Genomic DNA, 72,089 nt, shown 5'->3' on the forward strand with positions numbered 1-72,089 from the left:
TATTCCTTTATACCATCTCCGGTCAAAATAACACTTCTTCTGGATTCACACCAACGATCATTCAAATTCCAAACAAACCAAGTCTGACAAAATCAGTTTATCCCAATCTACACAATGAAGTTTACTACCAACAATAGATCAAGGATAGCTAATCCCTCGATTTGTCGATAGATAGTCAACAATCGTGACAACGGTATAAATCATTCTTATCAAACTACTTAAAATTTCAACTTAACATCTTTCGGTACTCACAGCACCGCCCCAAAAACAAATTCTACTCCGTCTAATGCACTCCGAAAAGACACCTCTGTTGCATACTCCGCAACTCCTTAAGTTCCATAGGTTCTCAACATTTTCTTAAATCGTTTCACTGTGCCGAATCTCACTCCAACCATTCATTCGGTAGCATAACTTATACACTCATCTGCTGTCTAACCTCTCAAATTTCTTTTCCTTCGCAATTCCCAAATCGTTGCGTCGAACCCCATCATAACTGTTTTATTTTCCAAACAATCTCTTATCCAAATTTCTAGGTTCCTTAACACGACATTCCCGATATCATTTCCCGTCGAAATATACTTATCCAAAATATTTCATTTCCTTACCACATAGTATTACTATACTACTCTAACATATACGATGTTCCCAACATCACTTAGTCTCCACCGACTTTTTCCATTCCATAAATAATTTTCCAATTGCTACAAAACATCTCTGATACTTACTTCAAGCATCACTTCCAAATTCTCAACACACATTTTCCAAACACAACAATCACTTATGTGTGAGATAGTCCTTTCCGCAAATTCTTACTTGACATAAGTCACTTTCTTACGTCTCTCTAATACTCGCTCGACACGTTTCCAAAGGCTAACTTTCTTATCCCCAAACATCCAAAGGTAACACTTCGCACTTAGCTTCTCATCAACCTCTAAGGTTTCATCTAATCTTAGACACTAGTCGTCCGATCACCATCTAAATGAAAATATTTCCTTCTCGACAAACTCTTATAAAATCCATCAAATTGTTATCCCATTTCCATCTCGGAATAACTCTACTACTCGTACAATCCACTACCACTCGATAACTTAACAAGTATACCAATTTCTAACACGGTATTTCTTAATTCCATTCTCATCTACTTCTGAGAATTCACTTCTTTTTCCTTGGTTAAATAACACTAACGGTTCTCCAACCTTCACATCTATTTTCTAAGCTTCTCAAATCTTTCCAAGAAATGACTACTCGGTTCTAACACACTCAGCCGCTATAAATCCTTCCTAGGCTTTTCTTGATCACTTAGTAATTCTGTATTTAAATCTCAGCTACTATCAAAAGTTGATTTCCAAACAACCATGATCTCCGTCTTGTTGATTCCAACACAACTCTCAGTAGATTCCTCTGAAAACTTTTCATCAACAAAGCTTCCATCTTTATCACTCTTCCTCCTCTTTGAGGATGAACCATCAAGTGAAAGACAACCAAACAATGGAACATTCTTGCTACGAGTTCCGCTAGAAACACCACCAGTCCCACTTATTGTAATCGGGTTTTCAGTTCCCTAACCACACCTTCATCCTTGACATCAATCTCCTACTTAACTTAACCCTCAAGGTATCCACCATTCGCATACTCGTCGTATGATCATCACTAGGTTTTCTTACCCTCGACGCACACGTCTTCCACGTTTCCCAGCAACAGTTTTCACTTAACCTTCAATCTGCTCCATCGTTCCCCAATGGCCACATTCTCCCTACGGCTAAACAACTTCATTCCGACTCACTCCGAAATGATCATCTGATACTTCCTCCAAAATATTCTCCAAATAAGGACTCCACTTCGAACAATGCTACTCAATCTTAAACAATCCACTTCAAGAACATCTCTATTCGTCCTTACTTCTCGCGTTCGAAACATCTTGGAGAGACAAAATCTTCTCCCCCACTTATCTCAAACCCACCTTTACACTTCCACTAGAACATCCGGTGTAAGCACCTAACCATCCTATCGATTCCAAATTTATTCCTCCCAAGAGAAATCTAATACCGACAGCATTCACATGCATGTCGTATGCAAAGGGTAAACATAAGGTAAGATATCTAAGCATCTACTCAAAACCCCGGTGCAGTCCTCTTGACATACACACCACTACAAAATACATAAACATACTATTCCCATCTATGCTAATGTAACAACCTTCGTAACCACTAGCATACATAATTACTACCACATGTCTATACATATATTTATAACTAAACTATATGTAAGACAATGAAACATCCATGTACACAAGACATCAAGTCAAGTACATGCATTACATTTCATATCACTCACAGATATGAATTCCACAAAATCAATTCAAACATGTATATATATATATATATATACATATAAAATATAGCATGCTTTCAACAACTTCTCAACACGAGAATACATTCACACTTAAGTAAACACTCAAGCTATAAACATAATAATACACAACAAAACAGACAGACACAACTGGCACACATGCTCACTCGATCTGAATGCACAGACCGGCTCTGATTGACACCTAACCTCACAGTCCGAAGACAACTGCTCTGATACCACTTTGTAACACCCAAACCCGTTAATTAATTAACTCTGCCTTTATAAAATCTTTTTCGAAAATACGCAGCGGAAAATTGAAAATCTGATTTATAAAGCGCTGGTTTGAATACTACAAGCTTCATTCAAAGATAATACTAATACAATTAATTAGTAAAATGTTTGAATAAACAACACAAATCTTCGCATCGACACGATGCGTCATTAGTTATACAAAACGGATACTTTTCAAATGAAAGCTTAAGACCAACAGAGTATACTAAGAGGACTACATGCATATACATATAAAAACCCCTTTTTCCCGTGTCTCAATCAGAGCAGAGCTTCACCATTGCACTCGGACGAGGCTAACACATAACCTGTCAACCTGGACCCCCAAAGGTCCAGCAATTAACACAAAGCAGAGAGTTAGAAAATGTTGGATATTTGTGTGTTGGCCTCATTTTGCTAAAACAAATATACAAGCAAGATGTTGGACCAAATGTTTCAACATGTTGGGTACAAAAGATGTTGGACCAAATGTTGTAACATGTTTGGGTACGACAGTCAGATTGCCCAAATCTCGCGCATTTATTACACGTATCTGCTATATATGGAAATCCACTCTACAAACGTGTATATCAAGATTTGATCTGATCAAGACGTTATCAGTGAAGATATGTTCTTATCAAGACTTAATGGAATGATTCAACACATTGTTTATTTCCTAAAGAGGATCAACTATTTTAGGAAAGTTTTTATTAAGGTCTGATTTGCTTAGCTGGACGTGACTCAAAGACCAGCTGTGTTCTGAAGGTTATCTTGGAAGATCAGGAGCGTGCTAGCTCTGTCTATATAAAGAAGACTCAAGGCCAAGATTTTAATCAACCGAAACCATTGTTTCATCAAAGATGTAGTCTTTAGAGTTTCGTGTCTTTAAGCCACTCTCTAGGAGAGTTGGTGTAAGTGAACCACTCGGGTTGTGAGATGGTCACTATGTCCTCACTCAGAAACCTTTAGGTAATGAGTTGAGTATTGTAATATCTCTGAAGCTTTTAAGCAAGGAGATAATGTTTGTATTTTTAATTGTGATTCTTACTTGTGGATTCTATAACACGAGTTAAGAACTGAGTTTGTTATTGTAAGGTTACTCCTAAGCTTTGAAGTACGGAGTTTACCGTGTGTGATTCACTTGAAGCTTTTAAGCAAAAGTGAAGTGTTGTCTTGGCAAGTTGTCGCCACATCTTTCCCAACATTTTATAAACAACACAGGTTGTGTTGAGTGAGTGGAAGTGAGATGGGATCTCATGTCTAGGAGTTCCTAGGCAGAAGTTGCATGAGTAGTGTCGAGGTCATAAGGCGTAAACCTAGGATTTGCTGGAGGTCTTAGTGTAAGACGTAAACCGAGGGTTTGCTGGAGGTCTTAGTGTAAGACGTAAATTCAAAGGGTTTGCTGGAGGTCTTAGTGACTAGATCTATTAGTGGATTTCCTTCCTGGATTGGTATCCCCCAGAGTAGGCAGGTTGGCTGAACTGGGTTAACAATTTCCTGTGCAGTTTATTTACTTGTTGATTTTATTATGTTTCGTAAGATGTTACAACATTAAGTATGACATTCTCTTTAAATTGAATGTTGGAACATCTGATAAAACATTATTTCTCAGTATCCGTTTTAATGTTATATGCCTTGCCGTGTTATTCATGTCAGACCAGATGTCTCGACATTCTATACAACATCTGGTTCTGCTATACCAGAATTTCAGAAAACATAAACATAAATATAAGTGTGAGTAGTATACTACACACTTCACACGCTATCATACATTTCTAACTCACGCACATACATCGTCAAATACGACTACCAATTAATCATTCATTTACAAACACACCAATCATATAGTTTCACGTCTTCTCGGACACTACCAAAGTGTTCATTTTATAGTCATGACGGACTCTACACTTGTTCATTTTATAGTCATGACGGACTCTACTCACATACCAAGTCATGGCAACAATCACAGTATTAAACAATTAGTAAATACCAAAGCTTAACACATACGGAAAACACATTACAATCCAATCAGATAATGTCACATAACAATTATCAAATACATGTGCATTTACCCTAATGCATCTAATGCCAATTATCCAATGTCATGTCATCCCTAGACACGACTAATGCATGTGGTACCAATTTTACATTGTTCAGATTTCAGTCATGACGGACTGTTCAGTTTTCAGTCATGTACGGACTGTTCAGATTATAGTCATGTACGGACTGTTCAGATTATAGTCATGTACAGACTGTTCAGATTATAGTCATGTACGGACTCTACATCAGCAGTTTTACATCATGCAGGATAAGCGTCTCGCCAATGGTGGACCAAACCAGTTTTACATCATGTTGGATGCTGCTATTCACCCCATTTAAGATGAACCCAGTTTTACATCTTGTTGGATGCGTCGGAACTTACCGAACCACCTTATCTCCCTTGGATAAGCTCAATAACAGTTTTATATCATGTAGGATATGGGCTCTAGATTTCGGATAACATAATCCCATCTTCGGCCACTTTTGGAAAACATAGTCCATTTACTCTATTGGAATACACATGATTCCAATATCACAATTTATTCATGAATGCATGATTACTTTTAAACACATCAAATACATGACGCTATCTAGCTCGAAGCTATTCATTCCCTGATGCGGAAACACAATTCCAACATCTAACACATTAGGATAACACAATATCCTATCACTCAATTCATAATTATTCACATGATAATTATCTGCATACTCATTTTTATACACACAAGGTTTCATTTACACTTATGTCATAAAACATACATCATTCTCTTATCATTGCAAATTAATGCTAAAACATATACATTGCTCACTTTAAGCTACAACTTATTGCACACACGTTTATCGATCATATAACGATTAACAATAAGTATTAACAGTATCAACATGTATCAACAATCATGTAAGGATACCCTTAAACCATGTTACAAGTGCCTAATTACACTTACAAACATTAACAAAATTTGCTGTCACAGAGGCCTTCGCTAAGCGAAGCCTTAGCGAGACTTGGCGAACCTCACCAGGAAGTCACCTGCTCATGGCGAGCTTCAGCGAACATGTTCGCTACAGCGAACTCCTGGTCGCTTAGCGAACTATACCAGAAAAATATCTGTTCTTGAGTTTCAATAAGGCGGTTTAACATCAAATCAACTCAAAAATTCATCCAAACATGTTAAAAATTCATATAAACAGCCATTTCAAACATATATGGTATCAAGGAACATTAATCATCCCTTCCAAACATCCAAATACCTCAAACAATCAAAATCATGTCAATTTCTTGCATATTAAGCAAGTTTGACAAAACATGCAAATCATTGATCAAACATCTACATATACCCACTTTCAACTCCCCAAAGTTGTTTACCTCATCTACCATGAGTTCACTACACATGTTAGGATCAAAAGAATCCATTTTCCATTAAGAAAATCACCCACAAAACCCACAAGAAAATAGAGTGGAAAGAGTTTGGGAATGGAGGAATCGACATCCTCCCCTCTTTCGAATCACTCACGATTATGTAATCTAACTCTCGTACCTTAGCTCGACGAATCCACAAGCTTGCTCTTCTCTTTCTCTCCCACGAGCTCTTCCTCTCCCTCATGAGCTCCTTGCCCTAGCTAAGCTCTTGAACTTCTCATGGAATTGTAACTTATGAGACTATTCACCCAAACTTATGCTACTTATAGCTCTCTCTATTCTCATGGATCCAAGCCCACTTGGCTTAGGCCCAATGCCTATTCCACGCCCAAAGGCCCAAACAACATAACTTCTCGCTCATTAACTTACGTTCTCGATAAATGATTATTCGCCGCTTAATCATTTAATTATAAATCACGCCCTCGCGTAATAAAATAATTAAATAACGAATACTAAATTTTGGGTCGTTACACTAGACATCGTGTATGACATCTGTCCTGCCGAGAACAGGATTTCAAATTTTTTCAAATTTCTTCTTAGATGTCAGAGATTTTATACCAATTTTTTAAGCAATAAATTGATGGAAAGAATGTAAGCATTTTATTCAATGATCCGTCTTTAATTTTTTTTAAATAATTAAGTCTAATTCAAAAAATTCAAATTTATTAGGAATGCTTTAGAATATTTTCACATAAACAAAATCGATCAATATAATGGGTTATCAGGTCTACAATTATATATCTAATTTTATTTTTAAAATACTTGTATCACTTAGTCCCCTATACAAATTATGGCTGACTTTCTTCGTAATCATATTAAACGACAACCCATAATGGAAAAACATTTATTCAAATTAAAATAATCTAAATATAAAAATTATATAATTTTTTTAAAATTAGCCACTATAAATTTTATGGTGGATTTCATTCTTTACGATGATTGTAATTGTTTTTACACCTATAATATAGGAACAAGTGAAAAAAGAGTTTTCACTAAAAATATATATTTAAAATTAATTATAATACTCATTATTACGACATAATTAAAAATTACAAAAAACTAATCATGTTTGCACTAAAACGTCAGAAACAATTACACATACGTTCAATCGTATCTTTTGTCAATTTTTTAACAAAATATCACAATGTGAGAGAATAATAATGAGATAAAATTATTTTATTATTTGTGTAATCAAATTTCATTACAACGTCAGTACCTTACCAATTCTACATAGAATTTCTCATATCAACTTTTTTCCTAAAACCATTGATTTACAGATGTAACATTTTTATTTGTTTTTGCAAGATTTCAAGCATGAATTCACGATATCATTAACACCACCGGCATCTGCGAAAAAGACATTTATTGTAAGAAGCACAATTAAATAAGGCAATCATTATTTATAAGATTATTCTTATAAAAATATAAGAGACAAAAGTATAAGTATATGTACCAGTGTTGATGTTAAAGGTCTTGGACATCGAACAATTAGTTGCACAATCATAAGTAACTTTTGACAATACTTTATGACATTTCAATAATGTACATGCAGCAACACAACCTGCATATAATGGAATTCTTGTTTTGAAGCGTTTACATTTAAAAGCACATTTGGCAAGACAAGCGATTCGACCAGTTGGTGAACTAGGTTGTGATGGAGGTGGAGGAGAATTATCAGCGTGTGCCATAACTAACATTATCATCACACATATTGAAACAATCTTTTTCTTCTCACACATTTTCATAATTCTTCGATGTTAATTTTGATATTATATGCTAAATTTGATAATAAAAATTGAATAAAACAACCTCAATTTATAAGCATGGACATAAATGTACATTTATATATAATAAATATAATGGACTTAACAAAATTGATTTTGTAACAAATTTGTGAAACAAATGAAGAAGAGTATAATCTAAACAAGGTTAATAAATAATACATCCATAAACCGATGTTTTTATAGTTTCTTAGTAAAGAAAAAATAGTTTCTTTCTAAAAGGTTGATAGAAATCATGCCCAACCCTTTAACATGTAATTCAAAACCTATATATTCGGTGATATTTTTTTTTTTAATGGTGGCTCAGTTATATCTTTTAATATGTCTTTCATTAGAATAAGGATATTTTATTTATGTTCGATACAAATATGACTTTTTTTTTTTTATGTTATTGATTTTATTTACTATTTAGATAAGGATAATTCTTTTTGAAACTTTTTACATTTTTTTATTAAGATTTCGTTTTTAACATTTGTGGTTGGGCTTCCAAATTTTCGGGGCCAATCCTGATACTTATAAAAAGATGGAAAGCGCCCTGTTAGAGATTTCTCTTGAAGAAACACGAAATCAAGAAGCACTAAAAAGTTTAACGGAGGTCGACATGAGTTTCCTAGTGTCTCTAATTATATGTTTAACGGAGGTCGACATGAGTTTCCTACTAGGATGATCTACTAATTGATAATGTAGAACAAATTGAGAAAGAGAAGATTGTCTCGTAAAAGGATATGGTTCTACAACGCTAATGAATGGACCATGAATAATTTATGATCATTATCCTAATTGAAATGATACAATGTGTGTAACACCCAAACCCATTATTGTAGTGATTCTACCTTTATTAACTCTTTTTCAGAAATACGCAACGGAAAAATTGAAAGTTATTTATAAACATTGGTTCTAGGTATTACACTCTTCTTTACAAAAATAATACTATTGTATTTAATTTAGTAAAACCATGTTTATAGAAATTATTGAATCAAATATTGTACTCTTTAAATATACAAAACAACCTAAATAAGTAGACTTTATATACACGTAAAACCCCTTTTTCCCATGTCGCAATCAGAGAGGAGCTTCACCAACACTTGAACAGCTAAAAACGCATAACCTGTGGGTCTGGTCCCAAACCAGTCAAATTCACAAAACGGAGAGTTAGATAACATAAACATCAACATACTAGTGTGAGAAATATACTCACACTTCATCCTTATTATCATGCATATTCTAACTCACAAAAATATACATTAATATCTTCATTCAATAATAGATTACAAGATAATTGTAATCAAAACATCATTTATAAAGTATCATTTAGAGTTAACAAAACATCTAACACTTCAATCAATTATAGATTACAATATAATTGTAATCAACACATCATTTAGCAAGTATAGACAATTCATCACATGTTCCAGATATGTGTCACACACCAATTATCACGTACTGTACACATAATCCTAATGCAATCTAATGTCACAACTCATGTTATGTCACCCTAGACATATCTAATGCATGTGGTACCATCTTCTTTATTAGAGTATCTCACCTCTAATATCCTTTTTTATCGGATAAATATAATATGATATCCTTCTTTATTGGAATATCCAATATCCCTAATATAATTCATACAACATGCAGTATAGAGATGTGTCCCTTTGGTTAATTTTTTGTTTCACAAATGAACTTTATATAGAGTAAATGTTTTTCTATGATACATACATTCATCTATGTACTTTAATCAATTCATCATATTTGCAGGAAGAATATGATGTTTGTATATATGATACAAAGTGAAAAGAATTTAATGAAAAATGTTTATATGTCTCTCTTGTCGGTAGACGCTCTGTTTAGAGTGTCTTGATTATCATGGATATATACTGACTAATGTCAGCCCCTTCATGTAATAGAATAGCAGCAAAAAAATTTTTTTAAAAAAGAAAGTAATAGATTCCACGTCGGTTTTAATAAACAACAAACGTGAAATCCCCACTTTTCACTTCGGGACATAAGAAAAACCGACGTGGAATCCCCATTATTTTTAATAAAAATTAAATGAAAAACCAAGATACCACTACGGTTATTCACCGAACCGACGTGGAATCCCCAAACATACAACGACGATGGTGTTTACGACGGGTCACCAACCGACGTGAAAAGTTATTTTTTCCAGTAGTTAAAACCCCTTTCTGTACTAGTGTTTGACAAACCAAATAAAACAATCTTTGTTAAGGAAATTGACCAATCCACTAAAGAGAAAGTGAATAAAGCACAAAAAGTTAATCATAATTAATCCAAAGAAGATATTTCCTAAAAAGAAATCTTATGTTCCTAGATATAGAAGTAATTTTGTTCCTACTTGTTTTTATTGTGGTATAAGTGGCCATACACCTAATTGTTGGAACAAAATTGATTTAAAAATGTTTGCCCCTAAATCTATTAAGGTTTTGATGATAACAAAGTATTAATAAACAATTGGAAGGACTAAAAATTTAATTTAAGTGTGCAGGACTTAGATTCAATTAAGCTCTGATTAAAGATCAGAAGATAAGGACTTCAGAAGTTTGTAAGCGTTCAGAAGATTGTGAGACTCAGAACTTGTAATCTTCAGACGATTAAGTCTTCAGAACTTCTTAAGGTCTTAGCTTCATCAACTCTGATGATCTTCTTGAAGTTTGTAAAGATTCTCTTTTGCAAGTCAACTCTTCTACCAATGAAGAAAAGGACCTTTCAAGCCTGATCAGAACAGCTAATCTCTTTCTGTCTGTCCTCTTTTGAGAACGTGGGTCATCAGTGGTGTTAGCTGAATAAGGAAAGTCTTCTCTGCAGTAGTCAAAGTACCTGAAACTCTTACTCAGTTTTGGATACAACCAAACTGCATCAAGACAGGCTGCTTGAAGACAAAAGGTTATCTACTTCAACGGTCATCTTTGCAACGACTCTTTTCTAGTCGTATATATACTAAAGGAATCAGTTGTAATTAGATATCAAGGATTATTAACACGCACGGAACAAACTCTGAATTCCTCATACAAAGCTCTGAACCTCTGAACTGTGTTGTTGCACTTTTAGTTCAAATATTTAGTATTTGTTCTTCTAGGTTCTTATTAAGAGCTGTTGTATACATTCTATTATTCATTTCATTTGTACTTGAGAAGTCTCTTGCTTGTGTGCTTGAGCATTGTGGTGAAGTCTCTTGCTTGTGTGCTTGAGCAGTTGTAATCTTGTGTGATTATAGTGAAATCCCTTGGAAGTGCAAGGGGACTGGACTACTCTCGTTTTGTGAGAGGAACCAGTATAAATTGCTTGTGTGATCTCTCTCTCTCTGAACTTGTTTTATTGTGTTATTTATCCGCTGCTGTTGAAGTTAAGTTAAGAACTTAAAAAGTTTTAAACTTGACTAAAACACAATTCAACCCCCCCCCCCTTCTTGTGTTTTCACACCTTCAATTGGTATCAGAGCACTGGTCTGTTACTTTCACTTAACAGTGAGACAGTAAAGATCTTGTGAGAACACTATGTCTGGAGGAGACGATAGTAGCACTAGAACAACCGGTGAAGCCGGTGAGGCCAGTGGTGCTGGTGGTGGTCCTAGAAATGCTTTTGGTTTTGACTACTTAAGTAATGAATCACATGAACATAGTGGCAATAGGAAAGCCCCTATATTCAATGGTGATGCATCATTATTTGAGTGGTGGAAGGAAAGACTGTATAGCAATATTACTGCTATTGATCATGAGTTGTGGGATTTGGTTGAGCTGGGAGTAACTTTTGAAAACTTAAATGAACATGGAAGGTTGTCCATTGAGCATAGAAAGTTACTCACACCAGCTAACTTAAAAACCTACACTAAGCATCATAGAGTAAAGGACATTGTTGTTGGTGCTATTAGACATGAAGATTATGTCAGAATAGAAGACAAGTCTACTGCTAAATCTATCTTTGACTCTATGTGTGCTACCTATGATGGTAATGAAAAGGTCCAAGAGGCTAAAGCTAGTCTCTTGATAAGGCAATATGAACTATTCACTATGCAACAAGATGAAAACATTGAAACTATGTTTACAAGGTTTCAAATCCTTGTATCTGGTCTTAAAGCTCTTAAGAGAAGTTATTCCACCTATGACCATGTTCAGAAGATTCTGAGGAGTCTTCCTATTGCTTGGAGACCTAAGGTCACTGCAATAGAAGAAGCTCAAAATCTCAAGACTCTGAGTCTTGAGGCTCTGATAAGCAATCTCAGAAGCCATGAGATGGTTCTGAATGCTGATTCAGAAGCTAAGAAGAAGTCCAAGTCTGTGGCTTTACAGTCAACTAGGACTCCTTCTAAAGCTCTTAAGACTCAGCTTCTTGACTTTGAAGAGGAATCTTCTGCAGATGGTCAAGAGGAGGAAATGGGTGAAGATGAGTTTGCTTTATTCACCAAGTTTCAGCAATGGAATAGATTTAACAAAAGAAACTTCAGAGGTAACAGCTCCAGAAATTTTGTCAGCAAAAAGGATGATCAGAAGAACTGCTTCAACTGTAAGAAGCCAGGACACTTTATTGCTGACTGTCCAGAAATGTCTGCCAAAGACAAAAGCAAAAGATACAGCTCAAAGAAGCAACAATTTAAGAGCAAATTGAAAAAAAGTCTGATGGCTACTTTTGAAGAGCTATCATCTGAGGAAGAAGTTGAGGAAGAAGAAGAGGCAAATCTAGCCCTGATGGCTTCAACTGACTCAGATGCAGACTCAGAGGATGAATCAGAATCAGATTCAGAAGCAACAGATGAGGTATTTTCTGACTGTTCTAAATCTCAACTTATAACTGCACTTAACAAGGTCATTGAGAAACATCTCAGAGTGTTAGGTAAACAAAAAGTTTTACAAGAAAAGCTTAACACTCTGACTGAACAAGCAGAACATTTTCAAGGTCTATATCAAGAAACTCTGAATAGAGTGAATGACTTTGAAAAGGGTTGTGCTGTTTGTCACAAACCTATTGATGAGCAGGAAATAGCTCCTCAACAGTTTGTGCATCTCAACCTTGGGAAGAGCAAAGCTGCTAATAGAATTTATAATGTTTTGAGACATAGAGGAGTAGGACTTGGCTATGAGTATGGTAGAACATATTCAAAGCTGAAGACCTTTGCCAAAAAGGTTGGAAAATCTTGGGTTTATTATGTTGTTCCACCAAGTGAAGAGGGAAAGAATCCTGGTATTGTTGAAAATGACAATGATGATCTGAGTGATTTAGAAGCTGACAGCTCAGAGGAACCAAGTTCCTCAGGATCTGGAAAGAAAAGTTCAGAAGATAGAAGTTGTTCAGAACCTGAGAACATTAGTTCAGAAGTTCTGAAAGCTTCAAAATCTGAGACTTCAAATTCTGGATCCAAAGGAACTTCAGTACCTGAAGCCAGTCAATCTAAAAGATCAGAAGTTTTTAAAAGAAAAAATTCAAACTCCAAATCTCAGATGAAGTACAGGACTCAGATTATTTATGATTCTAGAGTCAGTAGATATAATCAATCAGAACATGGGATTGGTGATAAATACAAACCCTGGAATCATAAACAATCCAAATCCTGGAATAATAACAGGTTTCAAACAAAGAAAAGGTTTCAAAAAGGTCATTATTCCAAACCAAGATCTTTCTCTAACACCAGACAACATAGTAAGCAATTGTGGACTAACAAGCGTGGACCCAGAAGATGGGTACCAAAAGCTGAAATAATGTATCATTCAGATTTACCAACTAGGAAAGGATATGTCCTACCTAGAGTATGGAAACAAGTCCTATGCAAAGGAAAAAGGGCTTATGTCCTAGACAAATGGCTGACAAGTTCTCAAGTTAACAATCAGAACTTGAAAAATGAAGAGGAAGAATACTGGGATGACTTTATCATTAACTGTGATGAAGAGTTCTACCGCAATGATTAAAGTTGTTTCTCATACAGCCTGCCACTCAAAGAAGTATCATGAATCACTCATGGTATCTGGATAGTGGATGTTCAAGGCATATGACTGGTGACAAACAACTATTCTCTAAGCTGACAATGAAAGAAGGAGGATCTGTTAGCTTTGGAGGTAATCAAAAAGGAAAGATAATAGGTACAGGTACAATAGGTAATTCTTCCCTATCTATTAATGATGTTTGGTTAGTAGATGGACTCAAACATAACTTATTGAGCATAAGTCAATTTTGCGACAATGGTTATGTAGTTGTCTTTAATAAGGAATCATGTACTGTGTCTAAACAATCTGATAACTCCATTATATTCAAAGGTCTGAGAAAGAACAATGTTTATAAAATTAATCTTTCTGATTTGAATGAACAAAAAGTGACGTGTCTTTTGACCTTGAGTGAAGAAAAATGGATCTGGCATAAGAGGTTAGGCCAAGCTAACTGGAGGTTAATCTCTAAGCTTAGCAAGCTTGACCTTGTCAGAGGTTTACCAAAAATCAAATATCACTCAAACACACTTTGTGGTTCTTGTCAAAAAGGAAAAATTACAAAATCATCTTTTAAACCTAAGAACATTGTTTCTACCTCAAGACCATTGGAACTTCTTCACATTGATCTGTTTGGGCCAGTTAACACTGCCTCTATCAATGGAAAGAAGTATGGATTAGTGATTGTTGATGACTACAGTAGATGGACTTGGGTAAAATTCCTAAGAACAAAAGATGAAGCATATGATGAGTTGTGTTTTCTGCAAACAAATTCAAAATGAAAAAGGCTACACGATTTTAAAAGTTAGAAGTGATCATGGTGGAGAATTTGAAAATGAACCTTTTGAAAACTTTTGTGAAAAATATGGCATCTTGCATGAATTCTCTTCTCCTAGAACTCCTCAACAAAATGGGGTTGTAGAAAGGAAGAATAGAACTCTGCAAGAAATGGCCATAACCATGATGCATGAAACTAATGTAGCAAAATTTTTATGGGCAGAAGCTGTAAACACAGCATGTTATGTTCAAAATAGAATCTATATCAGATCTAAATTGAACAAAACTGCTTATGAACTGTTCAAAGGAAGAAAGCCTGACATTTCTTATTTTCATCAGTTTGGATGTACTTGTTACATCTTAAACAACAAAGTCCATCTAAAGAAATTTGATGCTAGAGGTTATAAGGGTATCTTTATAGGATATTCTGAACGCTCAAAAGCATACAGACTGTATATTTCTGAAACACACACTGTGGAAGAAACTATGCATGTCAAATTTGATGACAAAGAGCCTGACCAAGTGTCAGAGCTTGTGGAAGGTTTGTCTAGATTTCAGGTATCAGAGGATCAGTATTCAGATATTCCAAACTACTCAGAACATCCATTCTGTGAAGAACCTCTGAACATAACAGTTCCTACAGACTCTGAACAACAAAGAACTGAAGCAACTGCTGAACCTGCTGTTGATGAGTCTGAAGATGATGAACCCCCAAGAAACACTTTCAAATACAAATCATCACATCCAGAGGAACTAATTCTAGGAAACAAGGATAGTCCAAGGAAAACAAGATCTCAACTGAGAAATGAGGAATCTTTAGTTGGTCTTATCTCAATGATGGAACCTTCAAAGATTGATGAAGCTCTGAAAGATGATGCTTGGATTGTAGCAATGCAAGAAGAGCTGAATCAATTTCAAAGGAATGATGTATGGACTCTAGTGCCCAAACCTTCACACAAGAACATTATTGGAACAAAATGGGTATTCAGAAACAAGCTGAATGAACAAGGTGAAGTGGTAAGAAACAAGGCTAGATTGGTCGCACAAGGTTATAGTCAGCAAGAGGGGATTGACTATACTGAAACCTTTGCACCAGTTGCTAGACTTGAAGCAATCAGGTTACTTCTATCTTATGCTGTTAATCATGGAATAACCTTGTATCAGATGGATGTTAAAAGTGCCTTCTTAAATGGTTTTATTTCTGAAGAAGTGTATGTTAAGCAACCTCCTGGTTTTGAAGATATCTTAAATCCAGAACATGTTTTCAAATTGAAGAAATCACTGTATGGTCTGAAACAAGCTCCAAGAGCTTGGTGTGATAGACTCAGTAATTTCCTTCTTGAAAAGGGTTTTGAGAAAGGGAAGGTTGACTGTACACTCTTTAGAAAAACAACCAAAGAAGACATTTTAATCATTCAAATTTATGTTGATGATATTATCTTTGGTTCAACTAATGCTTCCTTGTGCAAGAATTTTTCTAAGATAATGCAGGATGAATTCGAAATGAGCATGATGGGAGAATTGAAATTCTTTCTTGGAATCCAAATCAATCAGAAGAAGGAAGGAACTTATGTTCATCAATCAAAATATACCAAAGAACTTCTGAAGAAATTCAACCTAGATGATTGCAAGATAATGAACACTCCTATGCATTCAACTACCAACATGAGCAAGTCAGAAGATGAAGGAAAAGTAGATCAAAAGGTCTACAGAGGTATGATTGGTTCCTTACTCTATCTGACAGCCTCTAGGCCAGATATTTTATTCAGTGTTTGCTTATGTGCAAGATTCCAGTCAGATCTTAGAGAATCTCATCTTACTGCTGTAAAGAGAATCTTTAGGTATCTGAAAGGAACAACTTATCTTGGACTTCTCTATAAGAAATCCAATGATTATGTGCTAAATGGATTCTGTGATGCTGACTATGCTGGAGATAAAATTGAAAGAAAATCCACAAGTGGCAATTGTCAATTTGTTGGTGAAAACCTTATCTCCTGGGCTAGTAAGAGACAAACTACTATAGCTTTGTCTACAGCAGAAGCAGAATACATTTCAGCAGCTAAGTATTGCACACAACTACTCTGGCTAAAATATCAGTTAGAAGATTATCAGGTAAGCAGTCACAATATTCCTTTATATTGTGATAATACTGCAGCCATTCATTTATCAAAAAATCCTATCCTACACTCTAGAGCCAAACATATTGAAATAAAACACCATTTTATCAGAGATTATGTTCAGAGAGGCATTATAGATATTAAGTTTGTTGATACTGAAAATCAATGGGCTGACATATTTACTAAAGCCTTACCTGTTGAAAGATTTGATTTTATAAAGAAACATCTGAACATGTTTTCAATCTCTGAATGAAAAATTTTATTTGGCAATTAAAGTGTAAGAGGTTATGTATATCAGAACTTATGATTCAGAACATCTGAAACACAAGCTCTGAAGTACTTAACTCTGATAGAGAATTTTAAAAATCTCAGAGGCTCTGAACTATTTAAGTGGAAAACGTTTAGCATTCGCTGCTGAACAGTTGTCCATTAAAATAGCAGTTACCGAGTAAATTTCTGCACGTGGTCTACGTGTGTCAGGTAGTGGGTGGTTAATGATGATTTTTAGTATTCAACTTTCTGTCAATTAGCGTAACTTCCCAAATTTGCTATTTTCGTGTTAACTGTATGTTTTTAAATAAAACTTACACAATACACTTGCACACTTCTCACTCTCACAACCTACACTTTCTTTTCTCTCTAAACCTCCAACAAAAAATCTTCTTTCTCTCTCTTTAGTTCCTACCCTTACCTAAACTCCATCATGGCTGGTGTAACATCCCGGATTTTTATCCAAGATATTAGTTAGAATTTTACTTAGTTTGAAAACGTGCGGCTACTTTTTTTTTTTTTAAATAAAATAATTCTAAAGATAATTGAAATAGAATTCATAGAAATATAAACTTAATTAAAATGAATTAATATTTGAAAATTTCCAGCGGAAGAAAATACAACAACAAATTATTTATTACATAAAAATTGTCAAATTTACAAAACCCAATTTTCCCCCGTTCGTACGCGCTTCAAGCATCACATCACATTCAATCAAAGCTTTCTCCTTGAGTACCTAAAATGTTGGTTGTAAGGGTCAATTTCCTGGTCCACATTGAATCATACTCACCACAGAAAATGTTATAAAATAATAACAAAACACATCACCTTATCGAAAATATAATTATTAGTTATTATAAAAACTTTTGGGTGATAAGAGTCACATATACAAACATAGGTAGCATCTTATTGTTAAACAGCAGTAATAAACAAGGCAACATAATTACACATATTACAAATTGCACGGCAAAATCAAACGAACGAGGAGAAGCAACGATCACAGTTTTACTACGGACAACTATACCCTTTCTTTTTTTTTCTTTCTTTTTACGTTGGTTCTTTTATGACTAGGATAATTATCTACTATTGCGAATTTTCTTCCTCTCTATATGCAATGCAACTAAGACAATCCTATATGAGACAATGATCCGGATAAGAAAATCTGCCACACAGGCTTCTGCCACACAGGCTTCTGCCACACAGGCTAAAAATAAGTTCTGCCACACAGGCTAAAAGTAAGTTCTGCCACACAGGCTAAAAATAAGTTCTGCCACACAGGCTAAAAAGAATAAGTTCTGCCACACAGGCTAAAAGTAAGTTCTGCCACACAGGCCCTAAAAATAAACCAAGCCACAAAGGCTACCTAAAGGAACCCTGCTATACACATCCTATATGATGCATGAAACTCCACTGTCTTATCAAGATCAACCTGACGAACTAGTTCCCCTTTATTACTTTAAGTATATCCTTTAATTTGTATCAAACAAGACTAGTGTAATCCTCGTAACTGGAAGCAAAATTATATATGTATCTAAAGTGAACAGTACGAAAGGGTAGTATAAATTATCCAACCATGATCCTCTCATGAATATAATGAAAGTAGAATTAAACACACGTAGCATCATGTATAGAAATAAGAAAAATAAAGAACAATCTATTCCACATGATAAGTACTCATGGTAACTAATGACAACATATATATATAAGTTCTGGTAAACTAAGTACGTGAACAAATAAAACACAGTTAGCATTAACAGAAACAAATTATTGTTATTATCATTTTTATATAGAGTTGATTCATTTGGTTTATTTTAAATGGCAAAAGTTCTACTATTATCTCACAACAAATCCCTATGTAGCATGAATGTGTGGAGAAAGAGCCCTTACCTCAAGCGCTTTTCTATTCTGACACGAAAGTCCTTGACGTTTAGAGTTATCACACATTCGAACGGTTCAAAGCTCTTCCTTTTGACGTTACACAAAATTGGAGTATAATTGGGGAGGTTGATGATAATACCTATGAGACAAAGGGACAATCTCGAAACATCGCATAGAGATGAAGTAGGTCGATGGAGAATAAAATATATGGAGTTGAGTCATATGAGGTGAGTGATGGAATATACATTGGCGTGAGCTTTCTAATAGAGAGACTTGATATCTTCCTCAATATATGTGGCAGAGCAATGAACTAATAGAATGGTCTAGATTAAATAGAATAATGGTAGTTTAAGAGAATTAAATGACTTGGTAATTTTAGGCTATGGAAAATCATTGAACAAGGGTGTCTTAAGACAAAAACGTGTGCAATTAAAACAGGAATTAAAACTTGGTCACACATTTATTTGTTAAAGCAAATAAAAGGAATGGTTGTCTTTTTAATGATGATAATGAATGAAATTTAAGCAAGAAAGGAAAACGGGATCAACATATAGTATTTGCAAGCAGGCAAAGGATAAAAGCACTTAATTATCATTAGATGATTTGTCTAGTAATCACGAGCTGAAAACGGGTTGCAAGATAATTTGTACTTGGTCATTGAATTATCAAAGTAGTGAATAAGCTTATGAGACTAAACCACCAGACCAAGGCTCCACGTTGTTTTTATTGGAAAGGATATGGTATAATTAGAGATAATTGGATCATGGTCAATTTTGAGTAATTTGCCAAGTCAATCTCACGTGATAATAAAATGGTTTGGCCACTCATAATTCTAAAATAATGAAACAAATTGATTTCTAACACTTTAGATAATTTTACTAAAATGGATCATAAAATAATTAACCAAAACAAGAAATAAGGGAACAAATTATATTTGATTAAATAATAAATTAATAAAATGTGTGTATAAAATATCAGGGCGTTACAATTAAACTCAAGAACATTGTGTTTTTGAGTGTTTTGAGTAAAAGTGTTAAATCTCTACTTTTTCATAGTAAAAATGGTAGATCGGTGAAATGAACTGTCCTTTTATGTTTATATACATGTTATATGCGTGAAAACAAACTTATTTGGGATTTGGAACATCAAAAATGGGATTTTTGAGTGGATTTATGCTCAAACCCGAAAACAGAGCTCCTGTGGCTGGCATGCTGGCTGGGCCAGCCTTGCAGCGAGGCCTGGCTTTCTCTGGCTGAAGCCAGTAAGCCTCTGGTTCCTGCTAGTTTTTCTGGCTGAAGCCAGTAAGCCTCTGGTTCCTGCTAGTTTTTCTGGCTTTCTCTGGCTGAAGCCAGTAAGCCTCTGGTTCCTGCTAGTTTTTCTGACTTTCTCTGGCTGAAGCCACCATGACAGACTAGAACTTGTTGATGTTTCTAAGTACAATTAAAGGTTTATAACATTGATTAATTGTATTATTGATGATCGTTGATGATTTCTTGATGATAGTTGTTGATTATATTTGTGGAATATGATTGTGTTGATGATGTTTGTTTAAATGTCAAAAGAAGTATATTAAGGTGTTAATCAACTTAATAAAGAAGGATATCGAATTATGTTATTCGATAAAGACGTATATTAAGGTATAGTGTTATCTTAATAAAGACGGAATGTTGGATAGTGTTTCACATTTATAAATGACGAGCTTAATGCTAATTAAAATGATTGTGAGTGAATTCATGAAAAACATATACATGCATTCATGAATTGTTGTTGTATATTGGCTTGTCCAATAAAGACGGATATCGAACTATATTTGTTCGATAAAGACGAATATTAGAGGTGAGATACTCTAATAAAGACGATGGTACCACATGAATTAGAGGTGTCTAGAGGACATAGCATGAATGTGAAGCATTAGATTGCATTAGGGATTATGTGTGCATTTTATGATAAATGATGTTTGACACATACTTGGTAATTGTTGATTGTTAATCCGTATGTGAGGAGCAGAGTCCGTCATGACTATAAAATGAACAACGCAGGGTCCGTCATGACCATAATCTGAACAATGTATTTGTGGTGATAGATTACATTAGGAACTTTATGGATATTCCTATTTGTAACTGAGTTATGTGATATTTGTGGATGTTTTGGTATTGTCCGAGACGACGTGAAACTATATGTTTGGTGTATTTTGTGGATGATTGATTATGTGATAAATGAAGTATATGCATGATATATGAATATGCATGAATGATGGTGATGTATATGTATAATGTATGATTATGCATGTTGTTATGAAGAAGTGTTTAAGTACCATTTACTTACACTTGTATATTTTGAGTATGTTGTCTAACTCTCTTTTATGTGTTATGTGCTGGACCGTTGGGGGTCCAGATTGACAGGTTTTTGTGGTATTCGATGTCGAGTCGTCGGTGAAGCTCCGCTCTGATTGTGACACGGGAAATTGGGGTTTTATATGTATATAGAGTCTCCTTATCTAGGTTGTTTTGTATAACTAATAAATACATTAGTTGATTTAAGATTTGTATAAATAAGTATTTTTACTAATTAACTACATTAGTACTATTTTGATTGAAGAATGTAATACTCGAACCACAACTTTTATAATATCAAACATTACTTTCCGTTGCGTATTTTGAAAAAGATTTTACTAAAGATAGAAATATATAAATAATGGGTTTGGGTGTTACAGAAACAATCTTTTTCTTCTCACACTTTTCCATAATTCTTCGATGTTAATTTTGATATTATATGCTAAATTTGATTTGATAATAAAAATTGAATAAAACAACCTCAATTGATAAGCATGGACATAAATGTACATTTATATATAATAAATATAATGGACTTAACAAAATTGATTTTGTAACAAATTTGTGAAACAAATGAAGAAGAGTATAATCTAAACAAGGTTAATCAATAATACATCCATAAACCGATGTTTTTATAGTTTCTTAGTAAAGAAAAAATAGTTTCTTTCTAAAAGGTTGATAGTAATCATGCCCAACCCTTCAATATGTAATTCAAAACCTATATATTCGGTGATTTTTTTTTTTAATGGTGGGTCAGTGATATCTTTTAATATGTCTTTCATTAGAATAAGGATATTTTATTTATGTTCGATACAAATATGACTTTTTTTTTATGTTATTGATGTTATTTACTATTTAGATAAGGATAATTCTTTTTGAAAGTTTTTACATTTTTTTATTAAGAGTTCGTTTTTAACATTTGTGGTTGGGCTTCCAGATTTTCGGGGCCGATCCTGATACTTATTAAAAGATGGAAAGCGCCCTGCTAGAGATTTCTCTTGAGAAACAGGAAATCAAGAAGCTCTAAAAAGTTTAACGGAGGTCGACATGAGTTTCATAGTGTCTCTAATTATATGTTTATTGCCTACTAGGATGATCTACTAATTGATAATGTAGAACAAATTGAGAAAGAGAAGATTGTCTCGTAAAAGGATATGGTTCTACAATGCTAATGGATGGACCATGATAAATTTATGATCATTATCTTAATTGAAATGATAGCAATGTGTGTAACACCCAAACCCATTATTGTAGTAATTCTACCTTTATTAACTCTTTTTCAGAAATACGCAACGGAAAAATTGAAAGTTATTTTTAAACATTGGTTCTAGGTATTACACTCTTCTTTACAAAAATAATACTATTGTATTTAATTTAGTAAAACCATGTTTATACAAATTATTGAATCAAATATTATACTCTTTAAATATACAAAACAACCTAAATAAGTAGACTTCATATACACATAAAACCGCTTTTTCCCATGTCGCAATCAAAGAGGAGCTTCACCAACACTTGAACAGCTAAAAACGCATCACCTGTGGGTCTGGTCCCAAACCAGTCAAATGCACAAAATGGAGAGTTAGATAACATAAACATCAACATACTAGTGTGATAAATATACTCACACTTCATCCTTATTATCATGCATATTCTAACTCACAAAAATATACATTAATATCTTCATTCAATAATAGATTACAAGATAATTGTAATCAAAACATCATTTATAAAAAAACAAAGCATCACAAGCATACATTCTCAATCTTAGTTCAAATTATAAGATTATTAGGCATCAACACATAGAAGTATCATTTAGAGTTAACAAAACATCTAACACTTCAATCAATTATAGATTACAATATAATTGTAATCAACACATCATTTAGCAAGTATAGACAAATCATCACAAGTTCCAGATATGTGTCGCACACCAATTATCACGTAATGTACACATAATCCTAATGCAATCTAATGTCACAACTCATGTTATGTCACCCTAGACATATCTAATGCATGTGGTACCATCTTCTTTATTAGAGTATCTCACTTCTAATATCCTTCTTTATCGGATAAATATAATATGATATCCTTCTTTATTGGAATATCCAATTCCCTAATATAATTCATACAACATGCAGTATAGAGATGTGTCCCTTTGGTTAATTTTTTGTTTCACAAATGAACTTTATATAGAGTAAATGTTTTTCTATGATACATACATTCATCTATGTACTTTAATCAATTCATCATATTTGCATGAAGAATATGATGTTTGTATATATGATACAAAGTGAAAAGAATTTAATGAAAGATGTTTATATGTCTCTCTTGTCGGTAGACGCTCTGTTTAGAGTGTCTTGATTTTCATGGATATATACTGACTAATGTCAGCCCCTTCATGTAATAGAATAGCAGCAAAAAAAAAAATTTAAAAGTAATAGATTCCACGTCGGTTTTAATAAACAACAGACGTGAAATCCCCACTTTTCACTTCGGGGCATAAGAAAAACCGACATGGAATCCCCATTATTTTTAATAAAAATTAATTGAAAAACCAGGATACCACTACGGTTATTCACCGAACCGACATGGAATTCCCAGACATACAACAACGATGGTGTTTACGACGAGTCACCGACCGACGTGAAAAGTCATTTTTACCAGTAGTTAAAATCCCTTTTTGTACTAGTGTTTGACAAACCAAATAAAACAATCTTTGTTAAGGATATTTACCAATCCACCAAAGAGAAAGTGAATAAACCTAATGCTTGCTATGTAAGAAACTTTAGTGTACCAAGTCGGCATTATGTGTGGATAAAGAAAGGAACTATTTATGAAGGACCCAAAGCAATTTGGGTACCTAGCAAAACTTAATTTGTTTTGTAGGTTTGATTGAAGACCACTACAAATCTATGGTATCTTGAATTTTTATAGTGGTTGGTCCAAGCATATGACGGGAGATATACACAAATTTTCAAATCTTTTTTGAATAAACAATTTTCAAATATAGTGTTAAAAGCCAAGGGTTATGTCACTTATGGAGATAACCACAAAGGAAAAATTCTTGGCATATGCAAAGTTGGAGCACCACCTTTCACATCCATTGAAGATGTTCTTTATGTTGAAGGTCTAAAGTACAATCTTCTAAGAATAAGCCAACTTTGTGACAAAAGCTTCAAAATCAAGTTCACTAAGGATGAATGCTTGCTTGATTAAAGATGAAGCCAATCATGAGGTAAACCTCATAGGTAAAAGAATTAATAATATTTTCATGTTTTCCTTAGTTGATCCATCTTTGAAAGTAAAATGTTTCATGGTAAACAACAATGACTCATGGCTTTGACACAGAAGGGCATAACACATAAACCAAGACTGATAATCTGATTATGTTTTAAACTCGTTTATAATGTTGTCAATATGGTAGTTTGTCAGTTTCAATTTATGTTTTTCATATGCTGGATGTTTTGCACTTCTAACCTGTACTAGTCTAACCTTATGATAGTTGTCGTCTCTATCTTGCATGATTAGAAGTTTTATGCTTAAATTTCATATGTTTGATTTATGTTCTCTAGATTATTATGTTTGTATACTTTTATTATTTTATTATTAGATTTTCTTCTATTTCTACCCATCTTTCCCTTCTTTTTGATAATGTCAAAAGGGGGAGAAGGATGTATATGTATGTGTGTTTTCCTTGTCTCCATGTTATCTAGGTTCATCAAGAATTTTCAAACTTAAGAACAAGTCATGGATTAAGGGGGAGACATTCTTCCTAGGGGGGGTATTTCGGAAAACTCACAAACATCAAGTATGCATTTGTCATCATCAAAAAGGGGGAGAATGTGAAGACAAGCTTCTAGATTAAAGTTATTTTGATGAATACAAATATGTGAAAAGAAGAAAAATATTGATTACGTTCAAATGCTCAAGGTTGAAGAAAATCAAATTATCAAATGAAGATGTTGATCAAGTTATGGGGAATAATCTTAGGTACAATATGCAAATCATTGTTATAAGCTTTAGGTGCTCACAAACTTTCATCTAAACCTTTCTAAAGTTACTATAATAATCTTGCATGATTCCCATCCAAAAAGGTTTTTAACTTAGAAATTTTTCAAGTTTTCAAGCAGGTATATCGATTTACCTTGACAGGGAAATTGATTTACCAACACCCTATTGCTGAATTTTTAACAGGCAAATCGATTTAGCTGTCAGGGAAATCGATTTACCCTGTTCAATTTTGCAAAATTTTTTAACGTTAAAAAGGGAAGGAACATCGATTTACCTATCAAGGGAAATCGATTTACCTATGTTTCCATTTGAAAATTCTGAATAGTATGACACCTTTTTATTATTATACCTCTTCCAAATCATTGCAATTTTATTTTCAAAGAGGTATCATTTTCTATATAAATATACAGCTGGGCATTTTCTATATCCAAATCATTGCAATCCTAATGTTTCCTCCTCCTTCCCGGGCTACATGGGCAGCGATCCTCCAGCTGATGGTGGTTCCCAAGCTGACATTTGAGCTTGGTTATCTCTTCTACTCCCTTTTTTATCCGCTACCTCTTTATGCTTGAGCTGTTGAACTTTGTTATTTCAATTCTTAGTTTGTAATAATTTGTTTTAAGTATGCTTGTATGACTGTGTAACGACCCAATTTTCAAATTATTAGTTTTCGTGTGTTAAAATATTTTATTTAACGTGGCATTTTAATTAAGTTAATAACTTGAGTTATTTATCGAGTACTTTAGTTATTAAGCGAGTAGAGTGAGTTAACGTGTTATTGGGCCAAGCCAATTGGGCTTGAGGCCCAATGGGCCTTGAGTGTGTGTGAGGGGCGCCCATTAGGGGCAAGGAATAGAAAGAGAAGTTCATTTCTCTTTGTTCTTGTAAGTTCTTAAGGGAAGGAAGAGAGCTTGAGGAGCTAGGGCAAGAGGAAAAGGGAGAGATTCATGATCTTTCATCGATTTTTCTTCGAATCCAGGTATGAAGGTAGGTTCCATAATCGTGGGTGACCCGAGGAAGGGGAGAATGTCGATTTCTCCTCACCCGAACATCCTCCACCCCATTTTCGTTTTAGCTTAGAACGGATTTTCTTGATGGAAATCGTTCCTAAGGTTCTTAATATGCTTAACATGCTTTTAACATGATTAATGAACGAAAATAATGGTTAAAAACGAGTTTTATGAAAGATTAAACTCAAGAACTTTGTGTTCTTGAGAGTTTTGATGAAAAAGTGTTCAATCCTTACTTTTTCGATGTTTATGATGTAGATCGGTGATGTGAACTGCCCTTTTATGTTTATATACATGTTATATGCGTGAAAACAAACTTATTTGGGATTTGGAACATCAAAAATGGGATTTTTGGGTGGATTTATGCTCAAACCCGAAAACAGAGCTCCTGTGGCTGGCATACTGGCTGGGCCAGCCTTGCAGCGAGGCCTAGCTTTCTCTGGCTTTCACTGGCTGAAGCCAGGAAGCCCCGGGTTGCTGCTAGCTTTCTCTGGCTTTCACTGGCTGAAGCCAGGAAGCCCCGGGTTCCTGCTAGCTTTCTCTGGCTTTCTTTCACTCAGCCACCATGACAGACTAGAACTTATTTTGTTGATGTTTCTAAGTGCAATTAAAGGTTTATAACATTGATTAATTGTATTGTTGATGATTGTTGATGCATGTTGATGCTTATAATGCTCATTGTTAATCATTAAATGATTGTTAAATCGTGTATGAAGTATAAATGAAGGATATTAAGCTTTTGTTAAATCTTAATGATGAAGTATGTTGGATAGTGTTCCACATAGTAAATGAAGAGCTTTATGCTATATATTTGTGAGTGAATTCATGAAAAACATATACATGAATTCATGAATTAAATAGGATATTGGATATTCCAATAAAGAAGTATATCGGATTATATTTATCCGATAAAGAAGGATATTAGAGGTGAGATACTCTAATAAAGAAGATGGTACCACATGCATTAGAAATGTCTAGGGTGACATTCATGAAGTTGAAGCATTAGAGACGCATTAGGCTATGTGTGCATTTTATGATAAATGATATGTGACACATGTTTGGCTAATTGTGGTATTTGATAATTGATAAGTGATTGTGTGAGTATTCGATTATATGTGTTTATGTACTTATAATGGAATGATAGATGTTGATGAATATATATATAGATGTATGATATATGCATGAATATTGAGAAGTGTTTAAGTACCGTTTTACTTACACTTATATTTTGATTATGTGATCTAACTCTCATGCTTTGTGTTATGTGCTGGACCGTTGGGGGTTCAGATTCTCAGGTTGAGGATCCCAATCAGAGTTAGAGGGTTGCTCGTGCTCGTGGTAGTGCGCTTTTTTGGTGAGGAGTTTAGCTTTGACTACTCCTTAGATATATTTTGTATATCTTTTTGATTGGGTTGTATAGAATTTCTCTGATTAGGTTTTACCGTGTCGGGTTATTCGAATTAAATTGTATTAAGCCCGTGATGGCATATTTGACCTTGCTAATCCTTACTCTTTTGTTGTAAACATAATATCCTTTGTTGATATGGCCTAGAGCCTAGGGATATTGTGTGAACAATTATGACTATTGTATGATATACATTATGATAAATATCGTTTTAATCTCCGCTGTGCTAGCATGATTTTAATTATGCCGTGATTTTGTATTATAACATGTGACGCCTAAATTTTCTTAAGTGTTTTATTTATTTATATTCAATAAATTTACGTTAAGGGGTTTGGGCGTTACAGACTGTACCCCTGAATTTTATTGTGTGATTGTTCATTTCGAATATTATTTAGTTTATGCCATGTTGCGGATAGTTCCTATCTTCTTTCTTTACATGAGTATCAATTATCTGATTCTATCCTCGTATGTGATTTGTGAAGTTTGCAGTGCAATGTCTTGTTGCACTCTTGTGATCAAAGGACATGGAAAAATGGTTCACACTTTGGCTAGCTCGACGATTCGACCTAAAACCATGAGGTATTGAGCCAAACACTTTTACTCTTTGTGTTGTGTGATTCCACCTCTATGCATTTGTCTCTAGGATTTGATTTAGTTCTTGTTATTTGGTTGATAATCTTGATGCACACACGAGACAAAATTTCTTTGGTACCTCGAGCCAAATAGAGCCACCCTTTATACATTATAACCGTTGCTTAACCAAATTTGAGCCGAAAGAAAAATGTTGTTTTGAAACCCTTTGAAAAGTAAATATTTAAAAAAAAAAAAAGGAATGACTTTCTAAGAGGTTGGACACCTACTTGGTGGTTAGAGCACAATGCTCACCACTAAGTTTGGGGTTGCTCTTTGGAATTAGCAAGTAAAAAGTTTGGGGTGAAGAGACTAGAGAACTTTTCATAAGTCATGCTTTGAAAAAATATTTGTGTTGAAAAAACAAGAGAATCAACAAAGTTTCAAGGGATCACTAGAAAAAGAGTATAGTTATGGAAATAGAAATGATGCTATATGAAAAGAAAAGAAGAAAACAAAAAGGTAGTGATCCCCTTGAAAACATGTTTTGAAAAGCAATTAGTCAATTAAGTTCTCTAGCATGAATTACAAGAAAAGGGGTGTGGGTTTAAAAATGTTTTTCTTTGACTTAATGTGAATCTAACTCCAAGTTTTTCTACTCACCTATCCAAAATGTCACCATCCACCCCCTAACCTAGCCACATTACAACCCTTGAAGTCCTCTAATGTGTGTGCACAAGGTAATTGATCGAATTTTGAGAATTCTTGCAAATCCATTGTTGACGTGCTAGTTGGTGTTGATTTGAGTGAAGTAACCCATAAACAAGAGTGAAAGTGAGAAGTGTGATGAAATTGTTGAGCTTGGCCAAAAGTGTGAATCGTTTTGAAATCGTCTTGAGGGAATTGAGGCAATGAGCATTGCTTCTGAATGGATCATTGAAGCAGCCAGGTAAGTCTCGGGTATGTATGATTCGAGTGTTTAAGGAGGATAGCAACAAAGATCCACTTTAGGGCGTTTATTAAACAAAGTTCCTTGAGGACAAGCAACAACTCAAGTTTGGGGTTGTGATGAAGCCTCATCATTACATGTTATCTGAGCATATTTAAGGCAATTCATAGGTAATAATGAAAGGAAGTTGGTCACAATGAGTGAAATATGAGCCGAATCGATGGTAGAGTGCTGCGTAAGAAAAATAGAGGAAATTTGAATTTTGAGCTGCGCCATGGCGCAGGAGTATTGCGCATGGCGCAATTGGAAAGGAATTTTGATGAGTCTTCTCTGTATCCTGCGCCATGGCGCCACTAGAGCTGCACATGGCGCAATTAAGTTTGAAATGGAAGAATTGCTCTCTGGGTTCTGCGCCATGGCGCAATCAAAGCTTGAAAAGGAAGACTTGGGCTCTGTGAGCTGCGCCATGGCGCAGAGAAGCTGCGCATGGTGCAAGATGGATGTCTGGGAAAAGGTTCTTGATCTGGAAGCTGCGCCATGGAGCTAGAGGCCTGTGCCACTGCGCGGGTGTAACTGCCTCTTTGTGCCAGGGCGCGAGGGCCTGCGCATAACGCAGGTTGATGAAATTATAAAAGGAAACAGAGCTTCCAGTGCAGAGGTTCGATTTTTTTGGATCCAGATTGACATTTTTGGCGCGATCTCGTAATTCTCTCCACATTTTCCAGCTGAAGAACGAAGAGATGATGCAAGGATCAAGCATGAAGATGATGATGTGCAAGAGAAGAATGGCACATTAAGCATCAAGGTTGGAAGTTCATAGGTGAGGATTATGTAGCTGTACTCATGTAACCTTGTAACAGTTGTAATCATTTAGATTCACTCTATCAAACTTCCTTAAGTGTAATGCTTCATGTTTTCTAGCTAATTACGTGTTGATTTTGTATAATTGATTTACTATGAGAATGGAAATTGATTGTTGATCTAGGAATGTTTTTGTAATTGATTGTGTTTAAGAGATTAGGCATTAATTGATTATGATTATTGAATCTTGTGTTGAAACCCTCAATTAATCACCAATCACCAAAGAGGTTAGGGATTAGTGATTGATTGAGAGAATTGGATTGCAAGAGATTGAATCCAATTAGTGGTGATTCTATCTTGAGTAAATTTAATCGATTCAATTGTGTACGAAGTCACGTGTTGCATGCGAAATAATTGATCCGACGAACTTCCAATCGTTTGAAAAACTCTGAAACAAAGACTCGAAAGAATCCTCTTAATTTCCCCAAATTAAATGTTCAAAAATACAATTTTAAATACATTTTCCGTGATACGAATTTAACGCAATCCCCGAGTGGAACGATATCTTTTAACTACTACTTGACAACAATTGTATACTTGCAATTTGTCTATCAACAGCATACTATTCTTATATCAAATGGTGAATTTATATGTAAATAATACAATGAAGAAACCCACACAAAACTTAAGTCCAAAACATGTAGAACAACACAAAGAGCATTTGATCATAATTGATGTAACACCCAAAACCCTTAACGCGAATTTATTGAATATAAATAAATAAAACACTTAAGAAATTTAGGCGTCACGATTATAATACAAAACCACAGCAGAACATGTCATGCTAGCACAGCGGAAATTAAAAGCAAATATAGTTCATTGTGCATATCATACAATAACCATAATTGTTCACACAATATCCCTAGGCTCTAGGCCATATCAACAACAAGGATATTATGTTTACAACAAAAGAAAGGATTAGCAAGGTCAAATATGCCATCACGGGCTTAATACAATTCAAGCGAATAACCCGACACGATAAACACCTAATCAGAGCAATTCTATACAACCCATCAAAAAGATATACAAATATATCTAAAGGAGTAGTCTAAACTAAACTCCTCACCAAAAGTGTGCTACACTAAGCACAAGCAACACCTAACTCTGAGCCAGATCCTCAACCTGAGAATCTGAACCCCCAACGGTCCAGCACATAACACAAAGCATGAGAGTTAGATCACATAATCAAAATATAAGTGTAAGTAATATGGTACTTAAACACTCCTTCATAATACATGCATAAATCACAATTACACATATACATCAATATCTATCATTCCATTATAAGTTATTAAACACATATAATCGAATACTAAAACATCAATTATCAATTATCACAATTAGCCAAACATGTCTCACATATCACTTATCACATAAATGTACACATAACCTAATGCAACTCTAATGCTTCAACTTCATGAATGTCACCCTAGACATTTATAATGCATGTGGTACCATCTTCTTTATTAGAGTATCTCACCTCTAATATCCTTCTTTATCGGATAAATATAATCTGATATACTTCTTTATTGGAATATCCAATATCCTATTTAATTCATGAATGCATGTATATGTTTTTCATGAATTCACTCACAATTATTTAGCATAAAGCTCTTCATTTACTATGTGGAACACTATCCAACATACTTCATCATTAAGATTAACAAAACCTTAATATTCTTCATTTATAACTTCATACATGATTAACAATCATTAACGATTAGCAATGAACATTATAAGCATCAACAAGCATCAACAATCATGTAAGAATACCATTAAACCATATTACAAGTGTCTAATTACACTTACAAACATGAACAAAAGTTGCAGTCTCAGTACTGTTCGCTAAGAGAACCGTAGCGAACCGTAGAGAACCGTAGCGAACGACATCAGGAAGTCACTGACTCATGGCGAGCAGTGGCGTGCAGTAGCGAGCTGTTCGCTGAGCGAAGGCTTGGCGAGCCATAGCGAACCACACCAGTGGGACATCTGCTCGTGGCGAGCTGTAGCGAGCTGTGGCGAGCTATTCGCCACTAGTTCGCTGAGCGAAGGCCTCCTGTCAGGAAAGCTCAAAACCGGCGTTTTTCACTCCAAATCCCCCAAAAATCTCATTTTTCATGTTATAAATCCCAAATGAGTTTGTATTCAAGTATAACAAACATGTATAAACACAAAAGGACAGTTCATTTCATAGATCCACATCATAAACATCGAAAAAGTAAGGATTGAACACTTTTTCTCAAAACTCTCAAGAACACAAAGTTCTTGAGTTTAATCATTCATAAACTTCGTTTTTAATTATTAAATTCGGCCATACATCATGTTAAAAGCATATTAAGCATGTTATGAACCTTAGAATCGATTTCCATTAAGAAAAATCCATTCAAGCTAAAACGAAAATGGGGTGGAGGAAGTTCTGGTGAGGAGAAATTCACATTCTCCCCTTCCTCGAGTCACCCACGATTATGAAATCTACTCTCATACCTGAATTCGAAGAAAACACAAAGATTGATCTTGAATCCCTTCCTTTCCCTTGCCCTAGCTTCTCTTGAGCTCTCCCTTCTCTCTAACTTCAAGAACAAAAGAGAAATAATGATATTTCTCTTTCCTTTCTTGACCAAATGGGCACCCCCCACTATGCTCACAAGGCCCATTGGGCCTCAAGCCCATTATCTTGGCCGAATTTGCGTTAACACTCACACTATCGCTTAATAACTAAGTACTCGATAAATAACTCAAGTTAATAACTTATTTAAAATGTCACGTCAATAAAATATTTTAAAACACAAAAACTAATAATTTGAAAATTGGGTCGTTACAATTGAATCCAAGCATAACAACACGACGTATTTATTGCACATAACAAGTATTATCTATTTATTATTATTGTTTCTTTTTATAAGTCGATTCCTTTGGGTTCATTTTAAGCGACAAAGGCTTTACTATCATTCCACAACAAATCCCTATATAGCATGAATGTATGGGGAAAAAGCTCTTATACTTCAAGGGCTTTCTTCAAATCATTATACTATCTTAAATTCGCAGCTACAGTGCATATACGATATCTCACGCTCCAAAGTTCGATTCGACGATCCGAAGGTTAACGGAGACAATCCAAGGAAACAAGGATTCACAAAGTGAAACAAGGATTAAAATACAAAAGGATGTATATGTAACACCCAAACCCATTATTTATATATTTCTACCTTTAGTAAAATCTTTTTCAAAATACGCGGCGGAAAATCAAAGTTTGTTATTATTAAAAGTCATGGTTCGAGCATTACACTCTTCAATCAAAATAATACTAATGTAATTAATTAGTAAAAACAGTGTTTATACAAATCTTAAATCAAGTAATATATATATTTATTGATTATACAAAACAACCTAGATAAGGAGACTCTATATACAATATAAAACCCCTTTTTCCGTGTCACAATCAGAGCGGAGCTTCACCGACGACTCGACATCGAATACCACAAAATCCTGTAAAATCTGGACACCCAACGATCCAGCACATAACACATAAAAGAGAGTTAGACAACATACTCAAAATATAAGTGTAAGTAAATGGTACTTAAACACTCCTTCATAAAAACATGCATAATCATACATTATACATATACATCACCATCATTCATGCATATACTTCATTTATCACGTAATCAATCATCCACAAAATACACCAAACATATAGTTTCACGTCGTCTCGAACAATACCAAAACATCAACAAATACATTGTTCAGATTATGGTCATGACGGACCCTGCGTTGTTCATTTTATAGTCATGACGGAATCTGCTCCTCACATACGGATTAACAATCAACATTTACCAAGTATGTGTCAAACATCATTTATCATAAAATGCACACATAATCCCTAATGCAATCTAATGCTTCACATTCATGTTATGTCCTCTAGACACCTCTAATGCATGTGGTACCATCGTCTTTATCAGAGTATTTCACCTCTGATATCCGTCTTTATCAAACAAATATAGTTCGATATCCTTCTTTATTGGACAAGCCAATATCCCTAAATATTCATGATGCATGCACTCAAAACTCATGAATATATCCATCAACAATTATGGCATATAGCCCATCAACAATAACGTGGAACACTATCCAACGTCCGTCTTTATTAAGATAATCAATACCTTAATATCTGTCTTTATCGAATAACATAATTCGATATACTTCTTTATTAGAATAACATAATCCTAATATCCTTCTTTATTAAGTTGATTAACACCTTAATATACTTCTTTGACATTTAAATAAACATCATCATAATCATAATCATAATCAACAACAATTCATTATTCATCAACAAGCAATCAATCATGGTTACAAACACTTAATTGCATGTTAGGATACCTTAAATCCATGTTACAAGTGCCTAATTGCACTTAAGACAATTATCAAAAAGTTGCTGTCATAGAGGCCTTCGCTGAGCGAAGGCTCAGCGAGACACAGCGAACCACACCAGTGGGTCACCAGCTCATGGCGAGTTGCAGTGAGCTGTGGCGAGCTATTCGCCACACGTTCGCTGAGCGAGGGCCTAGCGAGCGCCTCCTGTCAGGACAGTTCAAAACCTGCGTTTTCCACACCAATTCACCTAAAAATCCCATTTTTCATGTTATAAACCCCAAATAAGTTTATATTCATGTGCAACAAGCATATCTAAACACAAAAGGACAGTTCATTTCTCAGATCTACATCATAAACATCGAAAAAGTAAAGATTGAACACTTTTGCTCAAAACACTCAAGAACACAATGTTCTTGAGTTTAATCCTTTATAAATCTCGTTTTTAACCATTAGATTCGTTCATACATCATGATAAGAGCATGTTAAACATGTTATGAACCTTAGAATCGATTTCCATTAAGAAAATCCATCCAAACTAGAACGAAAATGGGGTGGAGGAAGTTCGGGTGAGGAGAAATCGACATTCTCCCCTTCCTCGAGTCACCCACGAATATGAAATCTACTCTCTTACCTGGATTCGAAGAAAACACGACGAAGCTCTTGAATCCCTAGCTCTTCTTCTTGCCCTAGCTCCTCAAGCTCTCTCCTCTCTTCTCTCAAGAACACAAGAACACGAGAAAATGAATTCTCTTCCTCACTATGCCCTTATGGGCGCCCCTCACACACACAAGGCCCATTGGGCCTCAAGCCCAATTGGCTTGGCCCAATAACACGTTAACTCACTCTACTCGCTTAATAACTAAAGTACTCGATAAATAACTCAAGTTATTAACTTAAATAAAATGCCACGTTAAATAAAATATTTTAACACACGAAAACTAATAATATGAAAATTGGGTCGTTACAGTATAGAAAGACTTACATGAAATATAGGAGAAAATATATGGTATATGGTTACTTGAGAGACTTTAAATATTTTCAATGAACTATCGATCGTGAGGCTTGGAAAATCAAGAGAATGGTGTGAGAGTCTCAAAATTTGCGTGAGGCTTCTAATATAGATTTTTGATATTTTTCCTCAATCTTCAGTTCATGCCATGTGTATTGTGTTTGGTAGTTGCTAATTATACAATTACTTGTTGAAATTAAGAATTGGAATATATAAATAAGTAGTTACAAATCAGAGTGATTAATTGTTGTTTCGGTGAAATCGGCCTTGCTAAGAAAGTGGAGTATCATGCATCATATAGGATGTGTATATAGCAGAGTATATTTAGGTAGCCTGTGTGACTGGTTTACTTTTAGCCTGTGTGGCTGGTTTTACTTTTAGCCTGTGTGGCTGGTTTACTTTTAGCCTGTGTGGCTGGTTCTCTCATTGGTATGAGATTTATTATCCGGATCATTAGTATTTCATATAGTGTTGTCTTAGTTACATTGCATTGCATATAGAAAGGGAGAAAAAAAAATACAATAGTAAATAATTATTACAATTATAATAAAAGCAAAGAAAAAGGAAGAAAAGAAAAAGTATAGTTACTACATGGTAAAGCGGTGATCGTTGCTTCCTCGTTTTTCATTTGATTTTGCCGTAATTTCATTTGATTTTGCCGTACAATTTGTGTAATTATATTGCCGTGTTTATTACTGTCGTTCAACAATAAGATGCTACCTATGTTTGTATATGTGACTCTTATCACCCAAAAGTTTTTATCATAAATTAATAATTATATTTTCGATAAGGTGAAGTGTTTTGTTATTATTTTATAACATTTTCTTGTGGTGAGTATGATTCAATGTGGACTAGGAAATTGACCCTTACAACCAACATTTTAGGTACTCAAGGAGAAAGCCATGATTGAACGTGATGCTTGAAACGCGTACGAACGGGGAAAATTGGGTTTTTGTAAATTGAGAATTTTATGTAATAAATAATTTGTTGTTGTATTTTCTTCCTCTGGAAATTTTTAACTATTACTCATTTTAATTAAGTTTATATTTTAAGTGAATTTCAATTCAGATTTTATTATACTATTTCATTTGATAAAAAAAAAAATAGCAACACATTTTCTAACTAAGCAAAATTTTAACAAATATCTTGGATGAAAATCCGGGATGTTACAATTGATCTCAAGACAAACATTACAAATACCACATTCACAAGAAAAAATTTCAGCAGATTGATCTATTCCAAGAGCAGCATATAATTCATCTAGATCAGATTGAACTTTGGGCTCTTGTGGTATCGTGGAGGAGCCACCAAGAATGTCAATGTTTGCAACAGTGATTGTGTTAGAAGTGTCAGTGTCTGTGTTAATAGAGTCAGTGCTATTAGTAGCAACATGATTGTCATTAAGTTTAGCACACACAGAACAAATTTCAATATTAGTGCAGTCCTGACAAGTGAAAGTGTCATCAAAACCAGCAATAGATGGAAAATCATTAATAAACTCATCAGCGCACTCATCATCTATCAACCCATCAAATAGATCTAATGCAAAGACATAGTGTTCTTCATGCGGGTGTTTCATAGAATCAAATAAGTTGAAGCAGATAACACGATTCCCAAACGCCATTGAAAGTGTCCCTGCATAAGCATCAATTTTAGCTCTAGCGGTCCTCATGAATGGCCTTCCTAGAATGAGGGTTCCTTTACTTGAACTTGTTTCTCTTTCCATGTCGAGGATGTAGAAATCTGCAGGAAAGATTAGATCATTAACTTTAACAAGCACATCCTCGATAATACCCTTAGGGCGGGTGATGCTCCTATTTGCAAGCTGAATGACAAGACCTGTAGGCTGCAAGGGACCAAGGGAAAGAGAGTTATATATATAAATATATATATATATATATATATATATATATATATATGTAGGCATAACATTTATGGAGGAGCCTAAGTCCAACATGCAACTTCCGAATTCGGTAGTGCCTATGGTACAAGGGACAGTAAAGACTCCAAGATCTTCACATTTCTCGGGCAAGTCTGTCTGATGCATGATTGCAGAGACATTCCTACTCATATTAACTCTCGAGTTCCCTTTTAGTTTCCTCTTGTTTGTGCACATCTCCTTGAGGAATTTGGCATATTTCGAGATTTGTTTGATACCCTCAATGAGAGGGATGTTTACTTCAACTTTCTTAAAAACATCCAAGATCTCCATATCCATGTCTAACTGGTGCTCCCTTTTGCTTTTGACAGCTCTTTGAGGGAAGGGAAGTGGTATGGACTGCTCCTCATCTTCATCAAGTTCAGGGGTAGGTGTGGGTGCAGGTGTAGGAGTTGACTGATTTTTATTATTTTTATCATTTTTTTCTCCACTGTTGCCTACACTTGCCAGACCTAAGAGTGATTGCACTAACATTCGAGTTAGGTACGGTTTGGTCAGGGAGGTTCCTGGAGCTCTGAGTTTGCATTTGGTTCATAGTAGTCACTAGTTGTCCGACCTGTGTTTTCAGATCGTTCATGGATGCATTTGTTGTCTGTATTTGCGCGGCCAATTGCTTGACGATGTCCTCTAGTGATGATCCAGAAGTAGCCACTACTGGTAGTGGCATGTTTTGAGCAGATTGGGGAAGGGGTGACTGTAACTTTTGTTGTGCGGGTGGATTCCCATACTGCAGGGTTGGATGGTTTCTCCAGTTGGGATGATATCTATTAGTGGAAAGGTCAGGAGCATTGTATCTATTTTGGTTGTTGCCTTGATTGTACAAATTTGCTGTGTATGCTTGAGGCAACTCAGTTACGGATTCATCTTGTAGGATGGGACAAATATCTGTCGGGTGCTCAGGGGAGGTGCAAATGCCACACACTCTTCCTACAGTCTGGGTCTTTCCTAATGCCAACTGCTTCACTAGAGAGGTAAGCTCGTCAAGTCTGATTTCTATAGCCTTGTTGGGAGGGGAGGCTTGAATTTCATTCACTCCTTTTGTCAGAACCACATAATTGCTTCTAGTGGTGAATTGTTGGGAGTTGAGAGACATGTTCTCAATGAGAGCCTTCGCTGCAGCGGGTGTCTTATCGACAAGGGCTCCGCCACTAGAACCAATGTTTATAAATAACTTTCAATTTTTCCGTTGGGTATTTCTGAAAAAGAGTTAATAAAGGTAGAATCACTACAATAATGGGTTTGGGTGTTACACACATTGCTATCATTTCAATTAGGATAATGATCATAAATTTATCATGGTCCATTCATTAGCGTTGTAGAACCATATCCTTTTACGAGACAATCTTCTCTTTCTCAATTTGTTCTACATTATCAATTAGTAGATCATCCTAGTAGGCAATAAACATATAATTAGAGACACTAGGAAACTCATGTCGACATCCGTTAAACTTTTTTGTGCTTCTTGATTTCGTGTTTCTTCAAGAGAAATCTCTAACAGGGCGCTTTCCATCTTTTTATAAGTATCAGGATTGGCCCCGAAAATTTGGAAGCCCAACCACAAATGTTAAAAACGAACTCTTAATAAAAAAATGTAAAAAGTTTCAAAAAGAATTATCCTTATCTAAATAGTAAATAAAATCAATAACATAAAAAAAAAGTCATATTTGTATCGAACATAAATAAAATATCCTTATTCTAATGAAAGACATATTAAAAAATATAACTGAGCCACCATTAAAAAAAAAAAAATCACCGAATATATAGGTTTTGAATTACATGTTAAAGGGTTGGGCATGATTTCTATCAACCTTTTAGAAAGAAACTATTTTTTCTTTACTAAGAAACTATAAAAACATCGGTTTATGGATGTATTATTTATTAACCTTGTTTAGATTATACTCTTCTTCATTTGTTTCACAAATTTGTTACAAAATCAATTTTGTTAAGTCCATTATATTTATTATATATAAATGTACATTTATGTCCATGCTTATAAATTGAGGTTGTTTTATTCAATTTTTATTATCAAATCAAATTTAGCATATAATATCAAAATTAACATCGAAGAATTATGAAAATGTGTGAGAAGAAAAAGATTGTTTCAATATGTGTGATGATAATGTTAGTTATGGCACACGCTGATAATTCTCCTCCACCTCCATCACAACCTAGTTCACCAACTGGTCGAATCGCTTGTCTTGCCAAATGTGCTTTTAAATGTAAACGCTTCAAAACAAGAATTCCATTATATGCAGGTTGTGTTGCTGCATGTACATTATTGAAATGTCATAAAGTATTGTCAAAAGTTACTTATGATTGTGCAACTAATTGTTCGATGTCCAAGACCTTTAACATCAACACTGGTACATATACTTATACTTTTGTCTCTTATATTTTTATAAGAATAATCTTATAAATAATGATTGCTGATGGATTATTTCGCAAGTGAACGAATTACCACGTAGTAATAAAAATATCGATCCACAGGGATTGTGTGATTAAACTAGTCGAATCGTGTTCATAGACATTATGCAAAAACAGAACATGTATGGGGGTTGATTGAGTGATCAATTGGTAGAAAACGAATGCTTAGAGAATAATGGAAAAACGAGGTAGAATCATCGGAATCATCTAGTCTATAGCTAACCGCATGCAACCTACAATGTCATAAGAATTACTCAAGTGTTCACAACTAGATCGACAAATTAGTGAATCGCAATCTCTTGTCAAAATCCACTCTATTCGTTGTCGATACTCCCCCGATCTCTCGGGCGGAAGCTACCTACAACGAATGATATTACCGCGCGTCAATCGTTCGCTACACTCTATGCCTCAATCTCTCGACCGGAGACACTCGAGTGCTCAATGCAATTCAGTTCAGAAATTAAATCAATACTCTCGCACGTGACTTAACTCGAAATCATTATAACACTAATGAAGGATTATAAAGCATTAAAAACAGATTTGCATTGGATGAACACTATAGAGAGTACAATCTTACAACATTAGCAGATTACATTCAGCTGAACTACATCCTAATCTATCCTAGATCCTACCTCCAAGGAGTTTAGCTCCTCATCGTTCTTCGGTCGCTTCCTCGCTTCATCGCCATGGCTTGTGAATCCATGCTCTCGATGTGCTTGGAGCTCTCCGCTGGAGTGTTGAATCACGATCTTCAAGTTCCAAAACCAGAATGTAGTGAAAAGTTGCAGAAGTTTTCCAACCCGAAAACAGAATTATGCAGAAACTATATATACAGAATGCAACCACGCCGCGCGCCAGATCTATCACGCCGCGCGTGGTTGCAAATCCATCAACTACGCCGCGCGTGATAACAGAATCACGCGGCGCGTGATCAAGTCAGAGAGCAATCTTCATCTTCAACAAAGCTTCACGCCGCGCGTGGTAAGGCATCACGCCGCGCGTGATAAGAGTGAAAATCTTGGCTCCCTGTGAGCTCCATCACGCGGCGCGTGATGGGCTACGCCCCCAGCGTAGTGAAAATCCTCCATTTCCTGTAATTTTTCCTGTTTTCTTGCAAATCAAGTAATCAAGCTTATGGTTAGATTTCTCTTATATTTATTGCTAAAAACCTACTAAAATGCATCTAATGTTGCTAAAATAGGCATGGATTAGAGGGTGTGACGATTCGTCATCACAACCCCAAACTTAAACCTTTCCTTGTCCTCAAGGAAACAACTTTTACCTCAAGCTTTCGTGTCAAGACCTTGGCATTCTCCTTAAATTCACTCGAATCATACATACGTGAGACTCACCTGATGATCAATGATCCACCTGCAAACAATGCTCAATTGCACAACCGTTCCCGCAAGACACTTTCAAGTAGTTCACACTTTTCGACCAAAGCTCTAGGATTTCATCACACTACTCACATGAACTCTTCAGTTTGGGTAATTCACTCAAATCAACACATCAATGCAAGTCAACAATAATTTTGCAAGTAGTCTAAGAATTCATTCGGTTCACTTTGTGCACACACATTAGAGGTCTTTTAGGGTTATAACGTGGCTTGGCTAGGGTGGATGGTGACATTTTTGGATAAGTAGTAGAAAAACTTGGAGTTAGATCCCCCTATTAGTCAAGGAACATTCTCATAAACCAAACCCCTTTTTGAAATATAGTGGACTAGAGAACTTTTTCAAAACATCAAACAAAGTTTTGCAATTCTTTGAATTCAAGGCTATCACTTCTTTTCTCAAGTTTTTTTTTTGATTTTTCACATTCATTCATCTTCTTTTTTTTTTTTTTATTTCTTTTCTCTTCTCTTTTTTCCCTTGCAACTTTTGAAAAATTATTCGATCAAAACTTTTATAAGATCTCTAGTACCCTCACCCCAAACTTTATTTGTTGCTAATTCCAAAGAGCAACCCCAAACTTAGTGGTGAGCAATGCGCATCAACCACTAATTAGGTGCCTAACCTCCAAGAAAGTCATTCCTTTTTTCAACAAAAATTTCTTAAGGTTTTGCAAAAAAAATAACATTTTCTTTCAGCTCAAATTGGTTAAGCAAAGGATAATTATAAGTAAGGGTGGATAGAAAGGCTCAAGGTACCAAGAAACATGCCTCGTGTGTGCTACGAAAGTACCAATCAAATACAAAGACGACAAGCAAAATCGAGAGACAATACATGAGTGGATATCACACATAGAAGAAAAAGGAGTGTTTGGCTCAATACCTCTCGGTTGGGTCGAATCAAAGAACCGGTCAAAAAGTGTGCGTTCCCTTCCTTTGCCTCTTGATCACATGAGTGCAACAAGCTATTGCACTGCAAGTTTCACATATCACACACGGAGAAAATCAAGTAATTGATACTCAAGTAACTAGAAGGAACATGCCAAAATATTGAAACAAACTCTAGAAGTAAAAACCATTCCACAATCAAACCAAAGAAGATTCAAATTCAGAGTACAAAAATAAAACATCCAGCCAATATCCATGGCAACATTAAGCAATTATTCATACAGTAGCATAAGAGTGAAAGGGAAGAAAGGACCGTAAACTCATGGGTTGCCTCCCATGAAGCGCTTCTTTCTCGTCATTAGCTTGACGCTTCATCATCACAAGTTAGGGAGGATACTTCAGCTTTGATTCAACCCGGCTCCTCTTGTTCTCTTCATTCAAAGGAGCAATATTAATATCAATAGGTAATGATGTCACATTTCCCGAATCACTCTTGAGATCTTCCCCTTTGGTCTTCAAATTGGTTCTGTCCTTCTTACTAGACCGTGATGGGGATTTCTTAGAACCTTTCTTCTCCGAAACTTTCAATGTTGAAGTGGAAGACTTGTGAGGATTAACAACCGGATCGGGCTCTTCTTCTTTGGCCACCTTGTGCAAACAAAAGATAGGAACCACACCATCCAAGACCCATCCTAGGTCGTCATTCACTTTCTCCGCTTCTTTTAACAAGTCATTCTCTTCTAGTGGAGTGAGCAAATCACTTATGATCACGGGTTTCCTAGAGTCGCCACCCAAAAACACATACTTCCATTTAGGAGGAAGTTCTTTCAATTCCGGTGGCTTTTCCATCGCCTTTGGCTCTTTCTCCTCTTCTAGGGGGTTATCCAAGTTTTGAAGAAATATTTCAATCTCATGCTCCGACTCTTCTTCTTTATCATCTTTTACCACTTCCTCTAGCACTTCCACTTTGAAGCATTCGGATACCACTCCACAAAATTCAAGGTCTTTGTTATTGACCTTCTTCAACCTAGGATAAGGCATTCTAGCATATGGTGAAGGAACTTGAAACTTGGGGTCCTTCACAAGAGGTTTCTTGCCTTTCTTGGCACTAGACTCATTCTCCACTCTCTTTTCAACTTCACCCTCATAAGCTTTTTCTTCCTTATTTTTTTCTTCTTTCTTATTTTCTTTTCTTTCTTCAACTACACCATCCCTCATCTTTTCAACTACACCATTTTTACTCTCATCCTTCTTAGGATTCTCCACTACTTCCGGTGATGAAACTTCTATATTCCTCAAATTAATGGAATTACAACTTTCATGACGAGGATCCGTGGTGTTTCCACAAAAACCACCTTGAGTTTGTAGAGAAGAGACTTGCCTTACTAGTTGACCCATTTGGTTTTCGAGATGTTTGATGGAGGCTTCATGACGTTCGCTTGACACCTCTTGGTTTGCCTTCATCACCTCAAAATTGCTTTGAGTCATCTTCATGGCCAAGATAAGAGTATCTTCAAAAGATTCAAGGTGATCTTCAAAATGTTGATCTTGAGGAAATGCTTGATTCAGGTTAGCTCCATAAGAACAATTCATGTGATTCTTCACTCCAAGATTGAAGGTGTTGACATGAGGATTATTTTGAAAGGTTGCTTGCACCATACATTGAGCTTCTAGTTGTTTGGTAATGATTTGTAGAAACACATTATTGAACTTGCAACTAGTTAAAAGTGCCTCTTGATTGTATGATTCAAACATGTCTTCCTTCCACTTTACGATTTGCTCGTGCTGCTTTCTCAATCTCAGAATCGAATTCCAGCTCAATTGGACCTGTTCTCCACATGCACAAGGAAGCACACAAGTAGAACGTTCCGGTAGAAAAATATAAAACAGAAAAATAAAGAAAACACAGAAAATATGAACACTATCGCCTTGTCGAATCAATCACAATCCCCGGCAACGGCGCCAAAAACTTGATGGATTATTTCGCAAGTGAACGAATTACCACGTAGTAATAAAAATATCGATCCACAGGGATTGTGTGATTAAACTAGTCGAATCGTGTTCATAGACATTATGCAAAAACAGAACATGTATGGGGGTTGATTGAGTGATCAATTGGTAGAAAACGAATGCTTAGAGAATAATGGAAAAACGAGGTAGAATCATCGGAATCATCTAGTCTATAGCTAACCGCATGCAACCTACAATGTCATAAGAATTACTCAAGTGTTCACAACTAGATCGACAAATTAGTGAATCGCAATCTCTTGTCAAAATCCACTCTATTCGTTGTCGATACTCCCCCGATCTCTCGAGCGGAAGCTACCTACAACGAATGATATTACCGCGCGTCAATCGTTCGCTACACTCTATGCCTCAATCTCTCGACCGGAGACACTCGAGTGCTCAATGCAATTCAGTTCAGAAATTAAATCAATACTCTCGCACGTGACTTAACTCGAAATCATTATAACACTAATGAAGGATTATAAAGCATTAAAAACAGATTTGCATTGGATGAACACTATAGAGAGTACAATCTTACAACATTAGCATATTACATTCAGCTGAACTACATCCTAATCTATCCTAGATCCTACCTCCAAGGAGTTTAGCTCCTCATCGTTCTTCGGTCGCTTCCTCGCTTCATCGCCATGGCTTGTGAATCCATGCTCTCGATGTGCTTGGAGCTCTCCGCTGGAGTGTTGAATCACGATCTTCAAGTTCCAAAACCAGAATGTAGTGAAAAGTTGCAGAAGTTTTCCAACCCGAAAACAGAATTATGCAGAAACTATATATACAGAATGCAACCACGCCGCGCGCCAGATCTATCACGCCGCGCGTGGTTGCAAATCCATCAACTACGCCGCGCGTGATAACAGAATCACGCGGCGCGTGATCAAGTCAGAGAGCAATCTTCATCTTCAACAAAGCTTCACGCCGCGCGTGGTAAGGCATCACGCCGCGCGTGATAAGAGTGAAAATCTTGGCTCCCTGTGAGCTCCATCACGCGGCGCGTGATGGGCTACGCCCCCAGCGTAGTGAAAATCCTCCATTTCCTGCAATTTTTCCTGTTTTCTTGCAAATCAAGTAATCAAGCTTATGGTTAGATTTCTCTTATATTTATTGCTAAAAACCTACTAAAATGCATCTAATGTTGCTAAAATAGGCATGGATTAGAGGGTGTGACGATTCGTCATCAATTGCCTTATTTAATTTTGCTTCTTACAATAAATGTCTTTTTCGCAGATGCCGGTGGTGTTAATGATATCGTGAATTCATGCTTGAAATCTTGCAAAAACAAATAAAAATGTTACATCTGTAAATCAATGGTTTTAGGAAAAAAGTTGATATGAGAAATTCTATGTAGAATTGGTAAGGTACTGACGTTGTAATGAAATTTGATTACACAAATAATAAAATAATTTTATCTCATTATTATTCTCTCACATTGTGATATTTTGTTAAAAAATTGACAAAAGATACGATTGAACGTATGTGTAATTGTTTCTGACGTTTTAGTGCAAACATGATTAGTTTTTTGTAATTTTTAATTATGTCGTAATAATGAGTATTATAATTAATTTTAAATATATATTTTTAGTGAAAACTCTTTTTTCACTTGTTCCTATATTATAGGTGTAAAAACAATTACAATCATCGTAAAGAATGAAATCCACCAAAAAATTTATAGTGGCTAATTTTAAAAAAATTATATAATTTTTATATTTAGATTATTTTAATTTGAATAAATGTTTTTCCATTATGGGTTGTCGTTTAATATGATTACGAAGAAAGTCAGCCATAATTTGTATAGGGGACTAAGTGATACAAGTATTTTAAAAATAAAATTAGATATATAATTGTAGACCTGATAACCCATTATATTGATCGATTTTGTTTATGTGAAAATATTCTAAAGCATTCCTAATAAATTTGAATTTTTTGAATTAGACTTAATTATTTAAAAAAAATTAAAGACGGATCATTGAATAAAATGCTTACATTCTTTCCATCAATTTATTGCTTAAAAAATTGGTATAAAATCTCTGACATCTAAGAAGAAATTTGAAAAAATTTGAAATCCTGTTCTCGGCAGGACAGATGTCATACACGATGTCTAGGACAACTGTGTAGATTGCCAGATTTCTCAGACAATTAGTTTGACAACTTGATCGCAGGATCAATTTAATTATATTGAAGTAAAATACTAAAAATAATAACGACACAAGTAATTGTTAACCCAGTTCAATGCAAACCACACCTACTCTAGGGGATACCAATCCAGGAAGAGAAACTCACTACTATGAATTAATACTTAGTCTTACAACGCATACCAAAACCTATTGATATGTATGCCTTTTCTTAATCCTAGTGGTTTGGGACCAGACCCACAGGTTATGCGTTTTTAGCTGTTCAAGTGTTGGTGAAGCTCCTCTCTGATTGCGACATGGGAAAAAAGGGTTTTACGTGTATATAAAGTCTACTTATTTAGGTTGTTTTGTATATTTAAAGAGTACAATATTTGATTCAATAATTTCTATAAACATGGTTTTACTAAATTAAATACAATAGTATTATTTTTGTAAAGAAGATTGTAATACCTAGAACCAATGTTTATAAATAACTTTCAATTTTTCCGTTGGGTATTTCTGAAAAAGAGTTAATAAAGGTAGAATCACTACAATAATGGGTTTGGGTGTTACACACATTGCTATCATTTCAATTAGGATAATGATCATAAATTTATCATGGTCCATTCATTAGCGTTGTAGAACCATATCCTTTTACGAGACAATCTTCTCTTTCTCAATTTGTTCTACATTATCAATTAGTAGATCATCCTAGTAGGCAATAAACATATAATTAGAGACACTAGGAAACTCATGTCGACATCCGTTAAACTTTTTTGTGCTTCTTGATTTCGTGTTTCTTCAAGAGAAATCTCTAACTGGGCGCTTTCCATCTTTTTATAAGTATCAGGATTGGCCCCGAAAATTTGGAAGCCCAACCACAAATGTTAAAAACGAACTCTTAATAAAAAAATGTAAAAAGTTTCAAAAAGAATTATCCTTATCTAAATAGTAAATAAAATCAATAACATAAAAAAAAAAAAGTCATATTTGTATCGAACATAAATAAAATATCCTTATTCTAATGAAAGACATATTAAAAAATATAACTGAGCCACCATTAAAAAAAAAAAAATCACCGAATATATAGGTTTTGAATTACATGTTAAAGGGTTGGGCATGATTTCTATCAACCTTTTAGAAAGAAACTATTTTTTCTTTACTAAGAAACTATAAAAACATCGGTTTATGGATGTATTATTTATTAACCTTGTTTAGATTATACTCTTCTTCATTTGTTTCACAAATTTGTTACAAAATCAATTTTGTTAAGTCCATTATATTTATTATATATAAATGTACATTTATGTCCATGCTTATAAATTGAGGTTGTTTTATTCAATTTTTATTATCAAATCAAATTTAGCATATAATATCAAAATTAACATCGAAGAATTATGAAAATGTGTGAGAAGAAAAAGATTGTTTCAATATGTGTGATGATAATGTTAGTTGTGGCACACGCTGATAATTCTCCTCCACCTCCATCACAACCTAGTTCACCAACTGGTCGAATCGCTTGTCTTGCCAAATGTGCTTTTAAATGTAAACGCTTCAAAACAAGAATTCCATTATATGCAGGTTGTGTTGCTGCATGTACATTATTGAAATGTCATAAAGTATTGTCAAAAGTTACTTATGATTGTGCAACTAATTGTTCGATGTCCAAGACCTTTAACATCAACACTGGTACATATACTTATACTTTTGTCTCTTATATTTTTATAAGAATAATCTTATAAATAATGATTGCCTTATTTAATTGTGCTTCTTACAATAAATGTCTTTTTCGCAGATGCCGGTGGTGTTAATGATATCGTGAATTCATGCTTGAAATCTTGCAAAAACAAATAAAAATGTTACATCTGTAAATCAATGGTTTTAGGAAAAAAGTTGATATGAGAAATTCTATGTAGAATTGGTAAGGTACTGACGTTGTAATGAAATTTGATTACACAAATAATAAAATAATTTTATCTCATTATTATTCTCTCACATTGTGATATTTTGTTAAAAAATTGACAAAAGATACGATTGAACGTATGTGTAATTGTTTCTGACGTTTTAGTGCAAACATGATTAGTTTTTTGTAATTTTTAATTATGTCGTAATAATGAGTATTATAATTAATTTTAAATATATATTTTTAGTGAAAACTCTTTTTTCACTTGTTCCTATATTATAGGTGTAAAAACAATTACAATCATCGTAAAGAATGAAATCCACCAAAAAATTTATAGTGGCTAATTTTAAAAAAATTATATAATTTTTATATTTAGATTATTTTAATTTGAATAAATGTTTTTCCATTATGGGTTGTCGTTTAATATGATTACGAAGAAAGTCAGCCATAATTTGTATAGGGGACTAAGTGATACAAGTATTTTAAAAATAAAATTAGATATATAATTGTAGACCTGATAACCCATTATATTGATCGATTTTGTTTATGTGAAAATATTCTAAAGCATTCCTAATAAATTTGAATTTTTTGAATTAGACTTAATTATTTAAAAAAAATTAAAGACGGATCATTGACTAAAATGCTTACATTCTTTCCATCAATTTATTGCTTAAAAAATTGGTATAAAATCTCTGACATCTAAGAAGAAATTTGAAAAAATTTGAAATCCTGTTCTCGGCAGGACAGATGTCATACACGATGTCTAGGACAACTGTGTAGATTGCCAGATTTCTCAGACAATTAGTTTGACAACTTGATCGCAGGATCAATTTAATTATATTGAAGTAAAATACTAAAAATAATAACGACACAAGTAATTGTTAACCCAGTTCAATGCAAACCACACCTACTCTAGGGGATACCAATCCAGGAAGAGAAACTCACTACTATGAATTAATACTTAGTCTTACAACGCATACCAAAACCTATTGATATGTATGCCTTTTCTTAATCCTAGTGGTTTGGGACCAGACCCACAGGTTATGCGTTTTTAGCTGTTCAAGTGTTGGTGAAGCTCCTCTCTGATTGCGACATGGGAAAAAAGGGTTTTACGTGTATATAAAGTCTACTTATTTAGGTTGTTTTGTATATTTAAAGAGTACAATATTTGATTCAATAATTTCTATAAACATGGTTTTACTAAATTAAATACAATAGTATTATTTTTGTAAAGAAGATTGTAATACCTAGAACCAATGTTTATAAATAACTTTCAATTTTTCCGTTGGGTATTTCTGAAAAAGAGTTAATAAAGGTAGAATCACTACAATAATGGGTTTGGGTGTTACACACGTTGCTATCATTTCAATTAGGATAATGATCATAAATTTATCATGGTCCATTCATTAGCGTTGTAGAACCATATCCTTTTACGAGACAATCTTCTCTTTCTCAATTTGTTCTACATTATCAATTAGTAGATCATCCTAGTAGGCAATAAACATATAATTAGAGACACTAGGAAACTCATGTCGACATCCGTTAAACTTTTTTGTGCTTCTTGATTTCGTGTTTCTTCAAGAGAAATCTCTAACAGGGCGCTTTCCATCTTTTTATAAGTATCAGGATTGGCCCCGAAAATTTGGAAGCCCAACCACAAATGTTAAAAATGAACTCTTAATAAAAAAATGTAAAAAGTTTCAAAAAGAATTATCCTTATCTAAATAGTAAATAAAATCAATAACATAAAAAAAAAAGTCATATTTGTATCGAACATAAATAAAATATCCTTATTCTAATGAAAGACATATTAAAAAATATAACTGAGCCACCATTAAAAAAAAAAAAAATCACCGAATATATAGGTTTTGAATTACATGTTAAAGGGTTGGGCATGATTTCTATCAACCTTTTAGAAAGAAACTATTTTTTCTTTACTAAGAAACTATAAAAACATCGGTTTATGGATGTATTATTTATTAACCTTGTTTAGATTATACTCTTCTTCATTTGTTTCACAAATTTGTTACAAAATCAATTTTGTTAAGTCCATTATATTTATTATATATAAATGTACATTTATGTCCATGCTTATAAATTGAGGTTGTTTTATTCAATTTTTATTATCAAATCAAATTTAGCATATAATATCAAAATTAACATCGAAGAATTATGAAAATGTGTGAGAAGAAAAAGATTGTTTCAATATGTGTGATGATAATGTTAGTTATGGCACACGCTGATAATTCTCCTCCACCTCCATCACAACCTAGTTCACCAACTGGTCGAATCGCTTGTCTTGCCAAATGTGCTTTTAAATGTAAACGCTTCAAAACAAGAATTCCATTATATGCAGGTTGTGTTGCTGCATGTACATTATTGAAATGTCATAAAGTATTGTCAAAAGTTACTTATGATTGTGCAACTAATTGTTCGATGTCCAAGACCTTTAACATCAACACTGGTACATATACTTATACTTTTGTCTCTTATATTTTTATAAGAATAATCTTATAAATAATGATTGCCTTATTTAATTGTGCTTCTTACAATAAATGTCTTTTTCGCAGATGCCAGTGGTGTTAATGATATCGTGAATTCATGCTTGAAATCTTGCAAAAACAAATAAAAATGTTACATCTGTAAATCAATGGTTTTAGGAAAAAAGTTGATATGAGAAATTCTATGTAGAATTGGTAAGGTACTGACGTTGTAATGAAATTTGATTACACAAATAATAAAATAATTTTATCTCATTATTATTCTCTCACATTGTGATATTTTGTTAAAAAATTGACAAAAGATACGATTGAACGTATGTGTAATTGTTTCTGACGTTTTAGTGCAAACATGATTAGTTTTTTGTAATTTTTAATTATGTCGTAATAATGAGTATTATAATTAATTTTAAATATATATTTTTAGTGAAAACTCTTTTTTCACTTGTTCCTATATTATAGGTGTAAAAACAATTACAATCATCGTAAAGAATGAAATCCACCAAAAAATTTATAGTGGCTAATTTTAAAAAAATTATATAATTTTTATATTTAGATTATTTTAATTTGAATAAATGTTTTTCCATTATGGGTTGTCGTTTAATATGATTACGAAGAAAGTCAGCCATAATTTGTATAGGGGACTAAGTGATACAAGTATTTTAAAAATAAAATTAGATATATAATTGTAGACCTGATAACCCATTATATTGATCGATTTTGTTTATGTGAAAATATTCTAAAGCATTCCTAATAAATTTGAATTTTTTGAATTAGACTTAATTATTTAAAAAAAATTAAAGACGGATCATTGAATAAAATGCTTACATTCTTTCCATCAATTTATTGCTTAAAAAATTGGTATAAAATCTCTGACATCTAAGAAGAAATTTGAAAAAATTTGAAATCCTGTTCTCGGCAGGACAGATGTCATACACGATGTCTAGGACAACTGTGTAGATTGCCAGATTTCTCAGACAATTAGTTTGACAACTTGATCGCAGGATCAATTTAATTATATTGAAGTAAAATACTAAAAATAATAACGACACAAGTAATTGTTAACCCAGTTCAATGCAAACCACACCTACTCTAGGGGATACCAATCCAGGAAGAGAAACTCACTACTATGAATTAATACTTAGTCTTACAACGCATACCAAAACCTATTGATATGTATGCCTTTTCTTAATCCTAGTGGTTTGGGACCAGACCCACAGGTTATGCGTTTTTAGCTGTTCAAGTGTTGGTGAAGCTCCTCTCTGATTGCGACATGGGAAAAAAGGGTTTTACGTGTATATAAAGTCTACTTATTTAGGTTGTTTTGTATATTTAAAGAGTACAATATTTGATTCAATAATTTCTATAAACATGGTTTTACTAAATTAAATACAATAGTATTATTTTTGTAAAGAAGATTGTAATACCTAGAACCAATGTTTATAAATAACTTTCAATTTTTCCGTTGGGTATTTCTGAAAAAGAGTTAATAAAGGTAGAATCACTACAATAATGGGTTTGGGTGTTACACACATTGCTATCATTTCAATTACGATAATGATCATAAATTTATCATGGTCCATTCATTAGCGTTGTAGAACCATATCCTTTTACGAGACAATCTTCTCTTTCTCAATTTGTTCTACATTATCAATTAGTAGATCATCCTAGTAGGCAATAAACATATAATTAGAGACACTAGGAAACTCATGTCGACATCCGTTAAACTTTTTTGTGCTTCTTGATTTCGTGTTTCTTCAAGAGAAATCTCTAACAGGGCGCTTTCCATCTTTTTATAAGTATCAGGATTGGCCCCGAAAATTTGGAAGCCCAACCACAAATGTTAAAAACGAACTCTTAATAAAAAAATGTAAAAAGTTTCAAAAAGAATTATCCTTATCTAAATAGTAAATAAAATCAATAACATAAAAAAAAAAAGTCATATTTGTATCGAACATAAATAAAATATCCTTATTCTAATGAAAGACATATTAAAAAATATAACTGAACCACCATTAAAAAAAAAAAAATCACCGAATATATAGGTTTTGAATTACATGTTAAAGGGTTGGGCATGATTTCTATCAACCTTTTAGAAAGAAACTATTTTTTCTTTACTAAGAAACTATAAAAACATCGGTTTATGGATGTATTATTTATTAACCTTGTTTAGATTATACTCTTCTTCATTTGTTTCACAAATTTGTTACAAAATCAATTTTGTTAAGTCCATTATATTTATTATATATAAATGTACATTTATGTCCATGCTTATAAATTGAGGTTGTTTTATTCAATTTTTATTATCAAATCAAATTTAGCATATAATATCAAAATTAACATCGAAGAATTATGAAAATGTGTGAGAAGAAAAAGATTGTTTCAATATGTGTGATGATAATGTTAGTTATGGCACACGCTGATAATTCTCCTCCACCTCCATCACAACCTAGTTCACCAACTGGTCGAATCGCTTGTCTTGCCAAATGTGCTTTTAAATGTAAACGCTTCAAAACAAGAATTCCATTATATGCAGGTTGTGTTGCTGCATGTACATTATTGAAATGTCATAAAGTATTGTCAAAAGTTACTTATGATTGTGCAACTAATTGTTCGATGTCCAAGACCTTTAACATCAACACTGGTACATATACTTATACTTTTGTCTCTTATATTTTTATAAGAATAATCTTATAAATAATGATTGCCTTATTTAATTGTGCTTCTTACAATAAATGTCTTTTTCGCAGATGCCGGTGGTGTTAATGATATCGTGAATTCATGCTTGAAATCTTGCAAAAACAAATAAAAATGTTACATCTGTAAATCAATGGTTTTAGGAAAAAAGTTGATATGAGAAATTCTATGTAGAATTGGTAAGGTACTGACGTTGTAATGAAATTTGATTACACAAATAATAAAATAATTTTATCTCATTATTATTCTCTCACATTGTGATATTTTGTTAAAAAATTGACAAAAGATACGATTGAACGTATGTGTAATTGTTTCTGACGTTTTAGTGCAAACATGATTAGTTTTTTGTAATTTTTAATTATGTCGTAATAATGAGTATTATAATTAATTTTAAATATATATTTTTAGTGAAAACTCTTTTTTCACTTGTTCCTATATTATAGGTGTAAAAACAATTACAATCATCGTAAAGAATGAAATCCACCAAAAAATTTATAGTGGCTAATTTTAAAAAAATTATATAATTTTTATATTTAGATTATTTTAATTTGAATAAATGTTTTTCCATTATGGGTTGTCGTTTAATATGATTACGAAGAAAGTCAGCCATAATTTGTATAGGGGACTAAGTGATACAAGTATTTTAAAAATAAAATTAGATATATAATTGTAGACCTGATAACCCATTATATTGATCGATTTTGTTTATGTGAAAATATTCTAAAGCATTCCTAATAAATTTGAATTTTTTGAATTAGACTTAATTATTTAAAAAAAATTAAAGACGGATCATTGAATAAAATGCTTACATTCTTTCCATCAATTTATTGCTTAAAAAATTGGTATAAAATCTCTGACATCTAAGAAGAAATTTGAAAAAATTTGAAATCCTGTTCTCGGCAGGACAGATGTCATACACGATGTCTAGGACAACTGTGTAGATTGCCAGATTTCTCAGACAATTAGTTTGACAACTTGATCGCAGGATCAATTTAATTATATTGAAGTAAAATACTAAAAATAATAACGACACAAGTAATTGTTAACCCAGTTCAATGCAAACCACACCTACTCTAGGGGATACCAATCCAGGAAGAGAAACTCACTACTATGAATTAATACTTAGTCTTACAACGCATACCAAAACCTATTGATATGTATGCCTTTTCTTAATCCTAGTGGTTTGGGACCAGACCCACAGGTTATGCGTTTTTAGCTGTTCAAGTGTTGGTGAAGCTCCTCTCTGATTGCGACATGGGAAAAAAGGGTTTTACGTGTATATAAAGTCTACTTATTTAGGTTGTTTTGTATATTTAAAGAGTACAATATTTGATTCAATAATTTCTATAAACATGGTTTTACTAAATTAAATACAATAGTATTATTTTTGTAAAGAAGATTGTAATACCTAGAACCAATGTTTATAAATAACTTTCAATTTTTCCGTTGGGTATTTCTGAAAAAGAGTTAATAAAGGTAGAATCACTACAATAATGGGTTTGGGTGTTACACACATTGCTATCATTTCAATTACGATAATGATCATAAATTTATCATGGTCCATTCATTAGCGTTGTAGAACCATATCCTTTTACGAGACAATCTTCTCTTTCTCAATTTGTTCTACATTATCAATTAGTAGATCATCCTAGTAGGCAATAAACATATAATTAGAGACACTAGGAAACTCATGTCGACATCCGTTAAACTTTTTTGTGCTTCTTGATTTCGTGTTTCTTCAAGAGAAATCTCTAACAGGGCGCTTTCCATCTTTTTATAAGTATCAGGATTGGCCCCGAAAATTTGGAAGCCCAACCACAAATGTTAAAAACGAACTCTTAATAAAAAAATGTAAAAAGTTTCAAAAAGAATTATCCTTATCTAAATAGTAAATAAAATCAATAACATAAAAAAAAAAAGTCATATTTGTATCGAACATAAATAAAATATCCTTATTCTAATGAAAGACATATTAAAAAATATAACTGAACCACCATTAAAAAAAAAAAAATCACCGAATATATAGGTTTTGAATTACATGTTAAAGGGTTGGGCATGATTTCTATCAACCTTTTAGAAAGAAACTATTTTTTCTTTACTAAGAAACTATAAAAACATCGGTTTATGGATGTATTATTTATTAACCTTGTTTAGATTATACTCTTCTTCATTTGTTTCACAAATTTGTTACAAAATCAATTTTGTTAAGTCCATTATATTTATTATATATAAATGTACATTTATGTCCATGCTTATAAATTGAGGTTGTTTTATTCAATTTTTATTATCAAATCAAATTTAGCATATAATATCAAAATTAACATCGAAGAATTATGAAAATGTGTGAGAAGAAAAAGATTGTTTCAATATGTGTGATGATAATGTTAGTTATGGCACACGCTGATAATTCTCCTCCACCTCCATCACAACCTAGTTCACCAACTGGTCGAATCGCTTGTCTTGCCAAATGTGCTTTTAAATGTAAACGCTTCAAAACAAGAATTCCATTATATGCAGGTTGTGTTGCTGCATGTACATTATTGAAATGTCATAAAGTATTGTCAAAAGTTACTTATGATTGTGCAACTAATTGTTCGATGTCCAAGACCTTTAACATCAACACTGGTACATATACTTATACTTTTGTCTCTTATATTTTTATAAGAATAATCTTATAAATAATGATTGCCTTATTTAATTGTGCTTCTTACAATAAATGTCTTTTTCGCAGATGCCGGTGGTGTTAATGATATCGTGAATTCATGCTTGAAATCTTGCAAAAACAAATAAAAATGTTACATCTGTAAATCAATGGTTTTAGGAAAAAAGTTGATATGAGAAATTCTATGTAGAATTGGTAAGGTACTGACGTTGTAATGAAATTTGATTACACAAATAATAAAATAATTTTATCTCATTATTATTCTCTCACATTGTGATATTTTGTTAAAAAATTGACAAAAGATACGATTGAACGTATGTGTAATTGTTTCTGACGTTTTAGTGCAAACATGATTAGTTTTTTGTAATTTTTAATTATGTCGTAATAATGAGTATTATAATTAATTTTAAATATATATTTTTAGTGAAAACTCTTTTTTCACTTGTTCCTATATTATAGGTGTAAAAACAATTACAATCATCGTAAAGAATGAAATCCACCAAAAAATTTATAGTGGCTAATTTTAAAAAAATTATATAATTTTTATATTTAGATTATTTTAATTTGAATAAATGTTTTTCCATTATGGGTTGTCGTTTAATATGATTACGAAGAAAGTCAGCCATAATTTGTATAGGGGACTAAGTGATACATGTATTTTAAAAATAAATTAGATATATAATTGTAGACCTGATAACCCATTATATTGATCGATTTTGTTTATGTGAAAATATTCTAAAGCATTCCTAATAAATTTGAATTTTTTGAATTAGACTTAATTATTTAAAAAAAATTAAAGACGGATCATTGAATAAAATGCTTACATTCTTTCCATCAATTTATTGCTTAAAAAATTGGTATAAAATCTCTGACATCTAAGAAGAAATTTGAAAAAATTTGAAATCCTGTTCTCGGCAGGACAGATGTCATACACGATGTCTAGGACAACTGTGTAGATTGCCAGATTTCTCAGACAATTAGTTTGACAACTTGATCGCAGGATCAATTTAATTATATTGAAGTAAAATACTAAAAATAATAACGACACAAGTAATTGTTAACCCAGTTCAATGCAAACCACACCTACTCTAGGGGATACCAATCCAGGAAGAGAAACTCACTACTATGAATTAATACTTAGTCTTACAACGCATACCAAAACCTATTGATATGTATGCCTTTTCTTAATCCTAGTGGTTTGGGACCAGACCCACAGGTTATGCGTTTTTAGCTGTTCAAGTGTTGGTGAAGCTCCTCTCTGATTGCGACATGGGAAAAAAGGGTTTTACGTGTATATAAAGTCTACTTATTTAGGTTGTTTTGTATATTTAAAGAGTACAATATTTGATTCAATAATTTCTATAAACATGGTTTTACTAAATTAAATACAATAGTATTATTTTTGTAAAGAAGATTGTAATACCTAGAACCAATGTTTATAAATAACTTTCAATTTTTCCGTTGGGTATTTCTGAAAAAGAGTTAATAAAGGTAGAATCACTACAATAATGGGTTTGGGTGTTACACACATTGCTATCATTTCAATTAGGATAATGATCATAAATTTATCATGGTCCATTCATTAGCGTTGTAGAACCATATCCTTTTACGAGACAATCTTCTCTTTCTCAATTTGTTCTACATTATCAATTAGTAGATCATCCTAGTAGGCAATAAACATATAATTAGAGACACTAGGAAACTCATGTCGACATCCGTTAAACTTTTTTGTGCTTCTTGATTTCGTGTTTCTTCAAGAGAAATCTCTAACAGGGCGTTTTCCATCTTTTTATAAGTATCAGGATTGGCCCCGAAAATTTGGAAGCCCAACCACAAATGTTAAAAACGAACTCTTAATAAAAAAATGTAAAAAGTTTCAAAAAGAATTATCCTTATCTAAATAGTAAATAAAATCAATAACATAAAAAAAAAAAAAAGTCATATTTGTATCGAACATAAATAAAATATCCTTATTCTAATGAAAGACATATTAAAAGATATAACTGAGCCACCATTAAAAAAAAAAAAATATCACCGAATATATAGGTTTTGAATTACATGTTAAAGGGTTGGGCATGATTTCTATCAACCTTTTAGAAAGAAACTATTTTTTCTTTACTAAGAAACTATAAAAACATCGGTTTATGGATGTATTATTTATTAACCTTGTTTAGATTATACTCTTCTTCATTTGTTTCACAAATTTGTTACAAAATCAATTTTGTTAAGTCCATTATATTTATTATATATAAATGTACATTTATGTCCATGCTTATAAATTGAGGTTGTTTTATTCAATTTTTATTATCAAATCAAATTTAGCATATAATATCAAAATTAACATCGAAGAATTATGAAAATGTGTGAGAAGAAAAAGATTGTTTCAATATGTGTGATGATAATGTTAGTTATGGCACACGCTGATAATTCTCCTCCACCTCCATCACAACCTAGTTCACCAACTGGTCGAATCGCTTGTCTTGCCAAATGTGCTTTTAAATGTAAACGCTTCAAAACAAGAATTCCATTATATGCAGGTTGTGTTGCTGCATGTACATTATTGAAATGTCATAAAGTATTGTCAAAAGTTACTTATGATTGTGCAACTAATTGTTCGATGTCCAAGACCTTTAACATCAACACTGGTACATATACTTATACTTTTGTCTCTTATATTTTTATAAGAATAATCTTATAAATAATGATTGCCTTATTTAATTGTGCTTCTTACAATAAATGTCTTTTTCGCAGATGCCGGTGGTGTTAATGATATCGTGAATTCATGCTTGAAATCTTGCAAAAACAAATAAAAATGTTACATCTGTAAATCAATGGTTTTAGGAAAAAAGTTGATATGAGAAATTCTATGTAGAATTGGTAAGGTACTGACGTTGTAATGAAATTTGATTACACAAATAATAAAATAATTTTATCTCATTATTATTCTCTCACATTGTGATATTTTGTTACAAAATTGACAAAAGATACGATTGAACGTATGTGTAATTGTTTCTGACGTTTTAGTGCAAACATGATTAGTTTTTTGTAATTTTTAATTATGTCGTAATAATGAGTATTATAATTAATTTTAAATATATATTTTTAGTGAAAACTCTTTTTTCACTTGTTCCTATATTATAGGTGTAAAAACAATTACAATCATCGTAAAGAATGAAATCCACCAAAAAATTTATAGTGGCTAATTTTAAAAAAATTATATAATTTTTATATTTAGATTATTTTAATTTGAATAAATGTTTTTCCATTATGGGTTGTCGTTTAATATGATTACGAAGAAAGTCAGCCATAATTTGTATAGGGGACTAAGTGATACAAGTATTTTAAAAATAAAATTAGATATATAATTGTAGACCTGATAACCCATTATATTGATCGATTTTGTTTATGTGAAAATATTCTAAAGCATTCCTAATAAATTTGAATTTTTTGAATTAGACTTAATTATTTAAAAAAAATTAAAGACGGATCATTGAATAAAATGCTTACATTCTTTCCATCAATTTATTGCTTAAAAAATTGGTATAAAATCTCTGACATCTAAGAAGAAATTTGAAAAAATTTGAAATCCTGTTCTCGGCAGGACAGATGTCATACACGATGTCTAGGACAACTGTGTAGATTGCCAGATTTCTCAGACAATTAGTTTGACAACTTGATCGCAGGATCAATTTAATTATATTGAAGTAAAATACTAAAAATAATAACGACACAAGTAATTGTTAACCCAGTTCAACGCAAACCACACCTACTCTAGGGGATACCAATCCAGGAAGAGAAACTCACTACTATGAATTAATACTTAGTCTTACAACGCATACCAAAACCTATTGATATGTATGCCTTTTCTTAATCCTAGTGGTTTGGGACCAGACCCACAGGTTATGCGTTTTTAGCTGTTCAAGTGTTGGTGAAGCTCCTCTCTGATTGCGACATGGGAAAAAGGGGTGTTACGTGTATATAAAGTCTACTTATTTAGGTTGTTTTGTATATTTAAAGAGTACAATATTTGATTCAATAATTTCTATAAACATGGTTTTACTAAATTAAATACAATAGTATTATTTTTGTAAAGAAGATTGTAATACCTAGAACCAATGTTTATAAATAACTTTCAATTTTTCCGTTGCGTATTTCTGAAAAAGAGTTAATAAAGGTAGAATCACTACAATAATGGGTTTGGGTGTTACACACATTGCTATCATTTCAATTAGGATAATGATCATAAATTTATCATGGTCCATTCATTAGCGTTGTAGAACCATATCCTTTTACGAGACAATCTTCTCTTTCTCAATTTGTTCTACATTATCAATTAGTAGATCATCCTAGTAGGCAATAAACATATAATTAGAGACACTAGGAAACTCATGTCGACATCCGTTAAACTTTTTTGTGCTTCTTGATTTCATGTTTCTTCAAGAGAAATCTCTAACAGGGCGCTTTCCATCTTTTTATAAGTATCAGGATTGGCCCCGAAAATTTGGAAGCCCAACCACAAATGTTAAAAACGAACTCTTAATAAAAAAATGTAAAAAGTTTCAAAAAGAATTATCCTTATCTAAATAGTAAATAAAATCAATAACATAAAAAAAAAAAAAAGTCATATTTGTATCGAACATAAATAAAATATCCTTATTCTAATGAAAGACATATTAAAAGATATAACTGAGCCACCATTAAAAAAAATAAAATATCACCGAATATATAGGTTTTGAATTACATGTTAAAGGGTTGGGCATGATTTCTATCAACCTTTTAGAAAGAAACTATTTTTTCTTTACTAAGAAACTATAAAAACATCGGTTTATGGATGTATTATTTATTAACCTTGTTTAGATTATACTCTTCTTCATTTGTTTCACAAATTTGTTACAAAATCAATTTTGTTAAGTCCATTATATTTATTATATATAAATGTACATTTATGTCCATGCTTATAAATTGAGGTTGTTTTATTCAATTTTTATTATCAAATCAAATTTAGCATATAATATCAAAATTAACATCGAAGAATTATGAAAATGTGTGAGAAGAAAAAGATTGTTTCAATGTGTGTGATGATAATGTTAGTTATGGCACACGCTGATAATTCTCCTCCACCTCCATCACAACCTAGTTCACCAACTGGTCGAATCGCTTGTCTTGCCAAATGTGCTTTTAAATGTAAACGCTTCAAAACAAGAATTCCATTATATGCAGGTTGTGTTGCTGCATGTACATTATTGAAATGTCATAAAGTATTGTCAAAAGTTACTTATGATTGTGCAACTAATTGTTCGATGTCCAAGACCTTTAACATCAACACTGGTACATATACTTATACTTTTGTCTCTTATATTTTTATAAGAATAATCTTATAAATAATGATTGCCTTATTTAATTGTGCTTCTTACAATAAATGTCTTTTTCGCAGATGCCGGTGGTGTTAATGATATCGTGAATTCATGCTTGAAATCTTGCAAAAACAAATAAAAATGTTACATCTGTAAATCAATGGTTTTAGGAAAAAAGTTGATATGAGAAATTCTATGTAGAATTGGTAAGGTACTGACGTTGTAATGAAATTTGATTACACAAATAATAAAATAATTTTATCTCATTATTATTCTCTCACATTGTGATATTTTGTTACAAAATTGACAAAAGATACGATTGAACGTATGTGTAATTGTTTCTGACGTTTTAGTGCAAACATGATTAGTTTTTTGTAATTTTTAATTATGTCGTAATAATGAGTATTATAATTAATTTTAAATATATATTTTTAGTGAAAACTCTTTTTTCACTTGTTCCTATATTATAGGTGTAAAAACAATTACAATCATCGTAAAGAATGAAATCCACCAAAAAATTTATAGTGGCTAATTTTAAAAAAATTATATAATTTTTATATTTAGATTATTTTAATTTAAATAAATGTTTTTCCATTATGGGTTGTCGTTTAATATGATTACGAAGAAAGTCAGCCATAATTTGTATAGGGGACTAAGTGATACAAGTATTTTAAAAATAAAATTAGATATATAATTGTAGACCTGATAACCCATTATATTGATCGATTTTGTTTATGTGAAAATATTCTAAAGCATTCCTAATAAATTTGAATTTTTTGAATTAGACTTAATTATTTAAAAAAAATTAAAGACGGATCATTGAATAAAATGCTTACATTCTTTCCATCAATTTATTGCTTAAAAATTGGTATAAAATCTCTGACATCTAAGAAGAAATTTGAAAAAATTTGAAATCCTGTTCTCGGCAGGACAGATGTCATACACGATGTCTAGGACAACTGTGTAGATTGCCAGATTTCTCAGACAATTAGTTTGACAACTTGATCGCAGGATCAATTTAATTATATTGAAGTAAAATACTAAAAATAATAACGACACAAGTAATTGTTAACCCAGTTCAATGCAAACCACACCTACTCTAGGGGATACCAATCCAGGAAGAGAAACTCACTACTATGAATTAATACATAGTCTTACAACGCATACCAAAACCTATTGATATGTATGCCTTTTCTTAATCCTAGTGGTTTGGGACCAGACCCACAGGTTATGCGTTTTTAGCTGTTCAAGTGTTGGTGAAGCTCCTCTCTGATTGCGACATGGGAAAAAGGGGTGTTACGTGTATATAAAGTCTACTTATTTAGGTTGTTTTGTATATTTAAAGAGTACAATATTTGATTCAATAATTTCTATAAACATGGTTTTACTAAATTAAATACAATAGTATTATTTTTGTAAAGAAGATTGTAATACCTAGAACCAATGTTTATAAATAACTTTCAATTTTTCCGTTGCGTATTTCTGAAAAAGAGTTAATAAAGGTAGAATCACTACAATAATGGGTTTGGGTGTTACACACATTGCTATCATTTCAATTAGGATAATGATCATAAATTTATCATGGTCCATTCATTAGCGTTGTAGAACCATATCCTTTTACGAGACAATCTTCTCTTTCTCAATTTGTTCTACATTATCAATTAGTAGATCATCCTAGTAGGCAATAAACATATAATTAGAGACACTAGGAAACTCATGTCGACATCCGTTAAACTTTTTTGTGCTTCTTGATTTCGTGTTTCTTCAAGAGAAATCTCTAACAGGGCGCTTTCCATCTTTTTATAAGTATCAGGATTGGCCCCGAAAATTTGGAAGCCCAACCACAAATGTTAAAAACGAACTCTTAATAAAAAAATGTAAAAAGTTTCAAAAAGAATTATCCTTATCTAAATAGTAAATAAAATCAATAACATAAAAAAAAAAAAAGTCATATTTGTATCGAACATAAATAAAATATCCTTATTCTAATGAAAGACATATTAAAAGATATAACTGAGCCACCATTAAAAAAAATAAAATATCACCGAATATATAGGTTTTGAATTACATGTTAAAGGGTTGGGCATGATTTCTATCAACCTTTTAGAAAGAAACTATTTTTTCTTTACTAAGAAACTATAAAAACATCGGTTTATGGATGTATTATTTATTAACCTTGTTTAGATTATACTCTTCTTCATTTGTTTCACAAATTTGTTACAAAATCAATTTTGTTAAGTCCATTATATTTATTATATATAAATGTACATTTATGTCCATGCTTATAAATTGAGGTTGTTTTATTCAATTTTTATTATCAAATCAAATTTAGCATATAATATCAAAATTAACATCGAAGAATTATGAAAATGTGTGAGAAGAAAAAGATTGTTTCAATATGTGTGATGATAATGTTAGTTATGGCACACGCTGATAATTCTCCTCCACCTCCATCACAACCTAGTTCACCAACTGGTCGAATCGCTTGTCTTGCCAAATGTGCTTTTAAATGTAAACGCTTCAAAACAAGAATTCCATTATATGCAGGTTGTGTTGCTGCATGTACATTATTGAAATGTCATAAAGTATTGTCAAAAGTTACTTATGATTGTGCAACTAATTGTTCGATGTCCAAGACCTTTAACATCAACACTGGTACATATACTTATACTTTTGTCTCTTATATTTTTATAAGAATAATCTTATAAATAATGATTGCCTTATTTAATTGTGCTTCTTACAATAAATGTCTTTTTCGCAGATGCCGGTGGTGTTAATGATATCGTGAATTCATGCTTGAAATCTTGCAAAAACAAATAAAAATGTTACATCTGTAAATCAATGGTTTTAGGAAAAAAGTTGATATGAGAAATTCTATGTAGAATTGGTAAGGTACTGACGTTGTAATGAAATTTGATTACACAAATAATAAAATAATTTTATCTCATTATTATTCTCTCACATTGTGATATTTTGTTAAAAAATTGACAAAAGATACGATTGAACGTATGTGTAATTGTTTCTGACGTTTTAGTGCAAACATGATTAGTTTTTTGTAATTTTTAATTATGTCGTAATAATGAGTATTATAATTAATTTTAAATATATATTTTTAGTGAAAACTCTTTTTTCACTTGTTCCTGTTGAGGCAAAATCCATTTTAGTGTTTTAATGACAACAAACCTTATGGAATAAATGTTAAGTTTTATGAATGGTGATCTACTGATGTTTGCACTTGAGTTTTTGTTGAAAGATAGGTAATGACAAAAGTGGACAATCTAGAAGCCACTCACATCAACAAGTACATTTTATATACTCAAGCAATGAAAGAATCAGAGTAGCATCAGATGATCATAACAATAGCATCACAAGCTTCATGAAGATTTTTAAAGGATGTTGTTTGAATCATAAGAAGTTTCATTTGAAGATTCAAACAAGAAAGCAAGTTTCATGGTTAATAGTCTTCCTCATCACCACAAGGTTCACAATGAGCTTAAAGATTCAAGGAAGAATATGAAGATCATAGTTGATGGAAATACTTGCATCACAAGCTACACAAGAACAGATTTGATGTTATCATGTCAAAACTCACATTGAGTTTTGTTACATGCTTTCAGGATTTACTACTACAATTAACATCAATGGAAATTATGCATATGTTGAAGATCTTCAAAACCTACTCAAAGTTTCATCTTAGCTTCTCAAGACAAGAATGATCTAAGAATGATTTTCCATGAATTTACAAAGGAGCTTATGCACCACAAGGCATAAAAGTTTCAATCATTGTCTAAGCTAGAAAATGATAATCCTCATGATGAGTACTCCCACGCCTCCACTAAAAGCATCTCAAAGTACTCAATGAACAAGCAACAATGTGTGCAAAACATCAAGAGGAATTGTGGAAAGTTTTGCAGCAACATGAAGATCCCTCTTTAAGAAAATCTTGAGATACTGTTTCAAGAATGATCTGAGAACATTCTTAACAGACAGACTGCACTTTTGAATATAAGCACATTTTGGATTAAGTGCTTTCTGATTTTATAAGTCAACTTTGGACAAAACAAATAAGCACTTTACAAAGGAAATATGGATCAAATCTCTACAGAAGATAATATCTTTTTGGATCAACACTTTTGATGGAAAATGAGCATATACCTTTCCTAGTCATAATTCATGCAATGAATTATAAGCTTGATCTTTCATGATCTTTTATGGTATTGATCATCCAATAAAAATACCTGATCAAATATCATAGACCAATCAGAATGCAACAACACATTGTGAACCATGAGTTATGATGTACTTGCAAAAAGACTATGTGGGAACATTCTTCAATGGTGGTGTCATAGAAGTACTTTTTGTCTCATATGCTCTTGTACTATTCCAGCTGGTTTATTCCCAAGCTAATGCTATCTCTGAAGTGTCCTCAAGCCTATTTGAACAGCTGCACATCACAAGGAAGGAAGGATGAAGGTTCATCACAATTGGCTGGTGCAGTTAAGACTGTTTCAAGACTGATGCAAGACTGATCCTGCACACAGTTTTTCAAAACCATTTCCAACTGTCATAAGTCCTTTTCTGAGCATCCAAACGGCTATATCTGATACATGACAGTGGAAGGAAGTAAGAAACAACTCATATGTACTTGGTAACAGCTCACACACATTTGGATCTTATGGATCAAAGCCAAATGGAAATCAAGACTGGTTCAAGACTGATTCAAGAACGTTCCTGCACACAGTTTTGCAAAACCATCTCCAACTGTCATGAGTCCTTTTACTGAGGTTCCAAACGGCTATATCTGACCTCTGACATTGGAAGGAAGCAGGAAACAACTCATTTGTACTTGCCAACAGCTCACACTTCTTTGGCTCTTGTGGATCAAAGCAAAATTCAGTTCAAGACTGTTTCAAGAATGAGCAGAGAATCTGGCAATTTTGCAGCAGCTGTCTAAAGCATCTTTGGCACTGAGTAACAGCTATAATTTGCTCTCTAACTGATATACTTGAAGGCCAAGACTCACACATAAGGTTGCATCTATAAAAGGCAAGCAAATCCAAGAGAAAGAGCAAGAGTTCAAGCTACAAATCATCAATTACTTGTTTTTGTCTACAAGTCCTAAAGCTCTTCTTTCATCTCTCAAACTCAGGCTCTTCATTCACATCATACTTCTGAGTTTATTGAGTGTTTCTATTTGCTTCTCAAACAACCTTTGAGTTTCTACAAGCAAATTTCTCAAGAGACCACTTTTCAACATAACCCACTTTTAAGTGGTTATATCTTTGTCTCTCAATTTTACCACTCACACTCCATCTCTCTATCAACCTATTGGATCACAATATTACTGAGTGTATTAAGTGTATTTTGTATAAGCTTCTCAAACTAGTTTTGAGTTTTTGTATAAGCTTAGATCCAGAACAACTTCCCTTTGTAAAAAGAAGATTGGCTCAAGTCAATACGTAACTATTGATTGAGTGACACCTCTGTAAGGCTGAGGTAGATCAAGCTTGTAGGGATTGGAGGTTTCTGATCGTGGTTTAGATCAAAGAAGATTTGTATTTGAGATCGGTAGTATCTCGAGATCATAGTGGAAAACTCACAGGCGTGGGGACTGGACTAGCCCAGGATTTGGGTGAACCAGTATAATTTTTGTGTGTAAATCTCTCTTACCTTTAACTATTTATTTACTGCATACACACATCACACAAACCACTTAATCTACATTCACTTTGAATTCTCACGCAGCAGAGAACATTCTCAGAACAAGCTCACGCAGCAGAGAACATTCTCAGAACAAGCTGTTTTATATTCCACTAACATTTATCCAAGTATACACTTGAGATTAATTTTGTAGAGTGCAGGATTAATTTTAAAATGGTCACATTTCAAACCCCCCCTTTCTTGTGACTATTTCTTCCACTTCAATTGGCATCAGAGCTCTGGCTCTAAGGTTTAAACACTTAACAGTGTTAGAGGAAAAGATTCAGGAAGAAGTGATGTCAAAACCTGCAAATCAAAGTGCATGCCGTAAGTGCAAAAAGAAGGGACATTCCAAAACGAAATGTTCTCAAAACAAGAAAATGCAAAGAGAGCTCGCTTCCAAGAAGAAATTCATGATGACAACAAAATGTGACTTTGATGATTCAAAAATAGAAGAAAAAGGCAACACATGCCTAATGGTAAATAAAGAGGTAACATATTCTAAACCTTGTTCTTTATGTATTAAAAGGGAAGTTGAATTTAATAGTCTTCTAAATGACTCAAACTCTCTATCTGAAAAGTGTACTTTACTAGAAAATCAACTATTTGAGATGAATAAAGAAAATGAGAAATTACAAATCTTGAATGATAAATATTTTAAAATTATTCAAGAATTGCAATACTCTCATCTTAATATGTTTGAGCAACAAAAGATTCTCCATGATAAACAAACCACTAATCATCTTTTAGAATGTTCTAAAATTCATGAAAAGGATGTTGTTTTAAAAGAAAATAATTCAGATTTGGAAAAAGTCATAACAAGCTCTGTAAAATCTACAAAGAATTTTCAAAACATTAAGGAATCACAAGTTATAATCTTTGACAAAACTAGTTTAGGTTGTAGAACTTTTCAAAAACAAAAGTCATTTGAGGATTGTTTTGTTCCTCATAATGATCAAAGAATACAAAGATACAAATGCTCATATTGTTCCAAATATGGTCATATTGAATCCTTTTGTTTTAAAAAAAAAATTCAAAAGAAAAGAACATTCTCATCAGAAACAAGAACAGTCTCAGAATGTTCTGAAAATGCATTTTTATTCCAAATCTTCCTATAAGAGATCAACTTATTATCATAAGAAGAAATCTTATAAGAGGAACAACACTAACCTCCAAGGACCCAAATCACTATGGGTACCAAAATCATTATTAACTTGTGTTGCAGGAATGTCTTTAAGCAATCAAGAAAAAACTTTGAGGCTTGGAAAATTGATGCTCAAGGAATATGACTTTAGAAAGACAATATTTCCTCACATTTAAAAAGGGAGGAATGGTGAATCTACAACCGTTGCAATCATCGACAAAAATCAAACCAAAGGTACATGTATCATTAAGTAAAATGATTTTGCATAAACTAAGGATGATTGATATGTTAAAGGTCTAACACATAACTTCATTAAATTTTGGGAAAATTGGAATTAAAGTTATTTCATCCTCATCCTCATGATTATGATACTTAGATGATTTTTAAATCAAAATCATGTTTTAATGTCCTTGAAAAAGATAAATATTTTGGACATAAAATGGCCTGTCAAATAAGTATGAAAACTTTGGCAAATTTATTCAATTTTGATCTAGTTAGATATTTGTTAAAAATTGGTTTTGAATATGATAAAGTTTGTGAAACTTGTATTTATTATGTAAAGAGTAGTCTTCATTTGAAAAATACAATTTTAACCAAAAATCTTTTTGAACTACTTTATATTGATTTATTTGTTCATTACAAAACTACTAGTCTTTTCACTTTGTACTACTTGATGATTTATTCAACTTGGACTTTATTTTTAAAGCAAAAGAACAATTTCTTTTAAGGCTTTTAAAGTTTTGTGAAAAATGTTCAAACTTTAAAAACTCAAAAATCATCTCTTAGTAGTAGTGATCATGGGGAGATTATGAAAAACTATATATCAAAACATTCTTTGAAGAAAATGATATTTCACTTGATTTTCTTGATTTAGAATTTCAGCAAAAACAAAATTGTTATAAAGAAAAATTCATTAAATGAAATATTTTTAATCAAGTGTTGAAAAATATTTTTGAAAGAAACCATAGACATTGCATATGTTTTTGCATCATGTTTCTACTTGAGTAAAACTCCAATCCATGTGAAAATATAGAAATCCAATCATATCATGCTTTTATATTTTTTTGTCATTACTATAATTTGGCATAGCAAAAAAAAAATTAATTAAGAAGATTTTTTTTAAATTATCAAAAACATAGTTTTTGGGATACTCTCTTCATTCTCTAAAGTTATAGTATATGTAATTTCAAATTTACAAGTTGTATAAATCATGTTAATTACTTTTGATGAGTTTGACAACTTTTATGATAAGAGAAAAGATAATGATGTTGATGATGATACACAACTACGAGAAGAGACCATGAATCAAAAGTTTAAGATTGTTCAAACATCACCTCTACAAATACATCTGAAGAGTTTGAAGTTGACTTACCATCATCCTCATAATTGAATCATTAATAGCTCCATTGAAAGAATAAGAATTGAATTTTCTATTGAAGAAAATGGACGGATGTAAAATGAATAAGTATGTGGATGTCATTCTTGAATGATCGTAATGTTCTCCCATTTATAAGAATGTTCACCATTGGAAGGAGCCATGGTATATGAAGACAACTTGTACACTCATGTTCAAGTAAGAAGAAATGAGTTTATCCAAGAAATGTTCATTGAAAGCTGAGATTATTAAAGGAGTACAATCTGAGAACGTTCTTGCTGCTATGGTAACAACTGCCAAAGGAAAATGACCTCTCATTGAGCGCACTGAATCTTAGTCTAAGTCCATTCCCTTTGTAGACCTTAATGCATGCATCGCTGCATTTTTGACTCAAGTAAAGATTGTTGATCTCACTCCTTCACAAAGCTTCTATAAGAGTTCTTGGATATTTTTCAACCATACCTCATTCTTTTGACCACTCTTTATTTTTCCCATCTGAGAATCACTATCAAATATCTTTTGATTCAATTTTTAGCTCTGAATTCCTAAACAAAAAATTGCTCAAAATACCAAGCCCAAAAACCCCAGAATATTTGTTCCCATATTCTCTACATCCACTGCACCAGTTTGAGATGAAGCAAACACCAGCGTTCTAAGATGGGACTTTGAAAAAGAGAGAAACTTGGATGCGTTACTTTATACTTTGTTGGATCCAGTAGATTAATCTGAGAACGTTCTTCCTGCCAAGTCAACAAGTGAAAAGGCAAAAAAAGTTCTACTTTAAGATAACCAATTGCAGCTCTAATTTTTCACCGTGACACCTCATTATTCAAGCATTAACATTGGTATTGGACCAACCTCTTCTCAAACTATTGACTAAGATACTTGAGAGATGATGAATTTACTCAACATTGGAGAATGCTCTAAAAGATAAAACTTTTCTCCTCAACCGTCAACCAAGTGTCTTATATTTACAATGACGAGCATGTGGTGAAATTTCAAACAATTGAAGATGCTCCCATCATTGAATCTCAAGTGAAGAAATCCATTATATAAGGTACACAAAATTCTAGATCTTATAACATTTGCATTATATTAAGCTTAAATACATTTATGCAATGTTATTATGTGATTGATTTAATGATCTTGAAATCTAGAATTCAGTGTGAAATTTTCTCTATACAAGTATATGATTTTAAAAGCTTAAATTGCATATCATTGCTTGTTAATGACTAGTATGTGCATATGCTTAATTCATATCTTTAATGAACTCTTTGTTCTTACACTTTTTCATGATTTTTGTTCATATAATGTAAAATCATCTCTTTCAAAATATCATGCTAAGTGTTAAATGAATGAACATTTTTGCTATGCAAAATCATCTTTCTACACCTTTGTAAGCAATACATTTTCAAAAATGCTATACTCATATTGCTATCAAAGTTTTTGTTAAGGGTTATTTTATCAAGTTAGATTTTCTCCATATGTCTTAGTCACATTTTTCAATGATCAATTTTATTTTGATATACCAAACGACAATTTTATTTTAAATTAACACTTGTCTTAATTTATGATCTCGTGATAAATATTTTAAAAAAAGTTCATGATCACATTGTTGATAAATATTTTTAAAATACAAGTCATGTTATGTGCTTAATGAAAAATTATCCTTAATGATCAATGAATAATTTTTGGAGTTAGTCTCTTAATTATCCTTCATGATAGACCAAAACTTTTAGAACAAGAAAAATGACATAAAACTCATAATTTTGATAAACCATTATATGTCATATTTGTTCTTACATAAGTCCGGCTTATAATATACTTTTTTATGAAAACACATTTTTTCTATAAGTCTTTTATATGTGCACCGCTCTCAATTTAAAACTTTGGATGAATCCAATTTTGTTGCACATCTTGATTAGCCTATTGTTTGCTTAATTGATGATTAAGTAGAACTTTTTGAACATGGCTTCTCAAAAATTGAGATTTTGTTATGACTTATGTAAAAGATCCTCCTTCAAAGGTTTTAAATGAATATCCATTTTTTGTTGGATTTATTATTTGAAGGATTTTAACAAGAGAACATATGATTGGTCTTCATGAGAATAATCTGTGTGTCTACTCTCCATAAAATTAGAATTTGGTCTAAGAATAATAATTCTTGCACATTATGTTCATAAACTCATATTTGACTTTTTCTCAACATGAAAGTATTTTTTCTACACTTATGTGTTATGATAGAAATACGATCAGATGTTTTAACATAAGATCCTCTTGAATTTTTTGCTATAAAAAGGAAACATCTTCAGCGTAGAAATATTTGGAAAAGAGAGAAATTTATTTATGACATGTTGTCAATTTACTCTGATTTCAAAGTTTTTCATATGCGCAATTTTCTCTCTAATTTCAAAGTTTTTGGACAATTCTAAATTATATTTTATTAATAAAATGACCACAACATAGTCTTGTCCATCATTTTTTTTTGGAATGATCATGTTTTAAAAGAAAAAAGTTACCTCTACCCAAATTATTTTGAAACTTTTAGAGAATATTCATCTCATAAGATTTAGGGAGAGTTTTTCTAAATTTTGAGAATATTTGTTTCTTTAGAACTTGCAATATCTTTGA

At 32.8% G+C, this 72,089-nt stretch overlaps 6 protein-coding genes across 6 annotated transcripts; 5 read left to right on the forward strand and 1 right to left on the reverse strand.

Annotated features, from left to right (window-relative positions):
- Positions 1-7,264: 7,264 nt before the first annotated feature.
- LOC123883948 lies at positions 7,265-7,833 on the reverse strand. Its single transcript, XM_045932922.1, has 2 exons — positions 7,527-7,833; positions 7,265-7,420 (listed from the first exon to the last, which is right to left on the reverse strand). The coding sequence occupies exons 1-2, from the start codon at positions 7,816-7,818 to the stop codon at positions 7,362-7,364; spliced, it is 351 nt and encodes a 116-aa protein (XP_045788878.1). The 5' UTR covers positions 7,819-7,833; the 3' UTR covers positions 7,265-7,361.
- Positions 7,834-39,343: 31,510 nt separating this feature from the next.
- On the forward strand, positions 39,344-45,397 carry LOC123883950. The gene is made up of 2 exons (XM_045932924.1): positions 39,344-39,653; positions 45,242-45,397. The coding sequence occupies exons 1-2, from the start codon at positions 39,362-39,364 to the stop codon at positions 45,298-45,300; spliced, it is 351 nt and encodes a 116-aa protein (XP_045788880.1). The 5' UTR covers positions 39,344-39,361; the 3' UTR covers positions 45,301-45,397.
- A 7,463-nt stretch (positions 45,398-52,860) lies between these two features.
- Positions 52,861-53,432, forward strand: LOC123883943. Its single transcript, XM_045932916.1, has 2 exons — positions 52,861-53,170; positions 53,277-53,432. The coding sequence occupies exons 1-2, from the start codon at positions 52,879-52,881 to the stop codon at positions 53,333-53,335; spliced, it is 351 nt and encodes a 116-aa protein (XP_045788872.1). The 5' UTR covers positions 52,861-52,878; the 3' UTR covers positions 53,336-53,432.
- A 2,106-nt stretch (positions 53,433-55,538) lies between these two features.
- LOC123883944 lies at positions 55,539-56,110 on the forward strand. Its single transcript, XM_045932917.1, has 2 exons — positions 55,539-55,848; positions 55,955-56,110. The coding sequence occupies exons 1-2, from the start codon at positions 55,557-55,559 to the stop codon at positions 56,011-56,013; spliced, it is 351 nt and encodes a 116-aa protein (XP_045788873.1). The 5' UTR covers positions 55,539-55,556; the 3' UTR covers positions 56,014-56,110.
- A 2,110-nt stretch (positions 56,111-58,220) lies between these two features.
- On the forward strand, positions 58,221-58,792 carry LOC123883945. The gene is made up of 2 exons (XM_045932919.1): positions 58,221-58,530; positions 58,637-58,792. Exons 1-2 carry the CDS (start codon positions 58,239-58,241, stop codon positions 58,693-58,695), a joined length of 351 nt encoding a protein of 116 aa, XP_045788875.1. The 5' UTR covers positions 58,221-58,238; the 3' UTR covers positions 58,696-58,792.
- Positions 58,793-63,584: 4,792 nt separating this feature from the next.
- On the forward strand, positions 63,585-64,156 carry LOC123883946. Its single transcript, XM_045932920.1, has 2 exons — positions 63,585-63,894; positions 64,001-64,156. The coding sequence occupies exons 1-2, from the start codon at positions 63,603-63,605 to the stop codon at positions 64,057-64,059; spliced, it is 351 nt and encodes a 116-aa protein (XP_045788876.1). The 5' UTR covers positions 63,585-63,602; the 3' UTR covers positions 64,060-64,156.
- The last annotated feature ends 7,933 nt before the right edge of the window (positions 64,157-72,089 follow it).

The sequence above is a fragment of the Trifolium pratense genome, linkage group LG5, assembly GCF_020283565.1.
Source record: "Trifolium pratense cultivar HEN17-A07 linkage group LG5, ARS_RC_1.1, whole genome shotgun sequence".
Taxonomy (NCBI): Eukaryota; Viridiplantae; Streptophyta; class Magnoliopsida; order Fabales; family Fabaceae; genus Trifolium; species Trifolium pratense.

Bases quoted from the DNA above. Each gene is read 5' to 3' on its own strand.
- LOC123883950 (XM_045932924.1), top strand. From the start codon at position 39,362: ATGAAAATGTGTGAGAAGAAAAAGATTGTTTCAATATGTGTGATGATA. The intron at 39,654-45,241 runs GTACATATACTT...TCTTTTTCGCAG, and splicing joins GACCTTTAACATCAACACTG to ATGCCGGTGGTGTTAATGAT.
- LOC123883948 (XM_045932922.1), bottom strand. From the start codon at position 7,818: ATGAAAATGTGTGAGAAGAAAAAGATTGTTTCAATATGTGTGATGATA. The intron at 7,421-7,526 runs GTACATATACTT...TCTTTTTCGCAG, and splicing joins GACCTTTAACATCAACACTG to ATGCCGGTGGTGTTAATGAT.
- LOC123883944 (XM_045932917.1), top strand. From the start codon at position 55,557: ATGAAAATGTGTGAGAAGAAAAAGATTGTTTCAATATGTGTGATGATA. The intron at 55,849-55,954 runs GTACATATACTT...TCTTTTTCGCAG, and splicing joins GACCTTTAACATCAACACTG to ATGCCGGTGGTGTTAATGAT.
- LOC123883943 (XM_045932916.1), top strand. From the start codon at position 52,879: ATGAAAATGTGTGAGAAGAAAAAGATTGTTTCAATATGTGTGATGATA. The intron at 53,171-53,276 runs GTACATATACTT...TCTTTTTCGCAG, and splicing joins GACCTTTAACATCAACACTG to ATGCCGGTGGTGTTAATGAT.
- LOC123883946 (XM_045932920.1), top strand. From the start codon at position 63,603: ATGAAAATGTGTGAGAAGAAAAAGATTGTTTCAATATGTGTGATGATA. The intron at 63,895-64,000 runs GTACATATACTT...TCTTTTTCGCAG, and splicing joins GACCTTTAACATCAACACTG to ATGCCGGTGGTGTTAATGAT.
- LOC123883945 (XM_045932919.1), top strand. From the start codon at position 58,239: ATGAAAATGTGTGAGAAGAAAAAGATTGTTTCAATATGTGTGATGATA. The intron at 58,531-58,636 runs GTACATATACTT...TCTTTTTCGCAG, and splicing joins GACCTTTAACATCAACACTG to ATGCCGGTGGTGTTAATGAT.